The sequence below is a fragment of the Muscardinus avellanarius genome, assembly GCF_963383645.1.
Source record: "Muscardinus avellanarius genome assembly, chromosome: 8".
Taxonomy (NCBI): Eukaryota; Metazoa; Chordata; class Mammalia; order Rodentia; family Gliridae; genus Muscardinus; species Muscardinus avellanarius.
In genome coordinates, this window is record NC_137794.1 from 75,918,605 (window position 1) to 75,975,878 (window position 57,274).

Here is a 57,274-nt window from a genome sequence, read left to right on the forward strand (position 1 = left end):
GAAAGAAAGAAAGAAAGAAAGAAAAGAAAAAAAAGAAAAAAGAAAGAAAAGAGAAAACATATGCGCTCTTTGGAAGGTGTGCATATTTTGTATTTATTTATTTTTGTATTTATTTTTGTTGTACTAAGGATTGAACCTAGGGCATTCTACCTCTGAGCTACATCTGCAGCACTATATTATTATTTTTATTTTTTCAAACAGGGTCTCACTAGGTTGATTAGAGTCTCACTACTTGCTGAGGCTGTCCTCAAACCTGTTATCCCCCTGTCTCAGCCTCCCAAGTACTAACATTATAAGGCATGTGTGCCACCACGTCTGGCTCTATTATTTATTTATTGTGATAATTTATTGTACTACTGGGGATAAAATCCAGGGGCATTCTATCATTGAGCTACAACCCATCCCTATTTTTATTCTTTCCTTCTTCTCCCTCCTTGTCTCTCTCTTCCCCCACCTCTCTTTTTGGGGGTACTGAGGATAGAACCCAGGGGATATTCTACCTCTGAGCTACACCCTCAGCCCTATTTTTATTCTTTATTTTGAAACAGGGTCTCACTAAATTGTGGAGGGTGTCACTTGAGGCTGGCCACAAAACAGATTCTCCTGTTTTAGCCTCCCAAATGCTGGGATTACAAACATGCGCCACCATGCCAGCCTTTATTGTTTATTTTAAAACTGGGTCTCATTAAATTGCGAAGGCCTCACTAACTAGCTAATGCTGAGGCACCTGTAATCCATCTGTCTCAGCCTTCTAAGTATTGGGATTACAAGAGTGTGCCACCACACCTGGGTTATGATGTAAACATTTTACATACCCAGGAAGTAAGCTAATCCTATGTTGAATTTTTGTATAAAGTGTCAATCACCTCTGACTTGTTTGTAAATCTTATTTTCTCTCTCTCTCTCTCTCTCTCTCTCTCTCTCTGTGTGTGTGTGTGTGTGTGTGTGTTAGTTACTGGGGATTGAAACCAGGTGCACTCTACCACAAAGCTATACTCTCAGACTTTTTAACTGTGAAACAGGGACTTGGTAAATTGCCTGAGGCCAACCTCCAATCTGCAATCCCTTCCCCCTTCCCTCTCCCTCTCCTTTTCCCTCCCTTCTTAGTGGTACTGGGAATTTGAATCCAGGGGTATTCTACCTCTGAGCTACTGTACCCCAATCCTTTCTTTTTGTTATTTTGAAACAGAGTCTCACTAGGTTTCTGATGATTTTGTTAAATTGATGAGCCTGGCCATGAACCTGTGATCTTCTTGTCTCAGCCTCTCAAGTACTGAGATTACAGGTGTGTGCTACTAAGCTAAACAACTCTTTTTGTGAATATATTTTATTATTTATTTAGTGCTACTGGTGTTGAACTCAGTGGCAACCTACTTCTGAGCTATATCCCCAGCCCAATTTTTATTTTTAAACAGTTGCCCTAAATTATTGAGGGCCTCACAAAATTGCTGAAGGTTGGCCTCCAACATGGATACATACTATCTCAACCTCCCAAGTACTGGAATTACAAGCTTGTGCCACCATGCCTGGTTCTTGATAAACACACACACACACACACACACACACACACACACACACACACACACACACATTTTGGTACTACTTACTCAGAGGCATCTTTTTCTGAGCCACACCCCAGTCCAATTTTTTTTTTTTTTTAATTTATTTATGGTCCCGGGGCTGGAACGCAGGGACAGTCTACCTCTGAGCTATACCCCTATCCCTATTTTATTCTTTTATTTTGCAACAGGGTCTCACTAAATCCTGTCTCAGTCTCCCAAATACTGGAATTACAAGTGTGCGCCACCAGGACTGGTTTATATTATTTTGAAACATGGTCTCACTAGGTGGCTTTGAATATGCAATCTTCCCGTCTCAGCCTCCCACGGATTGAAATTTCAAGCGTGATTCACTTCGCCCGGCTGATATATTTTAAAGGAGCCATTTCCTACTAATGAGAATTTAAGGGCAAGGTTTATTGTTTGAAAACAGTTGCAATTTGTGGCCTAATACACCACGTTTGAAAGCCACTCCTCGACGTGATTTATCCTTTTCTCTAGAGCGGCATAAACCACACTTGACTTGCCAAATTTATGACTCAAAAGTCCCTGAGGCCTTTTTGCGCCTCCCGGCTACAGCCCAAACACCCAAAGCCGTTTCCACGTGAAACTACTAAACATTGTCACCTAAACCTAAACTCCGCGACAGCGAAAGCTCCCGCTCGAAAGGCGAATGAGAAGGCAGCGCCTCTTCCAGCTCCCGCCCCTCCACTACAGCAGCATCCAATCGCCTTTCTCGGTGGTGCGGTCGACGCCTGGGATTGGCCGGAAAGAGGACCGGGCGAGGGCTTAGCGCGCGTGGGCGGAGCTCCGAGACTTGTCGGTCACGCGCGGTCGCGGGGCCCCCAGTCCAAGCTGCGCGCCCGGCGGGGCCGAGGAGGGGGCGGGGCCCGAGAGCCGCTGCGCCTGCGTGGTGGGCGTTCTCGGAGCAGCTGCCGCCGCCGCCGCCGTCGCCGCCGCCGCCACCGCGTTCGGGTGTAGAATTCGGAATCCCTGCGCCTCGTAACAATGAAGCAGAGTTCGAACGTGCCGGCTTTCCTCAGCAAGCTATGGACGCTTGTGGAGGAAACCCACACCAACGAGTTCATCACCTGGAGCCAGGTACGGGCGCGGCAGCGCGGCCTCCGAGCCCAACCGCCTCCCGCGCCCTCCCGCGGGCTCGTCGCTCGCGGCCTGCGGCGCGGCCTGGGCACGCGGCCTGCGGGGCCGCTGCGGTCGGCGCGGGGGCCGCTCGGCGCGCCCGGCTCGGCTCGGCCCGGGCGGGGGAGGGGCGGCCGTAACGGTGCGCGGGTCGGCCGGGCTCGGGCGCCGTCGACTTGCACACTCATCCTCCGCCCGCCCGCGGCGGGATCCCCGGGGGCCGCCTCGCCGCGCGCGGCTTTATCTCAGGAAACCTTTACCTTGGAGACCCGATTCTGCGCACACGCCCTCGCCGGGCCTCGCGGAGCTTTTATGAGGAGAGCAGCCAGCCGCCTCCGAGAGTGTAGATGTGACTGCTTACCAGCTATTAAAAAATAATAATAAATAAAAACAACATAGGAAAGGGCAAATTATTATTCGGAGACGAGGCCGTCTGTGTAACTTGTCTTTTTATGATTATACTAATAGTGTTAATAGACCGTGTCCGGAAACCGTGAGGAATTAAAAATGAATCACCAAATTTCATACACCGTTCAGAGTGGGCTATGGCTGCCGCGATTATTTGTTCTTCTAAGCAAGGATGACCCTATCTAACCTTTTGTCTAAGTTTCACTGTCCGTAAGATTGATGGGTTGCCTTCAGGACCCCTTCTGGTTCCAAATACAAAGAGTCTAGTCTAAACCATTATTGACAACTAGAGTATCTTTGCTTTAATGTACACTCGTAGACTCCTGGAATCATTTTATGAAGGGGATTGGGTTTCTCTAGTGGTAGATGATCACCTGTTTGGGGGCATTTTCATTTGTAGAGTTCTTGAGAGAATTAAGTGAAAACTACCAGCATAATGCCTGGCACCTGTTAGGTGCTAAGTAAATATTACCACCATTCTTTCCTTTTATGTTTCTTTTATGATAATTTTCTATTTTTAATTACTTTCAACAGGGAGAGAGAAATTTTGACTTCTGTAACCTTTTATTTTGCCTTGTATTAGTGCCATTTTTTCTTTTCTTTTTGATGCTGGGAATTGAACTCAGGGGCATTCTGCCTCAGAGCTATACCCCCAATAAAAATAAAAAACCCCACCCCTAATTTTTTATTTTTATTTGGAAACAGTCTTGCTAGGTTGGTGAGAGTCTCACTATTTGCTGAGCCTGTCCTAGAACCTTTGATACTCTTGTCTTAGCCTTCCAAATACTGGGATTACAGGCTTGTGCCACCAAGCCCGGCTCATTTGTTCATTTTTAAAAAATACTTGTGGTCAGTATTGTCAGCTTTTTAGCCCCCCCTCCCGTGTGTGTGTATTAATCATTTGATAACTTCTGTACAGTTAGTTGTAAATGAAAGATAAAAATAAGAAAGCCAGCCTCTAGCATGTACTTAAAATAAACAGATGTCTCATGCTTTTCATCAGTCAGAAGGATTTAAAGTTGACAAGGATGGGTCAGCACAGACTGTTACTCAGCTGTATTCATGTTAGAGATTGGTCTGAAGTACTCTTCCCCACCCAAGCTGACTTTATCATATCTTTTTGGCTTGGGAAAGCCTTGTTTGTACTGATTTGAAATGGCACCTAAATATATTGGTAATTGTTTTTTGTAAAAGGGTAGTATGTCAGGGGCAGGGTTAGTCAATTTTTTAATGGCCAGGATATTTTAATAATACTATTTTCTGGACAGTATCAAATCTCTTAGAGAGCTGCATACTAATCCAGAAATGCTTAATTATATTACTTCTAAGCCAAATAAGCTACCTAGCAATTTTTGTTAGTCCAATTATTAACCTTATGTTTCTATTCATTTTCTAATATGCCAATAAGATAATCAGATATAAACTCAGGTCACTGTGCCAGAGACATAATAGATACTTAATAAATGTTTGATTAATCAGTGAAATTCCAGTAAAACTTAATGAGAGTAGTGGGAATGACAGAACTACATTTTTGTGTGTGTCTGGTTCTGGGGACTGAACTAGGGACATTCTACCTGTGAGCTACACCTCAATGATATTTATTTTTGAAACAGGATCTAACTAGGTTGATGAAAGTATCATTGCTTGCTCAGGCCATCCTTGAACCTGAAATCCTCCTTTCTCAGCCTCCCAAGTACTTGTTTTACAGGCTTGTGCCACCATGCCTGACTAAAATTATACTTTTTTTTGGTGGTAGTGGGGTTCCTGGAAACCCTTCCAGGTTACACTCCCAGACCTATTTTACATTTTTATTTGGAAACAGGGTCTCTTAAGCCAGGGAGGCTGGCTTCAAACCAGCGTGATCCTCCTGTCTCTGCCTCCCAAGTTCAGGGATTACAAGTGTGCGCCACCACCACCCCCCCCCCCCCGGCATAGAATTATATTTTTAAAAAGAATCTTAAAGCCAAGTGTGGTGGTGCACACCTGTAATCCCCGTACTTGGGAGGATGAGACAGGAAGATCTCAGGTTTGACCCTGTTTCAAAATAAAGAATAAAATAGAACTAGGAATATAGCTCAGAGGTATAATGACCCTGGGTTCAATCCCCAGTAACACCCCCCCCCACACACACACACACAATCTTAGGCATGGCTGTATATTACCTGTAATCCTTGAGAGGCTGAAGGTCTGAGATCAGCCTCAGTAATTTAGACTATGAGCAACCTTGCAAGATCTTGTTTCCAAACAAACAGACAAAAAATAAATAAAAATAAAGGGATTGGGAATATACCTTGTAGGATAATGCCCATGTTCAGTCCCCAGTACCACATATGCACACAAAAAAAAGAATCTTAGAGAGCCAGGTGTGGTAGTTCATGTTCTTAATCTCAGTACTTGTGAAGCTGAGACAGGAGGAGTGCAGGTTCATGGCCAGCCTCAGCTATTTAGGGAGGCCTCAGCAACTTTTAATGATCCTCTTTCAAAATAAAGAATAAAAAATAGGGCTAGGGTTGTAGCTTGGAGGTAGAATGCCCCAGCCCAGGGCTCAATCCCCAGTACTTGAAAAAAAAAAAAAATCCTAGAAATGATATAATTTAGCTTCTACTATAGTCAAAGATTCCTTGTTTGGACAGTTTAGATACTTAACCCATAATGATACAGCTAGTCATGATTAGAAATGAGATCCCTACATGGATTTCTTCACTCCAATATCAGTCTTACACTAACTGCACTAAATTTATTACATAGGCTGCACAGGCTGGCTGGCACCATATTCCATTTTATACCAAAATATTGTCCTCTACAAGTCAGCAGACAATTCTGGGTAAATGTTGGTTAAGGCTAAACCTAGTTGCTTAGCACAAATGCATTGTTCTCCCATAGATTTTTCTAATACAGAAAGGTAATGTTTCTTTTTTTTTTTTTTGGTGGTGGTACTGGGGGTGGAACCCAGAGGCTTTCTACCTCTGGGCTATATTCCCAGACCTATTTCATATTTTATTTTGAAACAGGGTCTCACTAAGTTGCTGAGAGCCTAAGTAGCTGAGGCTGGCTTTGAAACTGTGCAATCCTCTTGTCTCAGCCTCCCAAGTGCAGGGATTACAAGTGTGCATCACCACACCCGGCTAAGGTAAAATTTTAAACAAACAATGAGATGTTAAATGAAAAAACTTAAGTTACCTTTTCTTTTTTTCTCCTCCTCCTCCTCCTCCTCCTCCTCCTCCTCCCTTCTCTTCTTCCTCCTCCTCCTCTTTTTTTTTTTTGGCTGGAGATTGAACCCAGGGACATTCTACTTCTAAGCTATACCCCCAAACCAATTTTTTTTTTTAAACTCAGAAATAGGGTCTTGCTAGCTGGGCATGGTGGCACACACTTGTAATCCCAGCATTTGGGAGGCTGAGACAGGAGGATTGTGGTTTGAGGACAGGCTCAGCTACGTAGTGAAGACATTTGCAACTCAGTGAGACCCTCTTTCAAAATAAAGAATAAAAAATAGGGTTGGGGGTGTAGCTCAGAGGTAGGAAGCTCCTGGGTTCCATCCTCAGTAACACACACACAGTAAATAGGCTCTCACTAAGTTACTGAGGCTGGATTTGAATCTGCCATCCTCCTGTCTCATTCTCCCAAGTAGTAGGATAATAGACGTGTGCCCCCTTGCCCAGCTTCTGAAGTTATTCTTTTAAAAGTTAATGTTTATGGTTGTTTCTCTTTCTTCATACTTGTACCGAATGTCTGTTGAAATAGTTTAGCATTTGTACTATCTGAATGAAAATCATATTAAGAAGTTTTAGAAGAAGCAGATGTTTTGGGAACTAGGCAAACTTGTAAGCATTTTTTTTCTCCCACTGGTAGAAAATAATTTACTCCTCTAGCATGATTGTTAGGCACGGGCAGAAAACTTTTACCAGCTACATTTTGGAAAGTCTGGATTAGTAGTCCTAAATACTTCTATAACTTTAGTTTTCCTTGAAATTTGGAATATGACAAAATTGAGAAATGAAATAATATCCTCATTCTTATCAGATATAGAAATGTAATACTGAATGATAAAAATTACATTGAATGTGTTGACTCAAAATAATAGTTCTTAGGTCCAGAATGTCTTTAAGTAATGTCTTTAGTTCTTCTTTTATTCTACCCTAAAATGAAGTTTCCTTTTTCTTTTTGTTTTTATTTTAACATATTATATAGCTATTCTTGGCTCTGCTAAATAACCTTATTTCCACAGTCCAGGACAGAGGTAGTACTTTCAGATAAACCTAAAGTATGTTTTAAGTGTAACATATGTGATCCTAAAGAGACAGCACATGTTTTCCTTGGAAGCAACTGTGGAAATTTGATATACAGAGACAAGAGGTTATAGAGCTAAAATGCTATTGATAGTGAAGAATAGCTTTTACTATTAATGCAAATTAATGCAATACTTTTTACTGTTAATGCAAATTGATAATTAGTGCACATTGAAACAAAGCAGTACATGAGAAGGAAAATAACTGGGAAGTCATTATTTGGTCAATATTTTTATCTTTGTTTCAAGATTGCTTCGAAGACAGTGATTTCCACTAAAAACTTTATACTCATTTGTTCTAACTTTTTGTGCATTCAATCCCCAGTACTGCAAAAAAAAAAAAAAAAGACTCAGAAGTCTGATCAGTAAATATTACCTTATAGAGTTAAAAATTTCTATTCTGAACAATTTTTTTCAAGCGATGGGACTAGAGTATTAGATTATTGGTAAGAACATTTGAGTTTTCAACCCTAAGGATCCCAAAAGTTTTAATTTAGGCAATAATAACTGTTTACTTTTATTTACTGAAACTGGAGACTGAAGGTATACCATAAGCAGAGACATAGAATGAAATGAAAGTGAAGGTGGGGGCAGGCAGGGGCTATGTGAAAAAGAGTAGACAAGCAAGAGACGGCCATCTTTGTATTATCTGCAATTTGACATTCTACAGATAACATAGTCCATTTGACCAATGATTTATTTAGTAAGTTAATAAAAACTATTTGTTGTAGAACTGTAAGATCAGTGTGCTATATATTGGAAATTGATTCAGTAAGAACCGAAGTTCTTACCTTCATGGAGCTTACATTCTAAGGAAAGGTAATGATAAAAAGCAAGCAAGCTAGCACAAATAATTCCTAGTAGTGATAAGTACCATAAAGAAAGAAAAAAACAAAACAGGGTAAACAGTATTTCAGTTAAGGTCCAATCAGAAGACAGAACACATAATCAGGGAAATTAGAGTAAAAAAAACTAATGAATATAGGAATAAGCCTGGTGCAGTGGCACATGCCTTTAAAACTAGTGTTTAGGAGGCTGAGATAGGAGGATCTTGGGTTTGAGGACAGCCTTAGCATTTTTTTTTTTTTTTTTTTTCTGGTACTGGGGATTGAATCCCTTCTAACTCTGAGCTACACCCCAAGCCCTGGTTTTTTTTTTTTTTTTTTTTTTTTTTTTGTCCTTTATTTTGAAATAGGATACCTTTAAGTTGGGGAGGGCCTCATTAAGTAACTGAGGGTGACTGCAGAGCTGAGATCCTCCTGTCTCAGCTTTCCAAGTACTGGGAATTCAGGTGTGCACCACCACCTACAGCTAGCCTCAGCATTCTTAGTGAGGCCCTCAGCAACTTATCCAGACACTTGTTTCAAAAAAAAAAAAAAAAAAAAAGGACTATGGGTATAGCTTGGAGGTAGAATGCCTCTGGGTTCCATCTTCAGTACTATACATACACAAAGAATATAGGAATAGTTGGGGGAAAAAAAAAAAAGGACTGTGGGTATAGCTTGGAGGTAGAATGCCTCTGGGTTCAATCTTCATTACTACACATACACAAAGAATATAGGGATAGTTGGAAGGAGCAGTTACTATTGATAGGGACAAAATAGAGTACCCAAGTAAGAACTCTTTCCCCCAAGCTGAGATCTGACCTTTTTCGTGAAAATTTGGCTGTGTCTCACTAAATGTCAGAGATGTGCTGCACTAGCAGAACTGACTGGAAATTGATCTTTCAAAACTCTAGGGCAAGGGCTGATAAGCAGTAGCCTATAGGCCATTCATCTGTTTTATGAATAAAATTTAATTGAAACAGTCCTTCCCAATCTATTTACCTATTGCTGCTTTCTTGCTACAAAGATAGAGTCAGAGTTCATGATCAACAATCCTAAAGTATTTACCATTTGTTCCTTTTAAGAAAAATTTTTACCTCTGCCTAAGTGTACTCTGGAAAGTTGTTCATAGGGAAATATGTTGCTATAAACACTTGGTTTTGAAACCTCCCGGGAGTAAGAGGGAGTGTGACAGGGTAAGTTGCTATCCTTTGGGTGTTTTAATCACCATGCCTCATAAGAGCTAAGTGCTAAAGAACCTGTTTGCCCTGCAGGAGCCTGCCAAGGACACTGGTACTGGGAAGGAGAACCCCTTGTATTATCTCTCTAGTATCTTCTACTGACAAAGCTTAACACTGGCAGTTAGAAAAAGAAAAGATATTTACGGAACCTTTATAAAGAATGAATTTGGAGCCATAAATTGATGATTGGTATGTAAACTGGAATTTATGGATTTGGGGAAGGGTAAGGAGGAAAGCCTTTCAGAAGAGGTAACTTTTAAGCATAGTCCTGACAAAAGGGAATGACAGAAGTAAAGTTCTTGCATATGGCTTGTTAAGGAAGTAAGCAAAACCTTGAAATTGGTTCGTCTTTAGACAATGGGAGAGTGAGGTCAGGGTGGTGGGCAGAAGTAGGTGGTGTAGGGTCTTAGGGGTATAGTAGGGATATTGTATGTGAGGGAACGAGTTAGAATACCACAGTTTTCCAGTATGGTAATGAAAATAGTGGTGACTGAAATGAGGCTAGTTACAGTAGAAGTATTGAGCAGTAGTCAGATTTGATACCTACTTTGAAGGCAGAGCCTCATGGCTTGCTGGCAAGTGGGCTGTAGTTTGAAGGGGGAAAGAAAAATTAAGTACAACTCAGATTTGGTTTGAGTAACGTGATGAATCTATTTGCTGAGAGGAGATGATTGGGAGAAAGGTGGTTAGGGTTACTGTTTAAATTTGAGACTAAAAGTGGCCAATCATTGGTATTAATGCTCTATATCTGAAACATGGATTTTTGAAATTGGGTTGCTCATTTGATATGCAAATACCTCAGAATATTATACAAATACATCAAAATCAGAAGAAATCTAAAACAGTTATGGCCCCAAGCATTTTGGGTAAGAGATACTGATCTGTATTTTTGAAATTGTTTCATTTATTTTTATGTGGTTTTATTTATTTTTATTGGGGTTTTAATTCAGAGTCATTCTACCTCTGAGCTATACACCCCTGCTCTATTTTAGATTTATTTTGAAACAGGATCTCATTAAGTTGCTAAGGGCCTCACTAAGTTGATAAGGCTGACTGCAAACCTGTAATCATTTTGTCTCTGCCTCAAAACTTCTAGGATTGCTGTTTTATTTTGTTTGTTTGTTTTGGTGCTGGAGTTTGAACCCAGGGGCCTTCCACCTCTGAGCCACAACCCCAGCCCTATTTCATTTTTATTTTGAAACAGGGTCTCACTAAATTATGCTGAGGTTGGCTTTGAACCTGTGATACTCTTGTCTTATCCATCCAAGTACTTGGATTACAGGTTATACCACCATACTTGGCTACTCAGTGAGATTTTAATTTTTTTCTCTGATTACTAAGTTGTAAAATCTTTATGTTTATTTTTTATTTTAACTTTTTAACACTGGGGATTGAATTTAGGGGTATTCTACCTCAAAACTACACCCCCATTTCTATTTTATTTTTATTTTGAAACAGGGCCTCACTAGGTTGGTGAGCATCTCACTACTTGCTGAAGTTGTCCTCAAACCTGTGATCCTTCTGTCTCAGCCTCCCGAGTACTGGGATTACAAGCTTGTGGCACCATACTACTTTTTATGTTTACTAACCATTTTAGGGTTTTACCTTTCTACTAGTATGTCATGTAGATGGACTTATGTGCCATGTAGCCTTTTGAATCTGGATTTGTAACATAATTCATTTGGGATTCATTCACGTTGTTGCGTGTATTAGTAATCTGTTTTGTTGTTGAATAGTATTCCATTGTTTACATATACTACAGGTTGTCTGTTTACCACTTCAGGGGCATTTCCAAATTTTGGTGATTACAAATAAAATAGGCATCAGAATTTCCACAAAGGCTTTTTATGACTGTAAACTTTTAATTCTCTTGGGTAAATAACTAGGAGTGGAATTGCTGGATTATATAATAATAATAATAATAATAATAATAATAATATAAAAAAACTGCCTACCTTATGGTCAGCACTTATGAGAATATTTATACTTTGTTTTCTGACATACTTATTGTGTTAAAATTCTTGTAGCAGTGTTTACCACTCCCAGACAGGAATATATATTATTCCCTAGTATAGTGTAGAGGTCATTAGAAAAAGCTATCCCCTATTACTTGCTTATCTTTTTTTTACCTGATTCCATTTGTAGTTTTAGTCTGAAGAAGAAAAGATAAGGATATCAATTTAGCATTTTCTTTCTTGTTTCTGAGGTTGAGAATTCTGAGAATTGTGTGGCCTTACATAATATTATGATATCTGGGGCCTAATAGGCAGGGGCTCAGCCTCCTGTATCCTGGGATTATATAGGAATTAAGCTGAGAGGCATTCTACCTCATAGTTATACCTCCACCCCCTTTTATTTTGAAACAGAGCTTGCTAGATTCCTGAGGGTTTTTTTTTTTTTTTTTTTTTTGTGGAACTGGGTGGAACCCTTCTTGGGCTACACTCCCAGACTTTGTATTTTTTTATTTGGAAACAGGGTCTCTTAAGCCAGCAAGGCTGGCTTTGGTCTCTGCCTCCCAAGCAAGGGGATTACAAGCCTGCGACACCACGCCCAGCTTCCTGAGGTGTTCTTGAACCTGATGAAATCCTCCTTTTTCAAATTTCCTAAATTATTAGGCTTACAGGTTTGCACCATTATGTCCAGCTGAATTTTTTTTTCTTTATTTGCCACATTTTGCTTGTCTGTTCATCTCTTGATGGCCAGTTGGGTTGTTTTACAAGTATTTGTTCAAAAAATGCTTTTTTAATTTTTTAAATTAAATTAAATTTTTATTTTTATTTTTTGAGGGTCTGGGGATGGAACCCATGGGCATTCTACCTCTGAGCTACACCCCCTGCCCTATTTTTTGTTCTTTATTTTGAAACCAGGTCTCACTGAGTTGCAAAGGGCCTCACTAAGCAGCTGAGGCTGTCTGTGAACCGGGATCCTCCGGTCTTAGCCTCCTGAATGCTGGGATTACAAACGTGTGTCACCACGCCCGGCTCAAAAACTGCCTTTTGTAATTAAAAAAGTATATATTTAGGATAGAAATTGCTGGATTATATGGTGATTTTGTGTTATTTTTTGAGGAACTTCCATATTGTTTTTTCACAGCCAGCTACATTTATTTTCCTCCCACCAGCAATTCAGAAAGGTTCAAATCTCTTTAAATCTTTACCAACACCCATTTTCTGTTATTTTGCTAATAGCTATCTTAAAGGTTATGAAGTGGTACGTATTATCTCACTGTAGGGTTTTTGTTTTTGTTTTTTGGTGTTGGGATTGAACTCAGGGGCGTTCTGCCTCTGTGTTATTTACCCAACACTTTTTTTTGTTTGTTTGTTTTGGTGGTACTGGGGTTCCTGGAAACCATTCTACCTCCAGGCTACACTCCCAGACCCATTTTTATATCTTTTATTTGGAAACAGGGTCTTTTAAGCCAGCAAGGCTGACTTCGAACCTGCACGATCCTCCTGTCTCTGCCTCCCAAGTGTGGGCATTACAAGCATCCATCACCATACCAACACTTTATTTTTGAAACAGGGTCTCATTAGGTTGCTTAGGGTTTCCCTAAATAGATGAGATTGGCCTCAAACCTGTGATCCTATTGTTTCAGCCTTCCAAGTACTGGGGTTACACTGTTTTTTTGTTTTTTTGTTTTTGTTCCCGGGGATTCTACATCTAAGCTATGCTTCCATCCCTGTTTTATTTTTCATTTTAAGTCAGGGGTCTTGTTAAATTGCTGATAGCATCTGTACTACTAGGATTGTAGACATGTGCTACCATGCCTGGTTTCAGCTGTGATTTTTTTTTAATACAAACCTAGTAATCATATTTTAATAAATTTCTGTGTAGTTTTTAAATTGATTGTACTAAGATGCAGATTTTATTACAAGTAATGATAAAATGCTGATTGTTTTAAATATTTTTCTTGGTTCTGGGAATTGAATCCAGGGACATTCTATCTCTGAGCTACACCTCCCTCGTTTTTATTTTTATTTTTTTAAAATTGAAACAGAGTCTTGTTAAGTTGGCCAGGCTGGCCTCAAACCTGTGATCCTTCTGTCTCAGCCTCCCATGTACTGGGATTACAGACCACCATTCCTACCTAAAAATTACTCACTTTGACAAATTGCGTTAGTATTAAAATAATGTTAAGGAATTGTGCTGGATGAATAGTATCTGTTCTCTTATTTAATGGAAATTTGTCTAGTATTTCACTGAGTATGATGTAGCTTCTGGATTGAGGCTGACATCAAAAAGCTTAATAGCAATTTGACAATCAATTCCAGTGTGGGGTTCTTTTGGTCATTATTAGGAATAGAATGTTCATTTAAAGGTATCATATAGAATAACTGCCCAGGATAGATAGAGACTATGTCAGAGAACCGTGACTAATTAGTTTTTTTTTTTTTTTTTTTTCAGAATGGCCAAAGTTTTCTGGTCTTGGACGAACAAAGATTTGCAAAAGAAATTCTTCCCAAATACTTTAAGCACAATAACATGGCAAGCTTTGTGAGGCAGCTGAATATGTGTGAGTATGAATAGCGTTTAATTTGTAGTTTTTAATCTCTTGATTACAGCTTTCTATACAAGCATCATTCCTTTTTGAATTTTAATTTTAGTTGTATGAATTCTGAATATTTTTCAGATGGTTTCCGTAAAGTAGTACACATCGACTCTGGAATTGTAAAACAGGAAAGAGATGGCCCTGTTGAATTTCAGCATCCTTACTTCAAACAAGGCCAGGATGACTTGTTGGAGAACATTAAAAGGAAGGTGAGCTGTTGTTAGCATCAGTTAGTATGATTGGCCAAGAGTTTTATTTCATCTATTGAAATTAAGAATGTATAGAAATAAACAAGTGTTCCTTGCTTGGGAAAAATTAGATGGATGAACCTTACAAAATTATCCTACCCCCTACCTTCTTCCCCTATGCCCAGTTATACTGAGGGCTCAAACACTTTTAGAGGGAAGGAGAATGTTTAAAACATTTTAATTGATTCTGATTGAAAAATGTTGACATCTCTTATGAAGAGAAGACTTCTAACTTGGCTGGACAGGAGTAAGCTTCTAGAACATTAGCTACCTGGAGAACTTAAGTATCCAGTATCCATAATAAGTCTCTGGCATATAGTAGGCATTTGGTTTTACAATTTTGAATAAATGATATCTTTTGCTGAAATAATATATTTTTACTAAATTCATAAATGGGGAGTAGGCCACAGAAAAAATGGCCTGCCATGTAGCCATTACTGCATAAAGTTAATTAAATGTGGAATGTAGTAATAAAGAGGCTTAAGGAATTACCAGGAATTTGGCAGAAGGGAAAAAAATATACTAAGATATTTCTGCTCATTGAAACTTAAAAAAATATGAAATGGGCTAGTCATGGTGGCACGTGCCTGTAATTTCAGTACCCTGGGAGCTTAGGAGGATCACATTTTTGAGGCCAGCATCAGCACCTTAGCGAGACCTATTTCAAAATAAAAAATAGGCGTGGGAATGTAGCTCAGAGGTAGAATGCCCCTTGGTTCAATCTCAAGTAACCCCCACTCAAAAAAAAAAAAAAAAAAAATTTGAAGTGATTATGCTTTTTCTCCCAGTGAACTGTGAAGCATATTCTTTCCCTAGAATTCCATACTGGACTTTTGGTATCAGATTGTACTTTTTGAATAAGCGGCAATAACCTCTTAATAGGGAAGCTTTGAATTACAAATAAGGGTGTTCCACATATGTTTGATTTTCTAAATTTGCTTTTTGGAAGGTTTCATCTTCAAAACCAGAAGAAAATAAAATACGTCAGGAAGATTTAACAAAAATTATAAGTAGTGCGCAGAAGGTTCAAATAAAACAAGAAACTATTGAGTCCAGGCTTTCAGAATTAAAAAGGTAAAGTATTACTTTTGAATATAATTCTGTCTTTGACTGGTATTTTAAGTAGTTAATTGAAGCCAAGATCAGAGGTTTAAAGTTTTTCTACAAGTATTGGTTGCCTTTACTTATTTTTTTGATATTCAGGATTGAACCCATGGGCATTCTACCTCTGAGGTACACCTTCAGCTCTTTTATACTTTTTAGTTTAAAACAGGGTCTCACTAAGTTGCTGAGGGTTTTGCTAAGCTACTGAGGTTGGTATTGAATCTACGATCTTCCTATTTTAGCCTGAGTACTGAGATTATAGTCATGCATCATTATGCCTGGCTTGCCTTTACTTTTTATTTGTGACCATGGATTTTACCTTAATAATGTCTTAAATATTGTGATCAAAAGAATGTATAAACATAGGTACATCAAAACTTTTTTTGTTGTTTTTCTGGGGATTGAATCTAGGGGCAGTCTATTTTCATGCTACGCTCCTAGCCTTTTTTAACTTTTTATTTTGAAACAGTATCTTGCTAAAATTCCTGAGGTTGGTCTTGAACTTGAGATTTTGTCATCTTAGCCTTTCAAGTATTGGAATTATAGGCTTGTATCACTATGTCCGGCACATCAAAAGCCAAATTATTACTGATGAAATCGTAGATTTTTATTGTAGTAAATACACTTCTACTTAGGCTAGCTTTTATGTTGTAGGCACACACAAATTTGGGCACTCAAAAAAACCTTAAATATTACCCATCCTTTCTTTTATGGCTATTTTTTAAAATTTCCATGTGGCCTACCTCTACTTCTTAGGAAAAATAGGACACAAAAAATAGGGGAAAAGGACACAAGAGAGTTGTCCTAATTGATAAATTATTTCACATAGACCTAGGAAAATGTTAATTCAAGCCTTTTTGTTTCAAAAAAATACTTTGTTTTGTTATACTGCATTACTTGGTAGCATTTTCCTAATTTGGCGACCGTTTTAACTTCTATATAGATTAGATATGTTTTACTTTTAATAAGTGGCTGGAATTTCTCTTTAGTCATTTTTCCAAGGACTTGAGACTAGTTATTTTGTTTTGTTTTTGTCCTGGGGATTGAACCCTGCCAGGTGGGAGGGGGGCATCATTGTACCTCCAAAGTACATCTTCAGCTTTATTATTATTATTATTATTATTATTATTAATTTTTGAAACAGAGTCTCATTAGCTTAGTAAGGGGGCTGGCCTCCAAGCTATCATCCTCTCTAGTACTGGTATTACAGACATGTACCACAATGCGCAGCTCTCTGATTCCTCTTTTGAATAAGACTTAATTAAGCTTTCCCATTTTGTGTATTTCATTTAACTACTTAGGACATTTACTATATTTATCTTGTTTCCACTAGCTGCCCTTTTACCCAGTTCTTGAATCTTAGTTTAGTCCTTAAGGAAATGGATCCCCAAATCATAAAGAAGTAACCAGCTCTTACTTTAGTAGGCATGTAGTAGCATCTTTAAATTTGAGTCAGAAAAAAATAGCGTTTTTTTAGTTAGTATTAAAGAAAATATATTTTTATATACCTTTGCATAAATCTATTTATTGGCTGTATTAAAATAGTATATATTGAGGAAAACGGCTTTTGTGGAGATCAACAAAAGATAAAAAACTGAAGTATTTAATAGATTATCTTTCATATCATTTTAGCATCAGCTTTTCTAATATTTAAAAACAATGGAGTAGTTTCAATTTAAAAAAATGAAATGAAAGAAATTACTATCACGGAAAGTATTGTTTGACATTATTGGATATGCTGAGTTTTTTAAATTATTATTATTATTAGTAGTAGTAGTAATTTGTACTGGGGATTCAACTTGGGTGCTTTCTACCTCTGAGCCATGCCCCCAGCCTTTTTTAAAATATTGAAACAGGTTCTTGCTAAGTTGCTGAGGCTAGCCTTGATCCCACAATTTTTCTGTCTCAGCCTCCAAAGTACTGGGATTTTAGGCATATACCACCACACCTGGCTGATTATGCTGGGTGTGTGTGTGGGGGGGTGCTGGAGATGGAACCCAGAAGCACTCCTGAGGTACACTCCCACTCCCAACTTGATTTTATTTTATTTTGAAACAAGATCTCACTGAGTTGCAGAGGGCCTCACTAATTTGCTGAGGTTGGCCATGAACCTGTGATCCTCCTTTCTCAGCCTTCCAAGTACTAGGATTATAAGAATGAGCCACCATGCCTGGCTTTTATTTTTTGTACTGGGGATTGAACCCAGGGGCATTATACCTTTGAGCTATACTCTCAGCCTTTTTTTTTTTTTTTTTTTTTTTAATTTTGAAACGGGGTCTTGCTAAATTGTTAAAGCTGTCTTTGAACCTGCAATTCTCCTGTCTCACCCTCCCAAGTACTGAGGTAATAGGTGTGTACCACAATGCTCGGTCTTCATATATACTGTTTTTATTTTTGTGATACTGGAGATTGAACCCAGAGGTATTCTGCTCTCAAGCTATATCCCCAGCCCGATTTCCTCCCTCCCTCCCCTCCCCTCCCCTCCCCTCCCCTCCCCTCCCCTTCCCTTCCCTTCCCTTCTTTTTTTTTTTTTTTTTGCAGTACTGGGGATGGTAACTAGGGGCAGTCTACCTCCAAGCTACACCCCAACTAATTTTTTATTTTTTATTTTGAAACAGAGTATCACTGAGTGGCAAAGGGCCTTACTAAGTAGCTGAGACTGTCCTTGAACCACAGTCATACTGTCTCAGCCTCTCAAATGCTGGGATTAGGAGCATGTGCCATCATGCCTAGCCTGATTTTTTTCTTATTTGAAAACAGTTTTTCAGCAGGTTGATGAAAATCATACTATTTCCTGAGGCTGTCCTTGAACATGAGATCCTCCTGTGTCAGCCTTTCAAGTACTGATATTACAGTCATGCACTACTATGCCTAACCTGATATGCTGTTTTTAAAAAGTATAATATTGAAGCCAGGCATGGTGGTGCATGCTTATAATCCCAGCATTTGGGAGGCGGAGATGGAAGAATCGTGGTTTGCAACTTGGTGAAACCCTGTTTCAAAAAAATAAAGCCTAAAAAAATAGGACCGGGGATGTAGCTTGGAGGTAGAATGCCACTGGGTTCCATTCCCAGTACCCCCCCCCCACAAAAATAATAAAAATAAAAATAAAGACTTAAAAGAAAAATAGGGCCAGGGCTATCGCTGGAGGAACAGTGCCCTTGGGTTCCATTCCCAGTACCGCAAAAAAACAAAAAATGAAAAAGACCCCCCAAAAAACCACCACAAAACATTTTAGTTGTTTGCATATGCTTGAGGTAGAACCCCCTCCCCACAGTGTACTATGATATAAAATAGTGATTTTATATTTATTTTGAAACAAGGTCTCCCTAAATTGTTGAGGCTGGCCTAGAACCTGCAACCCTTCTTTCTGTCTTAGCCGCCCAAATACTGCAATTACAGGCTTGTACCACCACTTTTGGCTTGAGATAGATCTGAAGCTATTTTTTAGAGCCTGACAGATTTTAGTTCAACTTTAATAGTTAAAGAATTATATGTGTGGCATTGGCAAGTTCCCTCAGTTCTGTGCATCTCGATATCCTCATCTATAAAATAAAAATCATGATTTCTTTCTTGGCAGTTTTTAGCAAAGTTTAAGTAAATAATACACATAAAATGCTTAGCATACTGCTTATCAAGTATTGGGTAAATGCCACTTTGTTTCCTAAAGTGATTCATTAGTTCTAAATGTACTTGGTAGCCATGGTTTAAAGGTTAGCTTATTAAACAAAAGGTAAGGGACCAGATTATTAGAAGTTGTAATTTCCTACTACTATATGGGTATAGGTATGTATCTTTAGGTTTTTGTGAATAAATTGCCATGAATAGCAGGTATTATAATTCAGAAGGGATGATTCTGGATTGTGCTGAGATAGTTGCCATTTCTATGAATTGAACCAGTTTTTGGGTCTCAAAAATAAATAGTAAAAGCAAGTGTAGTTCTCAGTTATTCTTATTGAAAGATATTGAGGCTTGGTTTTCTTACTGAATCTTCATTGTTTTGTTTTTAAATAAATAATAAAAATAGTGAGAATGAGTCCCTTTGGAAGGAGGTGTCAGAATTAAGAGCAAAGCATGCACAGCAGCAACAAGTTATTCGAAAGGTAAGAGTTTTTTTCCCTGTGACTACAATCTGCATTTGCTTAATGAGTAATGTTTATGACCCCAAAATGTTCCCATTGAGTAGTCAGTAATCCGTGTGTGTGTATGTGTCTGCCTGTCACTGGAGATTGAACTTAGGGACATTCTACCTCTGAGTTACACACCTAGACCTATTTTATTTTTATTTTGAAACAGAGTCTCTCTAGGTTAATGTTAAGTCTCACTGTTTGCTGAAGTTGTCCTTGAACTTGTGATCTTCCTATTTCAGCCTTCTAAATACTGGGATTACAAGTGTGTGCCACCACACTTGGCTCTAATTTTTTATATATTGGATACACAAACAAGGAAAACTATGAAATCAGATTAAGCCAAGTATTATATATTCTTTTTTTGTGTGTTTTCTGATGCTGGGGATTAAACCCTGGGTGCATTCTACCTTTGAGCTATACCCCCAGCAATATTTTATTTTTATTTTGAAGCAGAGTCTAAGTTTCTCATGCTGTTTGAGAAGCTGTTATCCTCATGTTTCAGCCTCCCAAGTCTGGGATTAAAGATGGGCACCAGCCGGACGTGGTGGTGCACACTTGTAATCCCTGTGCTTGGGAGCCTGAGACAGGAGGATCGCGCAGGTTCGAAGCCAGCCACGTGCGCTGGCTTAGGAGACCCTGTTTCCAAATAAAAATGTAAAAATAGGTCTGGGAGTGTAGCCCGGAGGTAGAAGGCTTTCCAGGAACCCCAGTACCACCAAAAAAGAAAGGCCCTTGAACTAAAAAATAGCCTTATGACTGAAAGATTCTGGGTCTAGTAGAACAGGCTTAAAGGAGAGGCCAGTAGCAGTTTTAGCGTGTAGTGAAAATAGGTAAGCTATTTTCTTTCTTTTAAATCAGTATGCAAATCAGTATGAGGGTTTAATTTAGTACTGCTTAAACTTCTTTTGACAGCTAATACGGAATAGCCCTATTTTTTATTTCTTTTGATACAGAAGGTTGAACCCACAGACACCTAAGAGCTACACTCCCAGTTCAGTTTTACGTTTTTATTTTGAAACAGCCCCCTCGGGTTGATGACATTGGTCTTGAATCTGTGATCCTTTTGTCTCATCCTCCCAAGTACCGATATCATAAGCATGTGCCACTACACCTGGCTGTATAGCCCTATTAATAATATCTGATTTGAGCTGGGAGTGGTAGTGCATACTTGTAATCCCAGTACTTGAGAGGCTGAGACAGGAGAATTAAAGGTTTGAGGCCAGCCTCTGCAACTTAGACCCTGTTTCAAAATAAAAAATAGTGTGATGTGGTGGGGCATGCTTGTAATCCCAGCATTTGGGAGGCTGAGACAGGAGGATCATGGTACAAGGACAGCCTCAGCTACTTAGTGAGGCCCTTTGCAACTCAGACCCTGTTTGAAAATAAAGAATTGAATAGGGCTGGGGGTGTAGCTCAGAAGTAGAATGCCCCTGGGTTCTATCCTTAGAATGGGAGGGGGGGAGGCAAAAACGTAGTAGCTTGGAGGTAGAATGTCCCCAGCACAAAGAAAAAAGAAAGAAAGAAAAAGAGAGAAAACCTGATTTTGATTTAAACCAAAGGCTGAAACAGGAAGATCACAAGTTCAAGACCAGACATAGCAACCTAGTAAGACTCAGCAAGTTTCAAGAACTGTTAAAATAATTTAAAAGAAATTAAAAAGTAATGGAGTTACAACTTGGAGATAGAAAGCCCCTGAGTTCAATCCCCAGTACCAAAAGAATATCTGATTTAAAATGACACGTATTTTAATGTACTTGCTGGGAAAAAAATCTTAATATTTTTCAGAAAGCAAAGTTCTGGTTAAATATTAATTTATAATATTCCTTAATTTTTAGATTTTTTTTCTAAAAGCAAGTTAAGTTGGGAAAGTAGTTAAATTGTATTTTAATTATTTATGAACACTAATATCTGCTCAAATTTGAGTTTGAATCTGTTTTGTAAATTGAACTTTATATAAATGCATGACAAATAATATTTACTATGCCCCTGGAATTGGTTCCTAAAACTCTATCATTTAATCTTTGACGTTGGATTGAGAGTAGTATGTGTGAGATACCAGTTATAGAACTTGTCAAGTACAGAAATGCTATAATAAATGTTAGATACTATAATAAATGTTAGATGCCTCATATCTCCTTTAGAGAAAAAGCCCTGCCCTACATGATACAGAAGTGTTAAAAGAATAATGATGTGGAATACATTTAGCCAGTGACTTATGTTCTCTTTCACTCTAATTTCTTTTCTCCGAAACTGGGGAATTGAACCTAGGGTTATACTTCTGAGCTATATCCCCAGCCCATTTTATTTTATTTTGGTACTGGGGATGGAACCCAGGGGCATTCTACCTTTGTGCTGAAACCCCAGTCCTATTTTTTTATTTCTTATTTTGAAACAGGATCTCACTAAGTGCCTCACTAAGTAGCTTAGGCTGGCCATGAGCCCTACCTCAGCTTCCCAAGTATTGGGATTACAAGTGTGCAGCATCATGCCAGCTATTATTGTATTCTGAAATAGGGTCTTTCTAAGTAGTTGAGGCTGGCCATGAACTTGTGATGCTCCTGTTTTAGCCTCCCAAGTTCTGGGATTACAAGCGTGTATCATGTCCGGCCCATTTTAATTAATTAATTAATTAATTATTTTTGTGTGTGGTACTGGTGATGGATCCCAGGGGCATTCTACCTCCAAGCTACACCCCTAGCCCAAGTTTTTTATTCTTTATTTTGAAATAGGGTCTTGCTAGGTTGTGAAGGGCCTGATAAGTAGCTGAGGCTGGCCCCAAACCTGCGATTCTCTTGTCTCACCCTCACAAGTACTAGGATTACAGGTGTGCACCACCATGCCTGGCTCACCACAAATGTTCTTAGCATTTTTCTATTACATTTATATTATGAGTTTTAAAAATTTGAAGTTGAATCATTCCACAAATATCTTTAAGCTTGCTTCTTTTGTTGTTGTTGTTATTGTTATTACTGGAGATTGAAATTAGGGACTTTCTACCTCTGAGCTATTTTTTTTATTGTGAAACAGGGTCTCTTTAAATTGCTGAGGTTGGCCACAACTCTGTTTCTACTGTCTCAGCAATTTTGTACTGAAGCTGATAATTTCCTATGCCAATACTGCTGGGCTATGGATTATACTTTAAGAAACACTGCTATAGTCAGGCATTATGGTGCATTCCTGTAATCACAGTACCTGGGAGCCAGAAACAGGAGGATAGTAGATTCTAGGATAGCCTCAGCAACTTAGACTCTTAGCAACCAATCTAGATCCTGTTTCAAAATCAGTACATAAAAAAAAGGCCTAGGGAATGGAGCTTGGTGGTAGAACACCTCTCAATTTGATTACCAAGTATTACAAAAACAAAAAAAGGAAGGGAAGGAAAAAGAAATATTGCTATAAAATATGAATTCTTGATTGTATGACTCATCTGTTTAGTAATTCTTGGTAAATTTAATCAAGTATAAAAGATTAAATAAAAACTGGGCATGGTGGCACACACTTGCAATCCCAGTACTTGGGAGGCTGGGACAGGAGGATCGTGGTTTGTGGACAGCCTCAGCTATTTAGGCCCTTTGCAACTCAGTGAGACCCTATTTCAAAATAAAAGAAGAAAAAATAGGGCTGGGTGTGTAATTTGGAGGTAGAATGCCCCTGGGTTCCACCTCCAGTACCGCAAAACAAACAAAAGATTATATTGGTATCTCTTGCAGGAAGCTTTGACAGGCATGTTTTAATAGTAATTTTTATAGACTCAGTAAACATTTTCTTAAAAATTTTATGATCTTTTCTGAGGAAATTAGCAGTTCTTTTTGCCTCTATATTACTAATGTATGAAAAATGGCCAGTTTACTCTTATACATCATAGTGTAATCTTGAAAGCACTTTATGTAAGAAGTTGGAATCTATATCCAGTCAAGTTTTGTACTGTCCTCAAATAACTGCCTGGAAGCGGGTATGTTTCTTTACATATATGTTAGTTATAAGATGCATCTGAATTTAAAATGTTAATATATGAGAAATTATGTGACCTAGAATAGAAGACATATATCATCTTAATTTAGTTTTATAAGGCTTGGTAATGTGGACTAATGAATAACATGTCTGTGATAGAACAATCTTTTTCTTTTAGATTGTCCAGTTTATTGTTACATTGGTTCAGAATAACCAACTTGTGAGTTTAAAACGAAAAAGGTAAGTTTTTATAAAACATTTTAACTTGTACATAGACAAATATTTTAGTTTTTAACATGAATGGTCTGTGTTTGCTAAGTGTATTCATAATGCACCAAAAGAACAGTCTTCCCTCAGTAAATTATATTCTAAACATATTAAGAGTGATTTTACAAGCTGAGTAGTGGTGCACACCTGTGATCCTAGTACTTGGAAGGCTAAGACAGGAAGATTTCAGGGTCTAGGTCAGTCTCAGCAAGTAGTGAGACTCTCAGCAACTAATGACCCTGTTTCAAAACAAAAGAGTGGTCTTACAGGTTGAGAATCCCTTACCTGGAATGTTTGGGACCATAGTGTTTTAGATTTCAGATTTTTTCCTTCAGATTTTGTAATATTTGCATCATGAGACAACTCTGAATGTGAAATTTATATTTCATACACACCATATGCACATAGCCTAAAGATAATTTTTTTGTGTGTGGTATTGGGGATGAAACCTAGGGGCATTCTACCTCCGAACTATACCCCCATCCCTATTTTTTTATTCTTTATTTTGAAACAGAGTCTCACTGAATTGCAAAGGGCCTCACTAAGTAGCTGAGGCTGGTCGCAAACCATGATCCTCCTGTCTCAACCTCTCAAATGCTGGGATTATAAGCATGTGCCACCACTTCCAGCTTGTCTGAAGATAATTTAAACACAATATTTTTAATACTTTTTTGCATGAAAAATGCTTACATATCAAGTAACTAAAGGAGCTGGGAGAATTTTTTTTCCCTTGGTGCTGATAAATTGTTCTGTACATAAATTTGACTATGACCCATATATGAGGTCAGGGTTGGAATTTTACATTTATGACGTCATATTGGTGCTCAGAGTTTCAAATTTTTGTATTTTTGGAATAGAGATGTTCAACCAGAATTTCTTTCTGCTGTCATTCTTCTGATGCCTTTAAAGAGAATAACCTAGTTACTTTACATACTATTAAAAATTTTTTAAATTCACATTAGCAGTTTAAAGGTATATTAGGAGGCCTAAGTGAGAGAAATTCTAAAAATGAGGCCATCTGTTGAAAAAAAATGATGCTTTGATTTCTCTTATATTTAATCAGTCATAGTCCCTCCTTTTTTTGTGTGGTATTGGGGATTGAACCCAAGGACATTCTATCTCTGAGCTACACCAGCCCTAAAAGTCTTTATTTGTAGAGGGCCTCACTAAGTAGCCGAGGCTGGCTGTGAACCTGCAGTCCTCCTCAGCTTCCAAAATACTGGGATTACAAGCATGTGCCATTACGCCTGGCTAGTCATAGTATTTTTATATAGCCTTTTTTTCTTTTTTTATTTATTTCTTTTTATTTTTTATTTAGAAAGTCTTGCTACATAGCATATGCTAGCCTTCAACCTATAATACATCTGTCTCAGTACTGGGAATATGGGTGTATACCACCATACCTGGCCTAAATGTGTAGTTTAACCATTTGCAGGTATCAAAACATTTACAGGTATCAAATAATTTAGCTACCATTTTTACAGCTAAACCAAAAGAATAATTGACAAAAAGAATAGTTGCGAGGAGAGAAAGATTTGCTGGAAGGCTAACACTAGTTCTTATTACCTATTTATTTTATATTATGTAAGTATAATTATAAGGAGTTGTATGTAGTTCAGTAGGCAATGAAGTATATCTGGAGAGGCTAGTCTATTTTAGTTATATAACAAAACATTATAGAAAAGTGAAGAACTAAAAGTCCTACATATTCTTATCCCCCAGTTTCTATTCTTAAGATATATGGAAGTTTTTTATTCACTATTAAAATGTGTTATGGGTGCTATGGTACATACCTGTAATTCCAGTTCTTGGGAGGCTGACACAGAAGGATCACAGTTTGGAGGCCAGTCTCAGCAACTTAGTGAGAACCTATTTCAAAGTAAAATATAAACGGGTGAGGTTGTAGCTCTGAGAAGAAAGCCCCTGGGTTCATTCCCTAGGATTCCCCCCCCCCAATAAATGTTTGGGTGTGTGGAAGTTATTAGAAACATTTTAAATATCTTGTATTTTTGCTTCATGGAATCGCATAAATATTCTTCTAATTTCCAGACCTCTACTTCTAAACACTAATGGAGCCCAAAAGAAGAACCTATTTCAGCACATAGTAAAAGAGCCAGCTGATAATCATCATCACAAAGTAACTTTTTAATGTATATTTTGTGTTTATTGTCTCAAACAAAACTATATTATGGTATTTCATGCAAAGAAGTTTAGTAAATAATAATAATATCACATGCTCATTTCCCAGCTTTATTAAGTCATGACTTTTTGTGTGTGTGGTACTGGTGTTTGAATCCAGGTTTATTCTACCTCCAAGCTGCACCCCTGACCCTTTTTTATTTTATATATATATATATTTTTTTGTTTGGAAATAGAGTCTTGCTAAGTTGCTGAGGCTAACCTGGAACCTGTGATCCTCTCTGCCTCAACCTCCTAAGTACTGGGATTATAGGTGTGCAACAGCATGCCAAACTAAGTCATGACATTTTTATTATTCACTTTAGATTATTTTAAGAAATAATCATTACAAATTTACAAATTGTCTTTTTGCCTATTATCGTTTGTTTCTCTTCTATCTTGAATCATTTTCTTTGCCATTTTATACTTATCAATTCAGAAACAATATTTCATACTTCTTGCATGTATTTAAATTTCATATAAATGATATCATTTTGTGTATATTGCCTTTTTAAAATTTGGTGTTACTTTTGAGATTTATAAAACAGTTCATTGCAGTGCAATGAACTGTTTTTATCAATTTGAACATTATAATGTAATTATGGTAGTATAATATGATTGTAAATTTTTGTTCTGGTTATTTTGTTTCTAATTCTATTATGAATGGACTGCTTTTTCTCTAGCGATTTTAAAACATTTTTGTTTACCTTTGTTTTTGTCACACTTTCTGACAAAAACATATATAAATTTGTCAAATTTATATCTAGTTGAAAGCTAGTCCACTACCAGTGAGGGTCTAGATGTCTTTTATGATCTTATATTATTATTTTTATTTTTTTATTTTATTTTATTTTTTTGTGGTGCTGGGGTTCCTGGAAACCCTTCTACCTCCAGGTTACACTCCCAGACCTATTTCATATTTTTATTTGGAAACAGGGTCTCTTAAGCCAGCGAGGCTGTCTTTGAACCTGCACGATCCTCCTGTCTCTGCCTCCCAAGCGCAGGGATTGCATGAGTGTGCCACCACACCAGGCGGATGATATTATATTAGTATTATTACTTTTGTTGGTTGGTGTGTTTGAGCTACTAGGGGTTGAACCCCGGACTAATTCTGTTAGTTAAGAACTCTACCACTGAGCTATATTTGTTTATTTTCAAATTTTAGGACTCTGAATATTCCTCCAGATTTATTATTGAACTTTTTTTTTTCTTTTTTGCATAGTGGAGATTGAATCCAGGGGCATTCTACCTCTGAGCTACACCCCCAGCCCTATTTTTTATTCTTTATTTTGAAACAGGGTCTCAGTAAGTTGCTGAGGGCCTCATTAAGTAGCTAAAGCTGGCCACAAACCTGCGATCATTCTGTCTCAGCCTCCCAAGTACTAGGATTACATGAGTGCACCATCACACTCAGCCTATTATTGAACTATTAAGAGACAATTCTGAGACAAAGATCTAATTTTGTTTCTGAATAATCAAGCAGAGTCCTAAATGTTTTGTTTGTAGGAGTGAAACCTCATGTTAAATGGATGGGTTTTTTTTGTAATTATACATCGTAGTGAAGTTCAAAGTGATTTAAACATATGCACACAGTACTTGCTGTGTTTCTCTCTGGATCCCAGCCTGATCCTTGCTTCCCTTTCCTATACATATAAGTGAGATTGGTATTGATACCTTCATATATGGATATAGTTTTATTTCAGCTCCTTTTGTCTTCAGTTCTACATTTTCATTTCCTCACTTCCTCCCTTTAGCCTCCTTCCACTGCTCTCTTTTACTAGTTTATTTCTTTATTTATCTCTAATTCCTTTTGTTTCTGTTTTCTGTCTAGCTTTCACATATGAGATAAAGTAGACCACCCTTGACTTTCTGAGATTGGCTGATCTCAACACAATATTCTCTAGTTCTATCAGACATTTTCCTACAACTGACATATTTTTTTTTAACTGAGAAAAAGTTTATTGTGTATATATACTATATATTTTCTATCCATTCATCTGTTGAAGGACACCTTGGTTGTTTTTATAATTTGGCTACTGAATGCAGATATGCATATATCACTCTAATATTCTGACTTATATTTTTTGTGGTACTGAGGATTGAACCCAGGGGCATTCTACTTCCGAGCTATACCCCCAACCCTATTTTTTATTCTTTATTTTGAAACAGGGTCTTACTGAATTTGGAGGGCCTCACTAAGTAGCTGAGATATGATCCTCCTTTCTCAGCCTCACAAGTACTGAGGTTACAAGTGTATGCCATCATTCCTGGCTCTGACTTTAATTCTTTTGGAAAGATACTGAGAAGTGGAATAGCTGAGTTATAAGGTGGTTTTATTTCCAGTCTTTTGAGGAACCTTCATACTGACCTTCATAGTGGGGGTACTACCTTACAGCCCCACCAACCATATATGAAAGTTTGTATTTTTCTACATCCTTGCCAGCATTTATTTTTGTTTCTATTCTCGATGATACTCTAACTGGAGTTAGGTAGAATCTCAATTTGGTTTTTTTTTTTTTTTCTTCTTCTTTTTTGTGGTACTGGGGATGGAACTCAGACCTGTTTAATTTTTTGTTTGGAAACAGAGTCACTCTAGGTTGATGAGTCTCATTACTTGCTGAGGCTGTCTTTGAATCTATGATTCTCCTGTCTCAGACTCCCAAGTACTGAGATTACAAGTGTGCTGCATCACCACTCGTGGCTCTTAATTTTTAAATTTTTTCTTTTTCTTTTTTGCAGTACCTCTGAGGTATACACCCACCCCTGTTTTTATTTCAAAGTGCCTTACTAAGTAGCTCAGGCTGGTCAGGACCCTGCAGTCTTCCTGTCTCAGTCTCCCAAGTACTGAGATTACAAGTGTGCACCACTGCACCAACTTCAAGTTAGTTTTGGTTTGTATTTCCCTGATTGCTAATGAAGTTGTTTCTATATATTTGTTGGCCATGTGTAGTTTTTTTGAGGAGTGTCAGTATCAGTTCAATTGCCCATTTAAAAAGTTATTTTATTTTATTTTTTGTGGTACTGGAGAGTGAACCTTGGACATTCTACCTCCAAGCTACACCTCCAGTTCTGTTTTATTTTTCTTTTTGAAACATGGTCTCTGTAGGTTGATGAGAGTCTCCCTGCTTGCTGAGACTATCCTCAAATTTGGAATTCCCTTGTCTTAACCTCCGAAGTACTGGGATTATAGGCATGTGCCACCATGCCTGACTAGGATGAAGGTTTTTAAATTTAGCTGGATTTATATATTTTAAAGCACTTTACCTCTTTGTTATCTAGTGTTAAAATTTACAGATTTTTGCATTACAATGATGATTTAAGTTAGTTTTAGGATATTGACTAAAAAGTCAATATGACTGTGGCCTTAATATGTGTTGTGGCTTAATTATTTTGCCTTCCTTAGGTACTTGAGATTGAGTCTAGGGGTATTTTTACCTCCTATCTATACCTCCTTGTTTTGTGTGCGTGTGTTGGGGGGGGCATTTTTTAACCCATGGGCATTCTACCTCTCAGCTACACCTCCAGTCCTTTTTATTTTTATTTTGAAACTGTTCCTGCTAGGCTGCTGAGATGGCTAAGATTGGCCTTAAACTTGGGATCTTCTTGTCTCAGGCTTCTAAGAACTAGGATTAAAAGTGTAGAACACCATACCAAAATACCTCTTTTTATCTTGAAATGGGGTATTGCTGTGTTTCTGAGGCTGGCTTCAAACAGTGATCCTTCTGTTTCAGCCTTCAAAGTACTGAGATTATAGGCATGGGGCACTGCACCCAGCCTGTGCCTTAATTTAGGGGGAAAAAAAAAATCACTGCTAAAAAGCCAAGATGACATTTAACTGGAATAATTGTAGTGCTTTTTTCTTTTAGTAAAGCCATTTATTTATTTATTTTGGTTCAAGGGATTGAACCCAGAGACATTTTGCCTCTGAGCTATACCCTTAGCCTTTTTTATTTTTTATTTTGAAACAGGGTCTTGCTAAGCTGCTTGAGAGCCTTTCTAAATTGTGAGGCTGGCCTTTAACCTGTAATCCTCTTGTCTTTAGCCCCCCATTTACTGGGATTCCAAGCATGTACCACTACGCCCTGCTACTGAAGCCATATTGAGTAAGAATAAGCAGTACCAAATAGCAGCTTGAGATGAAATAATTTCCATTAGCACAGTGACCATGTGATTGTGCTTGAAATTTATGAATTTCTAAGACTTTACTACTCTTTAGGTTTAAAATATACTTTAGAATTTGAAGATCTTTCTATGGAAGCATTCCTGGGCATGTCATCTTTAAGGTCTCTTTATAGTGAAAGTAGTAGTTAACTAAAATGCAGGTAATATGTCTCTGGATTTTTAGCTATATCAATTGATAATACTAATTCCAGTTAGTATAAAGTCCTATAAGGGCAGAGGACATAGCAGTTTTATTTACTGTTATATCCACAACGTTTAGTAAGTGGTATGTGTCCAGTTTTCTGTTTGGTAGTCAGTATGATTTTGAGTTTTAGATAATTCTTTGTTTTTGTTTTTTTTAGGTTCCACACAGTAGGACTGAAGGTTTAAAGCCAAGAGAGCGAATTTCAGATGACATTATTATTTATGATGTTACTGATGATAATGCGGATGAAGAAAATATCCCAGTTATTCCAGAAACAAATGAGGATGTTATATCTGATCCTTCCAAGTAAGAAATTTGAGATAAAATTTATGAAAATGTGGGTCACATTATTATTATTAAAGAGCTTAACTTTAAAAAATACTTTGTTCTTTGATGAATTAATATTTACATTATATTTGGATTATTTAACTGAATAATTATGCCAAATTATATGGCCAGATTAAAGCCTTCCTTCACCTTTGCCTCAAGCAAAAAAGTAACGAAAAGCCATTTTTTAAAAATTCTAAACATTTTAACCTTCTTCAGTGTTATAATTTATGAAGTGTCAGTATTTGTGAATAAGCTACCCACTGAAGAAACTCAAGCCTTTTGATACGTAGTTTGTGGAGAATTAGGAAGTAATTGAATTTGCCTGAAAACGTAATCGGTTCTTTTTTTAATTATTGATCTAGCTGTAGCCAATACCCTGATATTGTCATTGTTGAAGATGACAATGAAGATGAGTATGCACCTGTCATTCAGAGTGGAGATCAGAGTGAAACAGGCAGAGAATCCCTAAATTCAGGTGATGGCACTAATCCTCTTATGTCTAGTGCTGTCCAGCTAAACGGTTCATCCACTCTGACCACAGAAGATCCTGTGACCATGATGGATTCTATTTTGAATGATAACATTAACCTTTTGGGAAAGTGAGTACTCTTCTAGATGTTATGTAATGTTAATTACTTTCTTCATTCACATTCTATTAATTTTCGAGCACTCTTTCTTTTAAATGATGAACCCACGAGTCTACTTTTCTGTTGGTCAGGGTTAAATTCTACAGTGAAGGGGATTTAATTGTCTCCAGAATAGTCTTTAAATTTTCCTGTACTGTTCCTCATTTTTTTATTCTTTTTTTTTTGTGAGTCTGAGGATGGAACCCAGGGGCATTCAACCTCCAAGCTATACCCCCTGCCCTACTTTTTACTCTTTAATTTGAAACAGGGTCTCACTAAGTTGTAGAGGGCCTCACTAAGTATCTGAGGCTGTCCATGAACCGTGATCCTCCAGTCTCGGCTCCCGAATGCTGGGATTACAAGCATATGCCAATACGCCCGGCTTTGTTCGTCATATTTCTTTAATGAAATACTTGTTTTCAATAACTATAAGATGTTTGTGATTGTGTGTATTTGTGTGTATATCAAGATTGTGGGTTAACATACTTTCTATGAAGGGTCTTACAGCATAAAGAAAATTATTATTACTAAATAGTGTAGAAGAAAAAGGTAAACCAGACTTTTGCTGCAGAACTTTATTTCTATATGTGCACTGAAGTTTTGTATAAAAAGCTAAGAATTCTCAGTTAATCATTTTTAGGATCCCAGATCTTGAATAGGATTTGTTTTAAGATTAAAAATTAGGCCAGGCATGGTGGCACACACTTGTAATCCCCGCACTTGGGAGGCGGAGACAGGAAGATCGCGCAGGTTCGAAGCCAGCCAAGCTGGCTTAAGAGACCCTGTTTCCAAATAAAAAAGTACAAAAAAATAGGTCTGGGAGTGTAGCCCGGAGGTAGAAGGATTTCTAGGAACCCAAGTATCACGAAAAAAAAAAAAAAAAAAAAAAGATTAAATATTAGTGATGGATGCCGGGCATGGTGGTGCAGGCTTGTAATCCCTGTGCTTGGGTAGCGGAGACAGGAGGATCGGAAAGGTTCAAAGCCAGCCTTGCTGGCTTAAGAGACCTTGTTTCTGAATAAAATATAAAATAGGACTTCCCGGAAGATGGCGACCAAGAAAAGCAGCGTTTACGAGTCCCCCTAACACTAAATCTCTATTGCCACAAAATCAACGCTTTTCATAGCCAGAAAACACAATCAGCAGAGAAATAAAAACTGTAAATACAAGGGACAGAGAAAAAGAGGGCTGGAAGAACAACCAGACACCAGAAAAGAAACCAGCCTGCACAGTGCCTCGGCCAGAGCTGCGGCGGCGCCATCTTCCCTTGCAGCACCAGGCTCCAGAGAGTAGGGGGACTCAGAACTGAGCTAAAAACCAGAGAGGGGATAAACCGGCCTCACCGCTGAGGATGCTGTAGCAGCGCCATACTGCTGGCGGCAGTGATGAGTTCACTGGACCAGCTCACGCAACAAGCCACCAGGCTCCAGAGAGGAGGGGTGGACAGTGAGCTGAAATGAGCAGCTGAGGAACAGCCGGGCATAATTCAGCATTTTTTTCAGCGCAAGTAGCATCTAAAGCTCCCAGGGGCCGGGCTCAGCACACCCTGTAGCGACTCAGAGCGGAGCTCAATACCAGAGAAGAAATACGCCAGCCTCACAGCCGAGGGCGTGGCAGCGGCACCATATTGCCAACGGCAGCAGCAGCAGCAAGTTCACTGAGTCCACTATAGCTTCATCAGCACACTCAACAACCGTGAGTTAAATTGCGGCCCCTAGAGGAGAAATTACAGTACTGCATTCCAAGGAACTTGTGCAGATAGTCTTCCTGTGTCAGAGATTTTTGCAGTCCAACCCAGTGGGGGAGTGGCGGCGGAAGAGATATCACACCATAGTCGCAGCTCCCCGCAGGAGAAAGCCCAGCGTGGCACCATGGTCTAATGCAGCCTCAATTGATTCCCTTGGTCTGAGACTTTGTGATTCAACCCAGTAAAGGAGTAATGGTGACTGAGATACCACAGACTCGAGATCCAGAGCACCTTAAGTGAAGTCATAGTGACCCAGGGAAGAACCAGAGAAGGCACAAACTTCCGAAATCATGGGAAAGAGAATTAACAATGGAGCAATGGATGCCCACGACCCCACAACAACAGAACCTGATAACACAGAAATTCAGAGATCTCTAGAAGATCAAATCAGGAAAATAACTGTAGAAGTAATAGAGGACTTTCGAAAAGAATTCAGAGAGAGTCAAAAAGAGATAAAGGATGCAATCTTTGAAGTAAAGGCCTCAATTCAAAGTATAAACAACAGATTAGACCACATGGAGAATAGATTCTCGCTCCTAGAAGATGATCACTCCAAAAATGAACGCATAGTCTCTAATTTAGAAAAAAAATCCGGCAGCAGGAATTTGACATTGAAAAAATATGGGCTCATTTTAAGAGAGCTAACCTAAGAATAATTGGAATAGAGGAGAGAAAAGAAGGTGAAACCAAAGGGACCAATAATCTCTTCAAGAAATAATAGAAAATTTTCCAAACATAGAGCAAGAGGTCGATACACAGGTCCAGGAAACTTATAGAACTCCCTTTAGACAGGATCAGAGAAGAGGATCCCCATGCCACATACTTGTTAAAATGACTAATGTGGAAGCCAAGGAGAGAATCTTAAAGGCAACAAAAACAAAAGGCCAGGTGACATTCAGAGGCAAACCAATTAGAATCACTCCAGACTTCCCAAACCAAGTCATGAAAGCCAGAAGGGCTTGGAGTAACATATTCCAAATTCGAAAGAAAACAACTTCCAGCCAAAAATTTCCTACCCAGCAAAACTATCAAATTAGGTGGGGAAATAAGCTTCCATGACAAACATGAACTGAAGGAATTTATATCTCCAAAACCAGCTAGAGAAAATACTCAAGGAGATTAACTGCAAAGAGGAAATGGGTAAAAACGCCAGAACCAAAGAAACAAGAATTCCCATCCAGCAGACAACTAATCAAAGAAGAATAAACAGTATCTCAAACAGAAATAAAATCTTAACGTGTTAGGAATTAAAAATTATCTCTCTATAATCACACTGAATGTAAATGGCCTCAACTCCCCAATAAAAAGACATAAAGTGGCAAAATGGATTAAAAACCAGAATCCATCCATCTGCTGCTTATAAGAAACACACCTTACAAGTAAAGATAGGAACAAACTCAAGGTAAAGGGCTGGAGCAAGTTCCATGCTAATGGAACTTGAAGACAAGCAGGAGTAGCAACTATGATATCAGACAAGTTAGACTTCAAACCCAAACTTATTAGAAGAGACAAAGAATGTCATATTTTACTGGTCAAAGGAACAATCCAGCAAGAGGAAATAACAATAATCGACATCTATGCCCCAAACATAGGTGCAGCTACTTTTATAAATCAAACTCTTTGTGACATGAAGTCACACATAAATCCCAGTATAATAATACTGGGAGACGTCAACACACCTCTCACAACACTAGACCGATCTTCCAGACAAAAGGTCAGTAAAGATACCTCAGAACTAAAGAACACCATTAACCAAATGGACTTGTTGAACACATATAGAATATTTCACCCAACTATAGCGGAGTTTACATTTTTCTCAGCTGCTCACGGAACCTTCTCCAAAATAGATCACATCCTGGGACACCAAATGAGCACTAGCAAATTTAAAAAATGTTACATACTTCCTGTGTCTTTTCAGACCATAATGGAATGGAACTAGAAATCAACTATATGAAGACCCAGAGAAACAACATAAACATGTGGAGATTGAACACCACAGTTCTGAATGAAAAATGGGTCATAGAAGATGTAAGAGGTGAAATCAAGAAATTTCTAGAAACAAATGAAAATAAAGATACAACATATCAAAACCTCTGGGACACTTTGAAAGCAGTATTAAGAGGAAAATTTATAGCGCTGAGTGCTTACATAAGAAAAACAGAAAATCTTCAAATAAGTAACCTAACGACACACCTGAAAGCCCTTGAAAACCAGGAACAATTGAACCCCAAAGCTTGTAGAAGACAGGAAATTATTAAAATTAGAGCAGAAATTAACAAAATAGAGAATAAAAAAATACAGAAAATAACAAGATAGATAAACCACTAGCCAATCTAACTATAAAAAAGAGAATCAACCCAAATTATGAAGATAAGGGATGAAAAAGAAGAAATTACTACTGGCAGTGTAGAAATTCAGAGAATTATCAGAAACTACTTTGAAAAACTATACTCCAACAAAATGAAAAATCTGGAGGAAATGAACAACTTCCTAGATAAATACAACCTTCCTAAACTGAGTCAAGAAGATATAGAACACTTAAACCAACCAATAACAGTGAAGGAGATTGAAACAACTATAAAGAGCTTACCATCAAAGAAAAGCCCAGGACCAGATAGTTTCTCAAGTGAATTCTATAAAACCTTTATAGAAGAGCTAACCTCAATACTCCTCAAACTCTTTCACGAAATAGAAAAGACTGGGACTCTCCCAAATACATTCTATGAAGCCAACATCACACTAATACGCAAACGGAATAAAGACAGTTCAAGGAAGGAAAACGACAGGCCTATATCTCTGATGAACTTGGATGCAAAACTATTAAACCAATCACTAGTAACACACATTCAAACCCACATCAAGAAAATCATACACCATGACCAGGTAGGGTTCAACCCAGGGATGCAAGGCTGGTTCAACTTATGAAAATCAATCCATGTAATTCACCATATAAACAGAATCAAGGACAAAAATCACATGATCATTTCAATAGATGCTGAAAAAGCATTTGATAAAATTCAACATCCATTTATGATAAAGACACTGCAGAGAATTGGAATAGAAGGAACATATCTCAACAACATTAAGGCAATCTACAATAAGCCCACTGCCAACATCATATTAAATGGGGGAAAACTTCAAGAATTCCCCCTAAAAACAGGAATGAGACAAGGATGTCCATTATCACCACTTCTCTTCAATATAGTACTAGAGACTCTAGCCAGAGCAATAAGGCAAGAATAGGAAATCAGAGGAGTACAAATAGGAAAAGAAGAACTCAAACTTTCACTATTTGCAAATGACATGATACTATATTTAGAAAACCCAACAAACTCAACCAAAAAGCTTATAGAACTGATCAACAAATTCAGCAAAGTATCTGGATACAAAATCAATCTTAAAAAATCAGAAGCTTTTCTCTATACCAACCATAAATTCACTGAAAAAGAAATTCAGAAAACACTTCCACTCAGGATCTCCCACAAAAAAATAAAATACTTAGGAATAAACTTGACCAAGGAGGTAAAAGATCTCTACAAAGAAAATTATAAAACACTGAAAAAGGAAATCAAAGAAGATCTTAGAATTCCATGTTCATAGATTGGCAGAATAAATATTAAAATGGCCATCCTCCCAAAAGTCATCTACAGATTTAATGCAATGCCCATTAAACTACCAAGATTATTCCTCACAGACATAGAAAATCAGTCCTTAAATTTATTTGGAATATCAAAAAGCCCAGAATAGCCAAAGTATTTCTCAGCAACAAAAACCATGCAGGAGGAATCTCAATACCTGACTTTAAACCATACTACAAAGCCATCGTAATAAAAACAGCATGTTACTGGCACAAAAACAGATACATATACCAATGGAGCAGAATTTAAGACCCAGAAACAAGTCCACACACTTTGAGCCAATTAATTTTTATCAAAGGTTCCAAAAACATACACTGGAAAAATGATAACCTGTTTAACAAATGGTGTTGGCAAAACTGGCTAACCATATGCAGAAAACTGGAAATTAATCCCACTTTCTCATCCTGCACAAGAGTCAATTTAAGATGGATCAAGAACTTGGAAATTAAACCAGAAACCTTGAAGCTCATTGAAGAGGGTATAGGTCCAACACTGTAACAAATAGGCACAGATAAACACTTTCTCAACAAGACCCCAAAGGCACAACAAATTAAAAGGCGAATCAACACGTGGGATTACATGAAACTGAAGACCTGTTCGGCAAAGGAAACTGTCAAAACCCTCAAGCGAGAGTCAACAGAATGGGAGAAGATTTTTTCCAACTACTCCTCCGATAGAGGACTAATATCTAGAATATACAGACTCAAGCAACTCAACACTAAGAAAACAAAGCATGGAATAACAAAATGGGCAAGCGAACTAAGTAGTCATTTCTCAAAAGAAGAAATTCAAATGGCTAATAAGTGCATGAAAAAATGCTCATCATTGGCAGTCAGAGAGATGCAAATTAAAACTATCCTGAGATTTCACCTAATTCCAACTAGAATGGCAATCATTCAAAACACAATAAATGCTGGCAAGGATGTGGGAAAGTGGGAACTGTAAAACGGTGGGATTTCAAATTAGTGCAACCACTTTGGAAAACACTATGGAGAATCCTTAGAAGATTGGGAACAAATCTACCATTTGATCCAACAGTACCACTTCTGGGTATCTACCCAAAAGAAAAGAAACCAAACTACCAAACTAATGCATGTGTATCTATGTTCATAGCTGCACAATTCACCATAGCCAAACTATGGAAGCAGCCAAGATGTCCATCCACAGATAAATGGATTACAAAACTGTGGGATATGTACACAATGGAATTTTACTCAGCCATCAAACTCAATTACATCATTTTTAGGGAAATGGATGGAACTAGAGATTGTGCTAAGTGAGATGTAATCTCACTAAGATTAGTCAAGTGAGATTATGCTAAGTGAGATTAGTCAGTCACAAAAAATAAGAAATCAAATGCTTTCCCTAATATGTGAAAGCTAAGGAGAAATGGGTCATAGGAGGAACTCTAGATGAAAAAGGAAATCCTTTAGAGCAGCAAACAAAACAGCCTAAATGAGGGGATGGGAGGGGGGAAGAAGGAAATTCTCTAAAACACACAATGTACTTAAACATATCGAAGTCAACCACTAAGCCAAGCAAGGGAAGGAGCGATGGGGAAGGAATGGGGTTGGAATTGGGTATGGGTTAAATTGGTGATGTGTACATATATGTACACACAAGTTTTTTTTACCCCAATATGATGTATGAATTTAATGCACCAATAAAATTAAAAAGCATAAATAAAATGTATACTACTACTAAAAATCAAATAACTTGAGAAAAGTTTTAAATAAACACCCAAGATTTTTGTTTTAAATGCAAAATAATAATAATAAAGTAGGTCTGATAGTGTAGCCCGGAGGTAGAAAGGTTCCAATCCTCAGTACCACCAAAAAAAAAAAAAAAAAGAAAAAAAATTAGTGATGGATGCCAGTAATAGTTGGGGGGCTGAAATAGGATCTCGGGTTACAGTGGTAATTTTAAGTGTAAGAATGAAGAAAACTTTTTTAATTTTTTTAATCTTCCCTCCCCTTTAGGGTTGAGCTGTTGGATTATCTTGACAGTATTGATTGCAGTTTAGAGGACTTCCAAGCTATGCTGTCAGGAAGACAATTTAGCATAGACCCAGATCTTCTTGTTGATGTAGGTACTTTGGATAATCATTGCTGTATGATACTTTGTGTATGTTATTTTAAAATTACTACAAGTTTTTATATTCTGTAGTTTTCTCATTTTCTCTTTTTAAATGAATGGTTTTATGAGACGATAAACGGTTGGGTTTGGGACTTTGAAGCAGAGTGGTTACCACCTACTTCTGAATAGCAGTTGAGTTAAACACCCAGTAGTAACATGCCAAGTCTATTCAGTGGTACTGTTGATTCAGGTCTCTTTTTTGGACTTTTTGCTGAATTGTTTTACTTTGTTACTGAATAGAGATTCTTAGAAATTAGTAAGATAAGTACCTAGCCAGGAAACAACTTAAATACAATTAGTAATACTTTGTGAATTAGCATTTTTCATTCAACAAGTTTTCACTATATATATATATTTTTTTTGGTGGTACTGGGGTTCCTGGAAGCCCTATCTTCCTCCGGGCTACACTCCCAGACCTGTTTTATATTTTTGAAACAGGGTCTCTTAACGCCAGCGCGGCTGGCTTCGAACCTGCGCGATCCTCCTGTCTCCGCCTCCCAAGCGCGGGGATTACAAGCGTGCGCCACCACGCCCGGCTTTTCACTATATTTTTATATCTTAAGTCGCCACCAGATTTTTCTCCTGTCCTTATCACCATCTCTATAGCCTTGGTTCTAGTATGGGGTGGATTGTGAATTCTTACCTCCCATTTCTGACATTAAACATCTTTTTTACTCACTTCCTTTGTTCCATGCTCCTTCTTCCTCCCTATTCAAAGGGTTTTTTTTCGTAGCCTGACATGGTCCTATTCAGATGAATCTTGTTCTTCTATTTCCATTTTCTGTTGTGAGTGGTTTTTAAATCTTTCTTCTGAAAAGTTTTTTACTCTTTTCTGTATTCTTTTTTACTAAATAACTTCTCTAATATCCAAATATCTCACAGTCTTACCCTTTTAAGAGGTTCTGAGGCTAAAAGGAGAATTAGTTCTTTCTTTTCAGTGTTATTTTCAGTTCACTAATTTTTCAACTTATATCTCTGCTTCTCATCAATCTTTGTCATTGTCATAAGACTTGTATCATCCTTTTCCTATCTAGGTGTATTTCACTTTCTTTCAATTCTTTTTTTTTCTTTCTTTTTTTTTTTTTTTTTTTTTTGGTTACCTGGTACAGAAAGCACAGCTCCGAGCTACACCTTTAGCCCTATTTTTTATCCCTTATTTTTGAAACAGGGTCTCACTAAGTTGTGTAGGGCCTCACTAAGTAGCCGAGGCTGGCTATGCACCTGCAATCCTCCTGTCTTAGCCTCCCAAATACTGGGATTACAAGTGTGTGCCATCATTTCCGACTTACGTTTCACTGTTTTTAAAGATTTCTTCCCATTTTAGCCAGAGTTGCTACCTTAAGTGTATTAAGTCCCCATATTGCTAACCTATTTCTTTCAGGTGTATTTCAATTTCTTTCGTTTCTTTTCTTTTCCTTTCTTTTCTTTTCTTTTCTTTTCGGTATCGAGCACAGAAACCAGGGGCATTTTTCTGTAGTACTGGGGGGATAGAACCCAAGGGCATTCTACCTCTGAGATATACCCCACCAGCCCTGTTTTATTCTTTTATTTTGAAATATGGTCTCTCTCTACGTTGCTGAGGCTGGCTAGCTAACTGATTCTCCTCACTTAGCCTCGCAAGAACTGGAGTCACAAGTATGTGTAACCATGCCGTCTGGATGACCTACTTCTTGTTAACAAATAACCTTATAGCTCTTCTTGATTCTTTCAGCCCCTGTCCCCACTCTGAATCGAGAGACTTTAGAATATCTGTCCCTTGGATTCACTAAGAATGAGATAAATTCTGGCTACCTAAAAATCCTGGCAATATCCAGTAGGTCATTTTAATTCTTCTTTGAACATTTGCTGCACTTATTTACTTATTCTTTTTTTTTTTTTTTTTTTTTTTGCAGTAATGGAGATTATACCTCTGAACTACACCCCCAACCCTATTTTATTTTTTATTTTGAGACAGGGTTTCACTAAGTCACGCAGGGCCTCACAAGTTGCTGAGGCTGGCCGAGAACTGGTGATCCTCTTGTTTCAGCCTCCCAAATATTGGGATTACAGTGTGTGCCACCATGTTTGGGTATACTTATTTATTCTCATCTTACCTTATTCAGAGAGAATAATTCACTGCACCCTGATTCTTTCATAAGTTGCTGCTTTTTTTCCAATATCATATCCTTTCTTCTTGGAGGAAGTACTTATTTCCTCTTTCAGTCAATTTGTATTCTTTTTTGCCTGTTCTTTTTTTCTTGATCTTTCCCATTTACCATTTATTTTCAATAAGGGTTTAACTCTTTTCTATATTAAAAAAGTGTATGACATTATATCTTTCTCTTAACCCCTTCACTATGAAACTTTAGATATGAGCAGCTATTTTCTTACTTCCTTTCTGAAACCCTATATTGTTTTGCTTATTTACTGTAACCCTATGCTACCTATATTGTCTTGGCTTTTTAGCAGTAAGTAGTCATGGGCCCATTTTCCTCTTCCTTTTCTCTCTTTTTTAAATTAGTTCATTGGGCTAGTGGAAGGTTTTTATAAAATAGGTCTATATTCTGTAATTATCCTCAGAAGAGTTAACCTTTCTTTCCCAGTTTTATTTTTAAGTGTAACCAATGTCTGTTATCAAGAGCTCTTGCAAGAATTTCATAACACTGTATTATAACACTGGAATATTCTATAGTAGATTTTTTTTTTTTTTTAGTTTTAGAGCCACTGAATCTCTTTGTTCTGTTGTCTTCATCCTGTGTTTTCTCTAAGAGACTTTCTCTTTCTGCTGTCTTCTACTTGTGAGCATTCCCTAAGGTGCACTTGGTATTTTATCCTGTCTTAATTTTTTTCTACCTCTCTTTATTTCTCTAAGAAGAGATTTTGGCTTGTAGGATTGCTCTGATATGTTTATCTTCAGTTCTGATTTTTTTTTTAATAGTACTAAGGATTGAATCCAGTGGCATTCTATGTCTGAGCTATACTTCCAGCCCCATTTTGTTTTTATATTTTGAAACAACACCTCTATGTTGTGAAGGGTCCTGATTAAATTGTTGAAATTGGTCAAAATTCTGCCTCAGCCTCCTAATCATTGGGATTCCAGACATGTGCTACCTTTTTTCTTTTAAGTTCTTATTATTTTTTATTTTTTTTATTTTTTTGTGGTACTGGGGTTCCTGGAAGCCCTTCTACCTCCGGGCTACACTCCCAGACCTATTTTTTATAGTTTTTTATTTGGAAACAGGGTCTCTTAAGCCAGCGAGGCTGGCTCCAAACCAGTGTGATCCTCCTGTCTCCGCCTCCCAAGCACGGGGATTACAAGTGTGCGCCACCATGCCCGGCTAAGTTCTTATTATTTTTAAAAGCAATCTTGGAGCTGGGTTGATGGCACACATTTGTAATCACAGTAATTGGGAGGCTGAGACAGGGGGATTGCAGGTTGGAAGCAAGCCTTAGCAACATACAGAGAACTTGCTTCAGAAACAACAACAGGTTGGAAATGTTGTGTAGCTCAGAGGTCGAATGCCTCTGGGTCCAATCCCTTAGAAACAAACAAACAAAAAAAGTTGGTGTAAATTCTGTCATCTCTTACCTCAGATTATTTTTAATGCTAAACTTTTATCATTCCCTAAACTAGCTACCCTTTGTAGCTTTCTTATTTTATATAGTGGTATCAGACTTCCATTTACTCACTCAAAATAGTTACCATAGAATCACCTTGCTTTCCTTTATTTTGTTGTCCTACTCACTAAATCCTAATTTCCAAAATAATATTCACAAGGCATTCTATCTTTGTTTTTCTTTTAGTCTTCATTCAAGACCTTTACTGTTTAATCTTTAAATTATGCTTTATTTTCATAAAATCAGCCTATGGGTTGCCTTGTTTCTGAGATGTCAAAGATGGCCAAGAGGTAAATAAGTATACCATAGAGTTTATAACTTCTATTTGCCGTGTTCAATACTGGGGACTTGGCCTTTGAATTCAACCAGTAGTGTCCATTTCTCATTTGTGAGCTAGTTTTTTTGTTTGTTTTTAAATTTGCACCATGTATTTGCTGGGAATATGTGTAAAGATATTCCCGAGTCAGCGACTATAGTGGGTGTGGAGCAAGTTGTTGGTGGTGGGGTACAGAAGCTTATAGGAAACTGGCCCTTCTTAGATTTCAACCTCAGTAGGGGGAAATGTAGTTGGGCCTCTGGAGTAGTGGCAGGTTGAACTGGCAGAGATTAGTAATCATGTATTACTATCTACTCTCAAGGATTTGAGGTTTTTACCCCTTCAGGATCAGTAGATGGTATGAAAAAAAGGAGAAAAAAAGAAAAAGCTGGGGATAGTTTTAGGGTTATCATGAACTTTAACAAACTTCAAGAAGAGGAATCAGTTTCTAAAGAGAATGAAGGATATACCTGTAGCCTCTGCATTTCCTTCTATCATATAAACCATTTGCTGTACAATAAGAGCCTTCATGGCCTGAGGGTGAAATAGACATTTATTCTTATAGGATGTGGCCTTATCAATTGATTGGCTTTGCCTTTTAAACTTATGTATATAACTGATGTTTAACTCAGAATTTTTTAGTCATTTGGACAGTTCTTACCCATTTCTAGAATATGCCCTGCCTTCTTTTTGGTTGCTAATGCCGCACCTATATCCACTTTGCTTCATCATCTTTTCAAGTCCTAACCAGGTACTGATAATGTATCACATCCTTTATCAAAGCCTTTTTATTTCATCATGTGTGTATCTCTGGGTTTGCTTTTCTGTTTTCGCATTAACTGTATAATACTTTTTAACTCCATAGTCTTTATAATACTGGATTGTATCTGAGCATATGTTGACTATTTGATGTTCTTATCTTGTGTTTTAGATTGTAAGCTCCTGGAGAGCAGGAATAATGTCTTCATCTTGTAATTCTTTGTGATGGTAATTATTTTTTAGATGCTTAGTATATCTGTGGGATTGACTAACTTTGAAGCTTATGACTAAAAGTTATCTCTATATATCTGGCTAGACTAAGGAGTATAGTCAGCAGTTGTCTTTGCACTTATGACTTACCTTGTTAGGTGAGGTTAAAAAAAAACAAGTATGACTGCTTTTCTTTATTTTAAGGACTTTACTTGATACCGCTGGCATAGAGCAAATTTCATAAATTTGTTACCTAATTAGCAAGTATTCATTGAAGACTTTTGGTCAGGTCATGAGACTCAGCCCTGAGTGCCACATAAGGCCAAACGCATTTAGGGAGGAAAAATAACAACAATAAAGGAAATGAAACTGGAGAATAAAGAAGGAGAGAGGAATTAAGGAAACTCCATAATTTGTCTTGGATAATTTACCATACTGTTTTAATGGAGAAATTCTTAAAATATGAGGTTCTATCTAATTGTATAGGCTGGCTTGCTCTGCTTTTTTCTGTCTTTTTTTCTCTTCCATACTTAAATTGCTATGTGGAACCTTTCTTGTTCAGGAGTTACATCTCTTCACTCAACATGGTTGTATAAAATTTTTGAACACATAGTTCTCTTAATATTTTAAAAACTTATCATCTTTCTTGTTTGGTCTTTCAGCTTTTCACTAGTTCTGTGCAGATGAATCCCACAGATTACATCAATAATACAAAAGTAAGTTTTAATTCATATTGCTCAGGACCCATAGCTATAAAAATCTGAAAGAAGTCCTAGTAGGTAGAGAGCAATATCACTCCCAGCTACAAAAAGAATTTTATATTCTTACATAATATGTGTGATCAAGATAGTAAAATTCTAGATGAAAAATTAGTTTTTAGTTCAGTGCGGGTGGATCATGACCCAATTCTACTGGCATATGTGGGAGCTCCGTATGAGATCAGTCTAGGTTGATGCTGAGAAACCACCTAACTTTCACCTCTTTAGGTTTATCATTAAATGATTAAAAGATGATTATTTCAAGTATGTGCCATATTTTACATTATTTCTTCTATAAACAACTCAGCTTTTTTATTAAAAATTTACCGGCATCTATATTTTCCTGTAAGTTTCTTCTTATTTTGTTAAAATATATTAAAAACTAAAGGAATTTTGTACTATTTGGAAAGGTAAATTGAAACAATGAAGTAAAGGATTTTAGATTCTTTTTTTAAGCTCTAAGGTTTTCATTTATTTGTTTTTGTGGTACTAGAAATTAGATCCAGGGAAACCCTAAAACTGAACTGTATCTTTAGCCCTTTTTATTTTTTATTTTGAGACAAGGTCTCACTAAATTGCCAAGGCTCTTCTCAAATTAATGCTGCCATTAGCCCCCAAGTAGCTGGGATGTGTGTCACAATGTCTAGCAGGATATTAAAACTTTTAGGAAAACAGGCATGGTAGCACATGCTTGTAATTTTAATACTTGGGAGGCTGATATAGGAGGATGGAAGGTGGCCAGCTTCAACAACTCAGGCCTTTTGCAACTTAGTGACACCCTGTTTTAAAATTAAAAAAAAAAAAAAAAAGGAAAATAGGATTGGAGGTGCAGCTTTTGAGGCAGAATGCTCCAGGGTTCAGTTCCCAGTACCACAAAAAAAAAAAAAAAAAAAAAAAGTATAGGAATTTCAGTTGGGCTTTAGCAAGTTTTGACAAGAGATTCTTTAAAGGTGGTTTTTAATTAGTGCAAGGACAATTTGAAGTGTCTTAGAGCAGATGTTTACAAAATTTTTCATTATTTTTTTACAGCTTATTAGACTTTATGAGGTTTATACTCCTTTATCTTTATGTCATATTATTTCATAAACCTTATTTTGTGTTGAATACAGAGATAAATCAAGCATAAGTCTCAGATTAGTGATGTTACAATTTAATTTTGATTTATGTTCTTTGTAGTCTAAAAATTAGCATATTTTAAATAAATGAGATAAGGGTGATGGGATAGAATTTTTCTATTGTCATGTATGAGGATATAGCCTGACTAGATTTTCTACATTTTATAGTAGTAAATTAGTGCCTGGCTAATTTAGCACCTAAAGACTAAATTTGTGAACTAAGAAGTTGATTTTACATTCAGTATTTGTATGATTTATATCAGAAGTTGGCATACTTTTTCTGTAAAGGGTAACTACTAAATACTTTCAAGTTTACAAGCTGCATGTTCTTTGTCATAACTACTTAATACTGCAATCATAGCACAAAAGCAGATATAGACTAATACATAAAAGAATATGGCTGTGTGCATTCCAATAAGACTTTATAAATAGGCAGCATGCTGAATTTGTCATAAGGACCATCATTTGCCTTGGTTTATATTATAAGATTCTATGACCAGCTCAGTTCAGGTTAGTGTCTCACTATATATGTATTATGAAATGCTACTAAATCATAGATCTTAGGTTGACTGTACTCATGTTAATGTTAATTTGCTGAATGTGTTTTATTATTTATTTCTAGACACTGAATCATTATTCTTGAATCATCTTTCTTATTTCATTTTTTCTTTTTTGTGGTACTGGGGGTTGAACACCAAGAGCATTCTGCCTTCAAACTACACCCCCAGCTCTTTATTTGAAACAAGGTGTCACTGCATTGCTGAGACTGGCCTTAAGCCAGTGATTCTCTGTCTTAGCTTCTTTAAGTACTGAGATTACCGGCTTGAGCCACCATGCTCAGCTCATCTTCCTTACTCTAAAAACCAGTAACTTGAATCCAGTTTTTAGAAATAGGAGATTTTGTGTTGCTTCATAATGTTATGAAAAAATTAAACTTGAGAGTGAAGTTATTTCTTAGTCTAGAGCATTGTTTTTAAGTATTTGACACGTTATCATTGTCTTGCTTATGACAAGGATTACATGACATGGATTATAACATTTTACTAATCTGGATGTTTGATACTTTCCAGTTTGGAATCATAAGTGGCCACATACCAGTGAGTAAGAATTTGCATAGGAAATGAAACCCATTCTTTAGAATAGTGACATCCTTGGAAATACCTATTTTAGTGGGTATAAAATATACTACTATATTAATGTTTATATATCTACTGTGAATGCTAAATGATACTTTTATATAAAATTAAAGAAAGGCTTAATAGTTTTTATCTTGGGACTATTGTCTTTTCTGAATCCTGGAAAACTGTTTCATTTTATGAATATGACGGAAATTTTAAGAAATATGTAGGAGTTTGTTATACTATGTGTAATTAACCAGCATGCATAAATCTGAGATTTACAGCTATCTGGGACTTGAAGTTATTCAGAAAAGGAATTGTGAACTTCTGTACCTCAGTTTGAACATCATTGGAAAGACCACTGAAGAACTTGACATCATTAAAGATTTAATTTCTCTATCATAATCAGAAATAAGGAGAGAAGACGATGGTCATGATTTAAAGTAACAGAAAATAATGTAAAAAGGCACAAAAAGGACAAGAAGAAATCTCAACTTTGAGTCTTCCAAGTATAGAGATAGTTTTATGGATGTCACCTTGTCATCCTGAGCTTCTAAATATGTTTATATGCACTAAATATTCTGTTAGTGGGTAAAGAGAACTCTGTAGTACATTTTTAATCAAGTGTTTGTAATGAATTAATTTGCTTAAAGAGTTTTCTTTCAAATAGCATCTGAAACCATTTATCATTGATCATTCCCTATTTCTATTCTATTGAAATATCCCTTTTTCACTTACTATCATCCTAGTTCAGTTTCTTTTTTTAATCCCTTTGATGACAAAAATTTTTCTGAACCAGTCTGGTTACCTCTACTTTAATCTTTCTTTCTCTAGCTCATGTTTTCTGGTATTCCTCTTTTCCATGTATATCAGAAAATATATTAATATTTATATATCAATTTTTTATTTTTGTACATTACTGAAACACATAAAATATGAAACCACTATTTTTACTGTCTTTTTATTTTAGTCTGAAAATAAAGGATTAGAAGCTGTCAAGAATGGTGTTGTTCAACCAGTTTCAGAAGAAGGAAGAAAATCTAAGTCTAAACCAGGTAAGTGTAGAGGTACTTTTAGTTTGTAGGCTTTTTAAGAGTCCTACATAGAAATTAATGCAAACCATAGGAAGTCTTGTCATAGCAGTTTAAAGTAACAGAAAAAGTATACACAAAAAGTATACACAGAGTATACTTGTTTAACCTGTGGGCAGTGTCTCTAGGTTCTAACATACAGAGAAAATTGAATTGGTAAGGAAAAAGCAGTTGGTAAAGTTTATTGTTACTATTTTTCCCATTTAACTTTAGGAAACCTTTAAGAGCCTCATTTCTTAGTTGTTAATAAAACATTAACAGTCTGTCTTTAACATTTTAAAATTTATACAAAATAACATCTTGTGTGGCTTTATGAGTGTTTTCTTGATCTTTGTAGATAAGCAACTTATCCAGTACACTGCCTTTCCACTTCTTGCATTCCTCGATGGGAATGCTGCTTCTGCTGTTGAACAGGGCAGTACAACAGTATCGTCAGAAGTTATGTCTTCTGTAGATAAACCTATAGAAGTTGATGAGCTGCTAGATAGCAGCCTGGATCCAGAACCAACCCAAAGTAAGCTTGTTCGCCTGGAGCCATTGACTGAAGCTGAAGCTAGTGAAGCTACACTGTTTTATTTATGTGAACTTGCTCCTGCACCTCTGGATAGTGATATGCCACTTTTAGATAGTTAAATTCCCAAGAGGTGGACTCTACATGTATATATTCATCAAAATGATGAACTATTTATTTTAAAGTATCATTTGGTACTTTTTTTTTGTAAATTGCTTTGTTTTGTTTAATCAGATACTGTGGAATAAAAGCACCTTTTGCTTTTCTCACTAACCATACACTCTTGCAAAGCTTTCAGATGTTACTTAGCTGCCTAGGTATACAAAATTTAATACACATTATTGGCATAATTTTTAAGTTGAACTCAGATGACCATTTTTCTCCAATTGTTGTAATTTGGTTTTCTTTTTTACAGATAATGACCATTAGCCCCAGTTAAACTTTCATTTGTTTTACTTGTTTGATGCTGTTTGTTTGCATTTGAGTGTAAGTCACTAGAACTAAGGATAAAACTCCTAAAGTTTTCTGTTCCAGTTACTTTTATTAAATATTTTTCACTTGGATTATTTTTAAAACTGGGAACATAAAGTGCCTGTATCTTGTAGAACTTCATTTGTCTCTCTTGGTTCAAAGAAGTTCATTTCTGTTCAGAGTTCATTCATATTTCAACAGGAATGACAAAGTGTATTATGAGAGCTCAGTGTCTGATGCGGTTCCAGCTCCATATATGTAGAAAGGATGTGGGGATGGGTTTGCGTCAACTCCATCCACTTAGTTGGACTAGTTTTGAGTAAAAGTTTTCTGGTTCGTTTGTGTTTTTTTGAACCATACCATTTAGTGAAATAAATATAATGAATGTTAAGTACTAGTATTTGTGATGTTTCTTCTTTGGAGGTGATACTAACATGAAACAATTTTTTCCTTTTATAGGAAGATGGCTGTAAATTGTATTTGTGCTTCATTTGAAAAGATAGGCTATATTGCAGTAATGGAGGAATACATTGTTTTTAAGTTTAGTGTGTTTGAAAATTTTGCTGCACCTCCAATTCCCATACTGAGGATTGAACCCAGGGACATTATATCTCTGAGCTCTATCCCAACCCATTTCATTTTTTAATTTTGAAATAAGGTCTTGCTAAGTTGCTGTGGCTCTTGCTAAGGCTGGCAAAAGGGATGGACAGTTAAGCATTGACTCACATTAGAAAAGAAGAAAGATAGCTGAGTGTGGTGGCTTATGCCTATAATTCCAGTACCTGGGAGGCTGAGACAAGGAGGATCACAGATTTGATGACAGCCATAGCAAGTAGTGAGACAGTGATCAACCTAGCAAGACCCTGTTTCCAACAGGGTCCAACAAAAAATGAAAGTGGCTGGGGAATGTAACTTGGAAGTAGAATGCCTGTGGGTTCAATCCCCAATATCACCAAAAAAAGACAAAAATAAAAAGAAAGATCTGAAATGAATAAGCTTCTACTATAAGAAACTAGAATTTGGTGGCATACTCTTATAATCCCAGTACTTAGAAGGCTGAGACAGGAAGGTCACAGGTTCAACCCCAACCTCAGCAATTTAGTGAGGCTTTCAGAAACCTAGTACGGCCCTATTTCCAAATAATAAGAAAAATAAAAAATAAAAGATGAGGATATACTTTTTTCTCTGGTAGTAGGGATTGAATCCATGGGCATTCTATCTCTGAGCTACATACCCGGCTCTTTTAAACTCATACCAGAAAAAAATAAACACTGGCAAAATGGAGATTTGTAGCCAGCATTAGCAATTTAGTTAGGCTCTTGGCAACTTGGTGAGACTTGTTTCAAAGTAAAAAATAAAATAGGGCGGAATGCTCATTGATTAGTTCCTTTAAGACTGGCTGTTTCTTTCTCTCTCTCTCTCTTTCTCTCTCTCTCTCCCCCCCCCTCCCTCCCTCCCTCTCTCCCCCCCCTCAGAAGGCCATTGTTAAAGGTTGAATGAATAATTACCTCCCAAAACAGAAAACACCAGTCCCCATAGTTTCACTAGTGAATTTTACCCATCATTTAAGGAGGAAATCTATGCTAATTTTTTATAATCTCTTTAGTAGAAGTATTCTTTAGAAGTAAAGAATATTTCCCAACTTAGTCTATGAAATTAGCATCATTGTAATACCAAAACCAGGCAAAAATAATACCTGAAACTATGGGCCCCTGTTTCTCCTGAATATAGATGTAAAAGTTAACAAAATATTAGCAAATCAAATCAAAAAATTTAGAGAAAGGAATATATACTGGGTGTGAGGTTCATCTCAAGTTACAGGGCTAGTTTAGTATTTGAAATCAGTATCTTATTAATAGTCTTCCTAAAGATGATTAAAAACTCCCATGATCATTATCAGTAGAGGGAGGGAAAGTATTTGACAGTACCCAAAACCCATTAATTACAAAAACCTAGTAAAGTAGAATGAAAGGGAATAGCCGGGCATGGTGGCGCATGCTTGTAATCCCCACGCTTGGGAGGCTGAAACAGGAGGATCGCACGGGTTCGAAGCCAGCCTCAGCTACTTAGTGAGGCTTTCAGCAACTTAGTGAGACCCTGTTTCCAAATATATATATATATATATGTATGTATGTCTGGGAGTATAGCCTGGAGGTAGAAAGCCTCTGGGTTCCACCCTCAGTACCACAAAAAAAAAAAAAAAAAAAAAAGAATGGAAGGGTTAATTAATTAATAATAATAATAATTAATTAATTAATTTCATAAAGAATATGTCTTTAAAAAACAACAACAAAATCCTAGAATTTGAAGCTTTTCCAGTAAAATCAGGATTAGGGCAAGGATGTCTCCTGTCACTATTTCTTTTCAATATTATGGAAATCATAGCTAGTGTAATAATACAGGAAAAATAAACAAATGGTACTGATTAGAAGAAAGGAATGAAATGGTCTCTTATTATCAAATGACATGTAGAAAGTCCCAGACAGACAAAATACTCCTGGGACTTTTAAGAAATTATAAGCAAGCTTGTAGGATACAAGGTTATTATATAGAAGCAAACTGCTTTCTTCTACAATAGCAGTGAACAGTTGGAATTGAAATTAAAGTACGATACCATTTATATTAGCATCCCTCCAAATGGTTATATTATTGTGTAAGTTTTCTGTGAGGGAAAACTACAAAACTCTTGATGAAAGAAATAAACTAAGTGGATATTCCATATTTGTAGATAGGAAAACTCAGTATTATCAGTATGTCAATTCTTTCCAAGTTAATCTGTGGATTCAATGCAATTTCAGGCAAAATCCTAGCAGTATTTTGTGGCTCTTTACAAATGTATTCTAACATTTATCTGGAAAGGCAAATGACCTAGAATATAGAATAGCTAACAAAATACTGAAGGAGAAAACCAACTTCAGAGGACTGACACTACCCATCTTTATGACTTAATATAAAGCTACAGTAACCAGTATAGTGTAGTATTGGCAAAAAGAACAAATGGGTCAGTGGAACAGAATAGGAAACCCAGGCACACACCCATATAAATACCCAACTAATCTGGTAAGGAGCAAAGACAATACAGTGGACTAAAGAAAGTATCCAGCAAATGGTTCTGTACTAACTAGGCATCACATACAAAATGTGAACATAGCCACAAACCTATGTATGCAAAAGTTAACTCAAAATGGGTTGTAGACCTAGATGTAAAAAAAAAAAAAATTATAAAACTCCTAGGATAAAGGAAGTCTAGATGATAAGTTTGGTGGTGAATAAAATACAGTATCAGCCAGGCATGGTGACACATACCCCTAATCTCAGTACTTGGGAGGCTAAGACAGGAGGATGGCAGATTTGAAAATAGCCTCAACAAGTAGTGAGGATGTCATCAACCTAGTGAGACCCTATTTCAAAATGAAAATGAAATAGGGCCGAGGATTGGAAGTAGAATGCCCCTAGGTTCAATCCCCAGGTCAACCCCCCTCCCACATATACACACACACACACAAAATATTGGTGAGGATGTGAGAAAATAGGAACTCAAGACTGTTGGTAGGATAAACTATAGTGATTAGTGTGGAGTTTTCTCAGAAAACGGGGAGTGAAACCACCATATCTATACCACTCTGCAGGCTCCCCTTCCCCCCCAGAAATGGAAGTTGAACCCAGGGGCATTCTAACTGAGCTATACCCCAAGACCTGTTTCTTTTTATTTTGAAACAAGGTTTCACTGAGTTGTAGATGGCCTCAATAAATAGCTGAGGCTAGCCTCGAACCTGCAATCCTCCTGTCACAGCCTCCCAAGTCCTGGCATTACAAGCTTATGCAACCATATCTCACTACTCCATAGTATTTTTCCAAAAGAATTAAAGGTAGAATACTACAGTGATACATGCATATCCATGTTTATAGCAGCACAATTCACAGTAGCGAAATTATGAAAGTAAACTGGTTGTCAACAAACGGATAATGAAAATGGTATATATACATAATGGGGTCTTAGCCATAAAGAACATAATTTTGTCATTTGCAGAAAAATGATACCAAAGAATATGTAAAATGCTAAGTGAGATCAGCCAGTCTCACAAAGTCAAGGGTTGATGTTTTATATATGAAAGCTAGAGCAGGCTGGGTGTGGTGGCGCTGGGAGGCAGAGACTGGAGTATCACGGTTGGCAGAGAGCCTTAGCTACCTTACGAGGCACTTTGCAATTCAGTGAGACCCTGTTTCAAAAATAAAAGTACAAAAAAAAAAAAAAATAGGGCTGGGCATGTAACTCCGAGGTAGAATGCCCCTGGGTTCCACCCCCAGTACTGAGTAAATAAATAAATAAATAAATAAATAAATAAATAAATAAATAAAAAGCTAAAAATTTAGGAAACAAAAGGAACTTTAGTTAGATGAGATAGAATAGTGGAAGGGGACTGGGGGTGGGATTGGAAGGCGGAAAATAGGGATGAGGAAGGGAACAGTTTGAATAAGGTTATGTTCAATCATGAAGACATCACTACCACTACCAATCTCACTAACATGTATGGGGAGGCTCGAGGGGGAAGGGAAAACAGGAAAATACCTCAAGTGATGTATGCAGGCATGTTTGTATCACTTTGAATCTCATTATGATATATAGTTACAGTGTACCAGTACAAGTATCATTCAAAAGCCAAATTTATGGTCCATGAGAGTTGATAATCTAGACAGTTTAAAGAATGAAGGCAAGCTAAACGCTGGGAGGTATTTACAAAATATTTTAACTATCGGAGGAGGGATGGCTATCCAAAGTATACAAAGAACTCTCAAACTCAACAATTAGAAAACAGTTAAAAATGGCAAAAGACCCAACGGGTACTTCATCAAAGAAGACACACCTCTGATAGACAAGCATATGAAAGTTGATCCACAACTTATGTCACTAGGGAAATGCAAATTAAAAGAGATACCACTATGCCTCTAATGACCAAAATCTGGAACACTGAACACAATGTGTGGGCAAGGATATAGAACACAGGACCACTTGATGGGAAGACAGTATAGTAGTATCTTATAAGACTAAACACTATGTGATCTAGCAATTGTACTTTCTAATTACTCAAAGGAGTTGAAAAAACTTAGTCCCACTCAAAAACCTGCACATCAAAACATGGAAGCAACCAAGATGTCACGTCCTTTGGTAAATGAATGGAATGCATAAAATGGTATGTCTAGACAATGGAGTATATTATTCATCACTGAAATGATCAAATACATTTTCTTTGTTTTTTCATAAAAAACTAATGTATTTTACCATGGTTCTAATTATATAAAATTCTAGAAAAGACAAAAATGAGGAGACAGTATAAAAGATGTTGCTAGAGGTTGGTAGGAGGGAAGAATAGGCAGAGCACAGTTATATGTCATCATGCCTTTGTTCAAACTCATTGTATGTAATACAAGTAGGTGATTTCTAATGGACATTACACTCTGGGTGATATATCAGTTCAGGTTCACAAATTCTAACATGTGCTAACTATCTGGTGGGCAATGCTGAGAGTAGGGTTTATCTATACATGAGTTCAGAGATACATGGGAAATCTCTGTACTTCCAATTTTGCTATAAACCTAAAAATATTTTTGAGAAAAAAAAAAAAAAACAACTAAACATAACCCATTTACAAGGATTCCAGACTCGAAGGGCCAGTATGTTCTTTTCTCTATTTTAACCATCACAAGATTGTTATATAAATGGAATTATATTTTATGTGATCTCTTGGGACCAGCTACTATCATCTAGGATTTTGGGATAGGTATCAATATTGTTACAAGTGTTTAGTTATTCACCCACTTAAGTACATCTGGGTTGTTTCTAGTATGGGCTGTTATAAAGCTAGTATAGTATTTATGTACAGATTTTTGTGTAAATTTAAGATTACTTACCTGGGACAAACACCCAAGAGTTTATAGACATTTTTTATGGTTAAAGGCTAGAGAATTTCAGACCATTTCAAAAGAACTATTGAATAAAATACACTAGAGCTTGGTAACTGCTCTAATTTGGATGTTGAACATTTCTTCCTCCAAAGGCCCCTTTGTTAAAGGCTAGGTCCCCAGGGTGACACCCTTGGGAGATGGTATAACCCTCAAGAGGTGGAGCCTTATGGGGGACCATTAGGTAACTGGAAGCATGTCATTGGGATTGTTGGGACCCCAGTCTCTTCCTCTTTTTGCTTTCTGCTTAATGAGGACTGTTTTGTTTTGGCATATTCTCATTATGGTATGCTGCCTTGCCAGAGGCCAAAAGAAATAGTCACTTGCTCATGGGCTGGAATCTTCTGAATCATAAAGCAAAATAACCCTTTTCTAAATTATTTATCACAGATATTTCATTATAGTGATGGAAAAAAGATTAATTCACAAGGGTTGGGATGTTTTATCAGTAAACTTACATTCCTAATTGTTTTAGTAATTGAACTTTCAGACAGGGTTCCCACTATGTTGCCTAGGCCATCCTTGAACTCATGATTATCTAGCCTTAGGACTCCCTACTAGCTGGGATTTACATGAATTAACCAATTCACTTGGTTTACTAAGGGATATTTTTATCTTTGTGTTTGTGTTTTTTACTGGGGATTGAACCCAGGGGTATTCTACTTCTGAATTCTACTACCACCAGCCCTATTTTTCATTCTTTATTTTGAAACAGGGTCCCACTCAGTTCTTTAGGGCCTAAGTAGCCGAGGCTGGCCAAGAACATGTGATCCTCTTGTTTCAGCCACCCAAGTTCTGGAATAACAAGTGTGTACCATTATGCCTGGCTTATTTTTTTTATTTTGAAACAGGGTTTTACTAAGTTGCTGAGGCTGGTCTCAGACTCCCAAGTATACTGGGATTACAAGAGTGGATCACCATGCCCAGCTTTATTTTTATCTTGCATCAATGAAAGAAAAGATCAGTTAACTAGAAAATATAGCTAGAGGGCACAATAGGTATGGAACATCTACTGAAAGAATAAAATATATTCTCCAAATTAAACTGGTTCACCTAAGTGAAGGCTATTTAGGGGAGAACCTTTAAGATCCACTTGAGGACTCATTTGTAGACAAAAATCAACTGAAAAACAATTCAGCTGTCAGGACAGAAAATAGGTAGTTACTCTTCAGAGGCAGGTTCTTTTCTACACAGGAAGAAAAGGTCTATTACAGCCATCTAAAATTAAATTGATAAAGAATGAACATGCTACACATGTTCTCTGAATTCATTTATTTAGAGAACACAGCCATTCAAAAATCATGGAACACAGTATCAACACAATAACATTGGGGATTTAAACTGAATTGTTATATTCCATTTACATTAATAAATACTTTTTAAAGAAGCAAATGTAGATCTTTATGAGCTTTATTAGACACATTACACATACAAGTAACTAAGTTTCTATCTAAAGTGTCATACTGCTTGGGTTTTTAAAGATTATGAAATCTTTTGCTTGAAAGACTATGAAAACCTATATATTTTAATTACATGGCAGTAAATACAAAAGCATTTTAACCTTTGTAGTGTACTATATACTACTAGTGGGAGTTTATTCTACAACAGTCATCGTTCTTCTCACATCAGTTTATGGATAGAATGCATGCTGGTCAGCAGCAACACAGCCTACATAAATTTTCTTTCTTTTCTTTAACCCAGGGCCATTCTTCTTAGCTCTTTTTGTTTTGAAACAGGGTCTTCCTAACTTGCCAAAGCTATCCTCGAACCTGTGATCCTGGCTCAGTCTCCCAAGTACTGAGATTATAGGTATATGCCACCGAAACCACTTCCCATCACTTTTCTACCAGTAATGTGTTGTAAAATCAACTCCGCATGTATTTTTAATAGAAATTATTTTGTAATGTCAAAGAGAATACTAGTTATTTCTGGTAGACTTAGAATTTCCCTGCTATTTGAGCTATTTAAGTTTATGCTTCAGTTTCTTCATTTTTAAAATGAAAGAACTGGACTAGATTTTAAGTACCTAATGAAGCTGTAATTTCTTCCTATTGTCAGAATTTTCCTACCTTTGATTTTCAAAACTTCCAAAGTCTCAACAACTTCCTTCTAATCCATGACTGTCCTTTTCAAAACCTTGTCTAAATCCTTCATAGCTCTTAACTATTTTCATTAAACCCATACTTTTTACATGGCTTTATAATGACCAAGACAAAGTTCGTTTTGTTGGTGAGGGCCCCTGTATTACTCAAGGAAGATTACAATTTGAATATTCAATACCAACCACAATCTCACTTTCACTGCAGGCTCACCTCCATCTATAACCTACACTGTTGTCCACTCAACACTCCCTGCTGTGTACATTCCTTAGTTTCATATTAAGGTAAAATCCTAGCAAAATTTAAGTGACTTGCATTTTTCAGACAACTAGCATGTAAGGAATTTGTTTATACAATTTTAGAATAGCTATGTTCTACAGTCTTCCATAAGGCAACATGTCAGATATTTCAAGGCAGCCATACAATTACTTAGATGCTTTTTAAAACAGCTTAAGGTTTTATAAAATTTTAGAATCAAAACTGTCAAGCAGTTTTGCTTTTACTTTTAATTTCATATATACAGAGCAGAGGATAAGCC

General features: G+C 37.0%; 1 protein-coding gene across 3 annotated transcripts; it reads left to right on the top strand.

Moving 5' to 3' along the window:
* Positions 1 to 2,553: 2,553 nt before the first annotated feature.
* Positions 2,554 to 48,327, top strand: HSF2 (heat shock transcription factor 2; the record flags this gene model as incomplete). Of its 3 annotated transcripts, XM_080700333.1 has the most annotated exons (13): positions 2,554 to 2,660; positions 13,865 to 13,973; positions 14,091 to 14,218; positions 15,207 to 15,331; positions 19,389 to 19,464; positions 23,621 to 23,682; positions 25,759 to 25,846; positions 30,411 to 30,559; positions 30,946 to 31,182; positions 38,574 to 38,679; positions 44,275 to 44,328; positions 47,574 to 47,658; positions 48,032 to 48,327. In XM_080700333.1, the coding sequence occupies 13 exons, from the start codon at positions 2,568 to 2,570 to the stop codon at positions 48,325 to 48,327; spliced, it is 1,608 nt and encodes a 535-aa protein (XP_080556459.1). The 3 variants fall into 3 exon arrangements, with proteins under 3 accessions (XP_080556459.1, XP_080556457.1, XP_080556458.1); XM_080700331.1 differs by lacking the exon at positions 44,275 to 44,328 and having other exon boundaries at positions 2,568 to 2,660; XM_080700332.1 differs by lacking the exon at positions 44,275 to 44,328 and having other exon boundaries at positions 2,568 to 2,660; positions 30,952 to 31,182.
* Between the last annotated feature and the right edge of the window lie 8,947 nt (positions 48,328 to 57,274).